The sequence below is a fragment of the Accipiter gentilis genome, chromosome 23 (genome assembly GCF_929443795.1).
Source record: "Accipiter gentilis chromosome 23, bAccGen1.1, whole genome shotgun sequence".
Classification (NCBI taxonomy): domain Eukaryota; kingdom Metazoa; phylum Chordata; class Aves; order Accipitriformes; family Accipitridae; genus Astur; species Astur gentilis.
In genome coordinates this window covers 17,258,056-17,329,912 of record NC_064902.1, presented here as the reverse complement: position 1 = coordinate 17,329,912, position 71,857 = coordinate 17,258,056, and the positions used below count along the sequence as shown (strand labels likewise).

General features: G+C 45.4%; 1 long non-coding RNA gene across 1 annotated transcript; it reads left to right on the top strand.

Moving 5' to 3' along the window:
- The first annotated feature begins 25,748 nt into the window (after positions 1–25,748).
- On the top strand, positions 25,749–32,460 carry LOC126049828 (uncharacterized). The gene is made up of 3 exons (XR_007509317.1): positions 25,749–25,852; positions 31,336–31,377; positions 32,296–32,460. It is a non-coding gene; the product is annotated as an uncharacterized LOC126049828 (long non-coding RNA).
- Positions 32,461–71,857: the final 39,397 nt, after the last annotated feature.

Below are 71,857 nucleotides of genomic sequence, written 5' to 3'. Positions count from 1 at the left end.
TCTTCTGGATCCTGTTTTTCTTCTGAGACTCTAGTTTGCTTTGGGGACCCACAGGCAACTTCTTTCCTCTCTATTTGATCCAACAATTGTTGCCACCGCTTTGAAGTGTTCAGTCTGCTGGCAAAGCCTTTGCCTTTGTAACCTTTGAACTGCAGTTGTGTAACACAGGGCTCACTTCCAAGAACACGAGGCAGTTCCTCTGCTGTACAGTACAGCACCAGACACGGTCAGCATGTCCTGCTCCTCCTCCTTGGTGGAAACAGAGGTCCTAACCACAGGCACGGAGAGCTGAGGAGAGGGCATCCTCGGGCAGAGCCAAGAATCACCCTCGGAAGGTTCACCGAAGTACCATGTCCTGTGGGTTTCCAGATGTGACATAAAAACTAGAAGAAGTCGTAAAATTTGTGCGGCTGATTCACAGTACTGAATTCGTTATTCTATGAAATGATTTACTGAATGATTAGAAGATGTTTAAAGATCCCCGTGCATATCATTTGCATGGTATTAATAACAGTAACAGGAAGAAAAGACCATAAAAAATTACATGGCATATGTTTTCTTGTCATGCTTTCCTATATTCTTGTTGAGGATGCATCAGACATCTGTTTTCCTTCTCCAGTCCCTTCTCGGGTTGAAAGGATAACTTGATGAGAAGTGGGTTTAGACAAAATGCTGGGGTTGTCAAAAAGAAATCTTGCTGGGACCTCAGAGAAAAAGTCCAAACCAATTCTTCAGTGGTAGTTTTTCAGCGGTCCTTGGAAAGTATCATGTTATACAAGTGATACTTGATGTCACTTACTATACATTTGCTATGCTGAAAAATGTTTAATTCTTAATAAAAGAAACTGCTAACTGCACCTTCCTAACGTGCATGGCACACATTGACCCAAACAGCTTATTTTTTTTCCTCTGACCAATTGCCAGAATTGGAAGTTGACTACCTCTGAATTTCCTTGTGCTTTTGGGACAGCTTGCTCTGGAAGTCTTCAGCTTAATTGTGCAATAACAATGCAAAAATATGCAAAGTGTAAACAGCTCTGAAGTGCTTAACATGACACCACACACACAATTTTGATTATCTAGAGCCTGTGATGAGAGCTTGGAACAAACCTGGGCGAGGGACCCCATATCCGCAGGGTGCATGGCTGTCCTGTCGGCTGGTGCCTTCCAGCTGCCGATGAAGCTGGAACATCTGGGGCTCAGAGGCAGCTGGGCTGCCTTTGTTCCGGCACTCAGTGGCTTGAACTGGTGGTCACACAGTTGTGCATTACTCCTGAGTGCCTGTGTGCATCTCTGGGGCATCCCAGCGCCAGAAGGGATTTTTCCTTCCCGAAGACCTCCAAGTAAGGAGGACTGCTTCCTATTGCTGAGAGCAGTGGTGAACGCTGCTATCCCCTGTGACATTGCATCAACTCAAATATTGTACCCTGAAATTCTGCCTATCTTAGATTTTAATCTTGGTTTGTAACTGATATTAATATTTACGATCATTGCTTCTGCTATTGCATCGCTTCAGCATATTGCAAAAATTCATATCCCTCTGCTTGCTAAAGATTTCATTCATCAGCCTGACTCTTCTTATTCCAATTATGATTTAATAAAGATAGATCCTTCTTCTAACACAGCTTCATGGCATTTCCAAACTATTTATCCTTTCTATGACTGACATGTGTTTTACACATGAAGCCATGAAGTCTCATGATTTTTGCATCAACGTTTCTTCTATAAAAAGGATGCACTCTAATTCAGTGAGCCAAAAATAGACACACACTGCCTTCGGGTTTAGATGTGCTTTACTCCCTGCTTCATTGTGAAAAATGATCCATAAGGATAGCTGTTCAGAGGGAAAAAAGTCAAGTGAATTTTCATAGTAAAGAACTGAGTAAAGAGACAAGTAGACTGTTGTGAGCTTCATTAAAAAGGGGATGTATTCTTGTTTGCACTTCTGCCCAAAATGAGGTTTGGTTTTCAGTATTTTTTTATAACGATGGTTTTTTCTGCTTTGTGTTATTCAGTTTGCCTTCCTACCTGAAATCTCCTATAGCTGCTAAAGCCTCATGATTCATATCATTGTCTTGCTGAATCTCTTTTGATAAAGTGGCATATAGTTGATTCCTTTATTTTCAGCATGCTCTTTGTCTTTATCAACTTTTACTGCAAACCATAGCAATTCATTCTTTCTCAGTCTCTGGTTCCTACAAGGTCTTGTGCTAAAGGCAGGATGTTGTGAGATTTGGGGCTTCATTTATCAGAACAGAACTACATCAACAGTTTTGCAGCAAAATGGAAAAGTTGGGAAAACAGTGAAAAGCTGCACCAGCAGATTTCATAGATCAGGCTATTAGCAAAAACTGATTTTCTAATTTTGTGCAAAAACAGAGCAACTTTTGTTTGCGTGGAGTCCTGCCAAACCCACATTAATTGTATTTAATTTGATTGCTTGGAGCCCAGATGAAAATGCTTTTCAAATAATTAGTTGACTGTAATCATGGAATCCTGATTCAGAAAAAAGCCTTGCTGAGGAAAGCATACAAGCATATGCCCGAGTTCTGTGGAAGTTAAGGGATGTAATCATTTAATTAAGAGCCTTCCTGAGCAAGGTCAGGAACGTTCACAGGAGTCATAACGACCAGCATTGTCTCAACCTATGCCAGAAACAACACCGCTTGCGGTCTACTGATTAATGGTTTTCATAGTTTCCTGTCTTTGGCTTTTTTCTTAGCCACTCCGACAAGGATCTCCACGTCTGACACTCGTTCCACATCTGCTACCAAGTGGCAGTGCCCCTTGTGCAGCGTGAGCGCATTCAAAACCTGGTTCTATCTTTGCATCCCTCCCCAGAAAGTTCCTCTTCGTGATGTCTTCTCCACGTTTCTCCGCTTGCCGTGCCCTGCAGTGCTCGTGTTCTCCAGGATGGAAACTGGCTCTGCACTGGGGATATCCATTCATCTGGGTGTGCTGACGGAGAAGAGCATCTCTTCTCTCTCATGATTGCTGGTAGCAAGTATTTAGAGGGTTTCTATTTCTTTTCGCCACAAGTCCTTACAGTCCCTGTGCTGGGCAATATTCCCAGTCTTGCCGCGATGGTATTTCGTAGCTCAACCTCAGGTGTGTACTCAGACTCATAGGATGCATTTACATCTCAGATGTCACCAGATCCTGGCTGAGGGGGATCGACACTAACTGAAGGACGCAGACCAGAATGCTGTGCCATACCTACCCTTGATGAAGCCCTCTGCACCGTCGGTGAGCGCAGTTTTGTCTTGAAATTAAGGTGCCAAAAAACAGGCGTGCGGAAGTGTGCGGGTGATTCGGATAAGATAGTGTTTCCATAGCAATGAAATAGCTATGAACTACACAATTGGTCTAGATTTAATAAAGAATCAAGAGGAGAAGCTGAAGTTTGAGTATTTTCCTTGGTGAAAGTGAACCAGCAATGCTAAGGGAAAGGCAGATGTTGAAACAAAGACAAAGCCAAGTGCACAAAATTCCAATTTCTTAAAAATAAAACAACAACAAAAAAGGCCTGTCAGAATGATAGTCAGGGTAGCATTTAGCTCTCAATGACTAAGTTAAGAACAAAAAGACTGCAAAACCCAAGCAAAATGGAATGGTAAACAGCTGAAAAGAGATTTCCGCTCAAAAGGCAGCAAGAAGTTTTTCAGTTTTTCTTCTATTTTGCCAAAATGTTAACCTTTGAAAAATTCCACCTTCCTATAAACTTGTAAAAAAAAAAAAAAAAAAAAGAAAAACTCCACAGAAGAAAAGGGAAAAAACCCCCAAACCAGCCCACCCTTCAAATGTTACTGTGTTTTTTCTCTCTCAGTACACCCCTAAGACCTGGCAGTGGAAATGTTTCAATGTAGTATGAATATTAAAGCTAAAGCAGCAGAGAAGTACTGAGGAAACAGAGAAAACCCTGGACTGCTTTTCCCCGCACACTCTCATTTTCTTTCTTTGCATATTTAGCAGGGTTAAAACTAGGTCAGACTCTACCCGCCATGTGCTGAAGCTGCGGCTGTGACATTAGCCTGGAGCTGCCTCTGGCTGCTGTCAGTTTTCAGGGCTGGTATGAGATTTCTGGTGGAGTCGGCGAGCCTGATCTTCCCCTCGCAGACCGTGGCGTAAATCAGAGCGTCTCTGCAGAGGCAGCGGAGTAAGGCATGGCGAGGGATGGAGAAAGCAGGGGCCAAGTACCTGCGGACACGGAGAACCAGCGGGAAAGCGATCTTGAAGGCATGGCCGGGAAGGACCAGGAGGGTCTGTCATACGACAATATTCACCCTTAGGGCAGGAGGCCGGGATCACAGCAGAGCTCGTGGCTTTGGACAAGGGAGGGTTTCATGCTCCTCTGCCAGAGAGGCAGCCAAAGGCTTTCTTATTGACGTGGAGAAGGGTGAGGGGACAAGATGTGCGGGCAGGGTTAAACACGAGTCTGCTGGGGTAAATGCGAGTCTGCCTGTCAGACACCTCATCTACCCTTCCTGAAGAGAAAACAAAGCCGTTACTCTTCCCTGCATGAAATAACGTGCACATCCGCACGCAGCTGCTTGCCACCATTCGGTGGCCTTTTTGCATGAGCAAGAGTGTTGCTGGTAAAGGACAGAACCGTGACCTGGGTGCTCAGCGCCAGCACGTTAGCTTTAGCGGAGGTGAAACGCTTTGTGCTAAAGAGGCAGCAATTCCCCATCGAAGTCCGGCTCCCAGCAGTCAGGCTGGGGGACGGTGAGGTTGACCGTGGCAGAGGGAAGGGTCGGCCTCGGGGCTGTTGCCACCAGCGATGGAGGGAGCCCAATTTCAGTAGGACCCGTGGGCCAGAGGGTCCTGGGGAAGGTTCTGAAGGGGGGAGAAGACAGGACCAGCCTGGCTGCTGGGAGCAGTCCTTGTGTCATTTACTGCTCCTTGGTTTCTGATCACATCTTACTGGTCTGTCTCACTCAGCATCCCCTCATGGAAAACTGCCCTGTGTTACCGTGTTGTGTGGCATATTGCTCCCTGCACCCGATTACAGCGGGTTTTGTACTACAGCAGAGTTTAAAGAACAGACCAAAGTCCAGTAACTAAAGTTCCATGGGTTTCTGAAATGAACCCATCTTTACAGGGAAGTGTAAATCCTAATATGCTGACACTGCAGCAATGTATTAGCCCTGAGAAATGGACCTTTAACAAATCAGGGTCAATATTGACGAGGTGAGAGATTTCTTTCTTTTTTATTGTTCAGAAACACAAAGTAAGTCAATGGGAAAGGAGGCCATTCCCCAACATGCCTCTGAGAAATTCCGAAAACAGGTGCACCCCATAATGCTTGCTTATTGTAAGAAAAGCTTGGAGGGCACACAGACTTTGAGTCCTAGGCTAGTGAAAATGTACCTGCCCTTTTTTTTGATGGGGTATTCTTTTTTACTTTGCCCTTTGTCTAATGATTAATAAATTGCGATTGTGTTTTCAGACAGAAGGATAACCACGGTACGTCACCCCAGACAAATCAGTCAGGAGGTTGGTGGGGTGGGACGAGCGGTACCTAAATGTGGTTGGTGTATTCACTGTCGGGAGAATTTCCTTCTCCCCTTTCATTGTGTTAAGTTCCGATCTCTAGGACCTAAAATTAGATGGTGTGAAAACTCCGGTTTGTTTTTATTCCTATCGCTCAGGACAAAATGGCGGACTTCTAAAATATCTTGACGATAGAAGAATGTAGGGAGGAGGAGGCAGTAAACATGAGAAGAGCGAGATCCAAGTGTGTCTCTTGGTTTTGGCCGAGTTGAATGGTGAAATGAAGGCAGTATATCAGCCAATACTGTTGTGTAAAGGATGCAAGATGCATCTGTCATGCTTCGCAGGCTGCAGAAGCTATTATCCTTTGTGAAAGGCAGAATATTTCACCAGGAATGTTTGAACCATCCCTGATCTGCTGGATGTTGTTGAAATGGGCTCTCAGGCTTAGTGTCCGACCAGCGCAGCAGTCCTGAGCGGGGTCTCTTGCTAAGCCCCTGGGTATAGCAGGGACTTTGACTCCATAGGGTCCCTCCGAGTAACACACACCATGTCAGGGAGAATTCCCTGGCTCCAGCCCTGCGGCATGTACGTTCGCTGGGGCAATCGGGGCAGGGCGAGGGTGCCGGTGCCGGTGGCACTGGCTCAGAGAACTGACGGTGAAGCTGCCGCAGCTCTCCAAATCCAGACCCCGCAGAGCAGCCGAGCTGAGCGGGAGCACTTAGAGACCATCCAGCTAAGAGCCAAGCAACGGCCATCCAAAAGCTGAGGATGCAAAGCTCGGTGCGCTCCCAGCCAGCTGCGGTGCGTGGTTCAGCTCAGGACTAATGAGGCGGCTGACACGGAGGCTGGAGGAGAGTTGCTCATCCGCTGCGTTTTGTACAAGGGCAGATGTATTTGGCAGCAATAGATGTGACAGTCCTGAGCAGATTCTCACTTCTGAATGCGCTGGTTGCTGTCTTAGAAACCAGACACCTGCAGTGTATTTTATGCAGCCCCCAGTCCACCCCCTCCCCCAGGATTTCCTGCATGCCAAACATGGCCAAAGGCTGCCGGGTGTTTTTCTACCATCAAACAAGTGAATCTAATGGGTTCCTTCAATCAAGATTGGAATCCGTCAGATCACCTGCCCTTACCTAAATGCAGTCTGCTCTCCTGTGTGCTCCTGGCTCGTGGCAGCCCTTAGCTGTGGCTGCAAGCAGCAGCTCTGAAGGGTGGGGTGCCCTTCCCACCTCCGCAGCCTCTTCTGCTAACAGCCCGTTGCCAGAGTCAGTCAGTCCCCTGTGGCTTAGGGGTGAAGGGGGAGATGGCTTTTCTAAACCGCTTGACTCCTTTGAGTGAGGGTGTTTTTCCCGTGTCATCTGTGGCAGCGCAGCCTTTGAAGAGGATTGCTCAGGCTGGGGTTTGGATACGGGAAGCAGACGCCAGGCTGAGCCGGAGCTCCTCAGCCACCGGGTGGAGAGAAGGGGAAGGCAGATGGGACTGCCAAAAGCTCCGGTGAGGTCAGCACGCAGCAAGACCTTTGGTCGTCCCTGTCTTGCGTGCTGGTGGCCAACACAACACAGCGCCACTGCATTCCCTTTGGGCCTGGGGATGGGAGCACTGGAGGATGCTCTAGGCAGCTGTGCGTGGCAGGGACCCATCCTCACAGAAGAAAGGAGACTTGCAAAAGCACAAGGAACCTCCAACCCTTTTGGACCTGACCTGCAGACCGTGTCCCTGGGGTGGGAGGGCCGTATCCACCGTTGTATCGGGTGTGGGGGGCAGCGCGTTGGACGCTCCCAGGAATGTTATAATTGAAATTCTCTACCGAGCGCCTACGTGTTTATCTTGGAGAGCTTGAAAGAGTTATGAATCTGCTGAGTGGGTATCAGGCTGAGGTGGAGAGCACAAGAACAATCATCATCGCTGTGGCAGGCAATATATTATGGCTGGCTTGCCGGGTTGAAAAGTGAATGCGATTCGTCTTTGTGTTTGCTTTAGCGAGGGATAAGAGACTGTTTTGCTTGCTCAGGTGTTTTGAGTCTTTTAACGGTGCCTTTGTCTTGCTGGGTTTGGGAATTAGCTTCTAAGTGTTTGTGCATTCCTCCTTCTCAAACTGGAGGTTATTTGTGTGTTTGTTCAGAATGAAACAGGTCTGCTGTACGTGATATTACTTCACGCTCTCATTGATTGCTTTGCTGCTGCTGCAGTTTTGGAGGGGAAGTGGCACAAAGAAGCTGAAGTAGCGTTTCTGTTTGAGGGGAACGAGGCACAGAAGTGTGCTGTTTATTTAAGAAGCTGTTGCCATGTTTGCTGAAGCAACATTGGTTTGTAGAGGTCTCTGCTTCTGCTGTAAGAGAGGAGGATAAAAAGAAAGCATTCCAATTCAGGTTAAAGGACTCATAGGCAGGAAAGGCACCTGAAAGGGAGACAGATAGGTGCGAACAGTGGCATTCAGAAAACCGTATAGTGGCAAAAGATTTGGCCTTGCTTCTTGAGTAAGCTGTCTTCCTGCTAACATGGCTATCTGCTTCTGGAACAGAATTAGTTCGCATCTGGCCAGCTCAGAGCAGGGGCACGGAGCATAAGTCTGTCAGTCATCATCCATGCAGCCGTGCCCTTAGTGTGACATTAATGCCAGATGTGCAGCTGGTAATAGGGTTTTTTTGAGAGAATTATTGAGTTTGACACTGACATAGGAAGGATTTTGTAGGATATCTCCAGACTTTGTTCCTGCAGGGAAAAGGAACCATTCCATAATAATTCACCATCCAGTTTTCCTAGAGACGTCACAAAATATTCCCTCCGAATGGCCTGCATGAATACTGGATGGGTAGAGGACTTTTTTTTTTGTTTGTTTCTTAATTCACTGGGAATAATTCATCCGCTGACAGCTGTGCTTGTGAAATGACTAGGTGCATCCCTCAGAAACAAGCCCTGACAATCCACTCAGCACCCAATTTGGCTTCACTGCATCTGTGCACTTGTAGTCACTCGGTTATGCAACCTCTGTGCCTCTACCCACAGTCTGTTGACATTCATTTATTCATTTGATTTTAGCTTCACATGCGGCAACCACTGTCATTTCCATATTATGAAAGGAGGCTGGGAACATGTTGACACAAGGCTTGGGCTCGTGTCTATGCTCAGACAGCAGATGGGGAAAGCTCTGTACTCATCAAGGAAAAGAGGGTATTCAAGGACATCTTCCCTTTGGATGGAGCCTTTGTTGGGAGAGATGATCAGGAGCGGGACTTCCGTTCCATAAGAAAAGTTGGCATAAACATTTAGTCCTATTTTTGCAAAATAAAATTCCAATTTACATGGGTGGGAAGAGGCAAGAACTTTGCAATGTTCAGTAGAGTCAACCCAAATGCTCTGATAGTTCTGAAACAAAAACGAGCCTGAAACGCCAATCCAGAAGTAAATCATCTTGCTCTGAGTGCTCCAAAGGACCTGGGATCCAGTCTCCCTCAGTGAGGATTAAAATAAACAGTGGAGTTTTTGAACATGGTACTCACTGCTCTGCAAGACAGCTAGGAAGCCCCGAAGTCCTCATGAAAGGCAAATCTTCCAGGCTCTCTCCCCTACAGGTTGGTGCCTAGAAACACCCATTGTGGTATGAGAAACGGACAGCTTGCAGTAGGCACACAAAAAAGATTTAGAAGTGATTTTTTGGACTAAATTGTTTTATGTTTGCCTGGGGCTGTGGGAAAATGGACTGGGTAGTTCTTACTTGATTTCTCGCTGTGTTCGTCTGTCTAGCTAATGCTCTTCTTTTCAGTCTACATCACCTACATTTGCCTCCCCCATTCCCGGTTTGATCTATCGGCTTGACACAAGAAATGTGATGTGGGTACATTTCTCATCTCTGTTACAGGATAAAAGCTGCCCTTTTATTTCTACCATTTGGAGAGGAGAGAAAAGGTGGGCAAGCCTTCCACAAAAAGGTGAGACCAGCAGGTGCCCTTTCATTTTCTGGGGTTGTCTGCTTGTTCTGGAGGGAGATGGATCTTGGCTGAGAGACAAAAACACAAACCACCTATTGAATAATCTTCTACAGGTGACAAAGGCTGCAACGATAAGGGAAAAGAGAAGCTTCCTGGAGGCAAAACGCAGGTCACCTGGAATCACTGACTTTAGCCTTTGCACATCTTCATTTGACCTCCTGTCTCAAATTGGCCAAAGCTCTGAAAGGATCAACTTTATCTCTCCACAGATAGGAAACCTGCCTCCCTGCAATTTTTATCTAAATTAGTTATGCTGTAAAAAATGCGATGACTGCTTCTGCAGCACTCGCCTGCTTCTATAATGGGATAATTGCAGATAAAGGTAATGTGTTTTTAATTTCATATCATTATTAGGTTGCTGGTAGGTAAATGTATAGGAGATAGCTTAATAAAGCAATTTAAAATTTCACATAGCGAGCTGTTGGAAGGACATATCAACCATGAGTGAGCGGCACAGACTTAATCGATATTTGCAGAATTGCTATAGAGGAGATTAGGAGGGGAGGTAAAAACGTGATGGTCTGTCCCTAGCTTTGGTGCACTGACAGATGCTCAGGGCTAGGGCTCAGCCTGGGGGGCAGCACTTCTGCTTCTGCTGTTGAAGCAAGACCCAGGAGCTGTGGCTTCCAGTCCTAGCTCTGCCAGAGACGGTTGTTTCTGAAGTCAAGTAACTCTTGTGCCACCATAAAGTGAGATGAAAATTATTCCCTCGCCTCCTGCCCTGGAAAGGCATTGATAAGAAGTGTTCTTCTTTGAGCACCTGTGGGTGTTGGGTGTAGCTGAACTCCCCGTTGATATCTCCCAGGCTGAATAAGCACAAAATCGAGTGCTCGGCAAGCTTGGCCTTTGATATCCCCTTCCACCAATGGAGGAAAATGCCTTTTGCTTAGTCTGTCCTGCAATACTTGACATAAAAGATTGGCTGCTCTGTTCCTGCCCTCTGCCTGCAACTGTCGAGGCTGGTGAGGAGTACGCTGGTTGCAGCTGGTCTCTACTCTGTGGGGCGAGTAGCCTAATCAGGAGAATAACATGAGCTGTTCCACACAGGTAGGCACTGCATTAAGAAACTGGCTCTTAGTCCTTCATTCAGTGTGTTTTGTCCACAGCCCTTTCTTTACACAAAAGGATTTTTCCCAGCACTGAAGGCACAAGCGTTTCTCTATTATTAGATTTCTGCTTCACTCCCCTCATTTGGAAAGGAGGGGATGCAGAACAATGCTGGATCTCCAGCTCCCTGACATCTCTTTGATTTCCCATATTGTCCAAAAACTCTGTCGTCTCAGTCAATAGCATACTCGGCTCTCCAGCCATGCAGGGAGCATCAGCTCAGTCGTTAGTCTTCAGATATTCAATTCTTTATGCTGTTTTTTCTTTCCATTTTTATAGCTGGCTTACAGCCGTATTCTTCACCTTATGGAAATCCCACCCGGTGTGCTCAGGTCTTAGTGGAAACACATGCTGTTTGCCAAGCAGCCTCTTCAGCTGCTTTCTTTCAATTCATCTCTTCTTAGAATTCAGCCCCTGACTTTCATGCCAGGTAGTATTGCAGAAGCCAAATCCTGCCAGATTCACGTGTTAAAGTACTCTATCTCATGTATGTGGAAATAACTTCAATAGCCCTGAATATGAAGGGAGTACAGATTCTTCTGCCTAGAATGGGGTTTTGACCCAGATTAAACTCTTAAAGATAGTGTTATTATCATATTCCTTATGAATATTTGGACAAGAACAAATGATTTTGGACTAATATTAGTAAAGAAGTTCCTTTATTTATGTTTATGATTTGTGGCTCAAATATATGATAACAAATTCCATCTGTCTGTTTAATTAATGCTCACAGTGCAGCAAAGAGGGCTGCCCAGCAATAGAGAATGTGACATTTGACTTGGCAAATTGAAAAGTCATGGTAAAAGGTGATTAATGTTATTTAAAAATGCAATTACCATTTGGCACAAGGCAGGTTTGGGTCTCCTCTGATTGCCAAGGAGATGCAGGCTGGATGTAAAAGGCACTTGATGCTGCTGGTGCTGGGTGAACTGTAAATGTTTTATGACTTCTCTCACCTTGGAAAAAGTGCAGCGCCAACCTGACACAGGAGCGCTCTTAATTGCTCTTTGACAACATTTTCATTGTTGCCTGAATATGCACCATGGCCCTGCCTTCCACCCCCACCCCTGCCCTAAGAGCTCTTGACATTAAAAGCTATTGATGGATGAGCTTGTTTTGACTAATTTTGAATCCACTCGAACATCACGGGTTTGAAAGTTCAGTGCTGATGTAACCGAGTTCACGTCCTGAGGGAGAGGAGGGTGCTTGTCGAAGGGAAAGTAATTCCAATGGGAAAAACTGGTGGACGAGAGATAAAGGTGGTGAGGAGAGACATCAAGACCCAGCTGGTGGTGGGAAAGGATCAGAGGCAGAGCAGAGAATGGAAAATTAAATGCAGTGTGTGTGTGCGGGCACGTACTTGGCTTGTTCGTGAAGCTGTGCTTAGCAGTGGGTTCTCTTCTTGCCTGAAAATTGACCAAGTTAAGAAAACGAAATCTATTTTGCAAGGAAAAATACCGGTTGTACATGCGATGGGCTGAAAGAGGTGATGAACTTGATCCTATGTTCCAGCCCATGGAAACTTAGGGTTTTGTAGGGATTGGCGCTCGGAAGATCTCGCGATGTACGGAAAGAGAAGGGTTAAAGGAGGCGGGATGACCGACAGACAGTATGTAAGGGCGTGACGCAGTTGAATAAACGCCATTTGCAGCATCCTCATATTGGTGTCAGTGCTCTGTGGCCCAGGGTATGGTGGACCCTGTGCCGAGTCCCACGGGGTGATCAGACGAATGTCTACAAGTGGTGACCCTGACGTGATTGGACATCGGCGGATTACGCGGGGCGTAATCGAAGGCCTGGCCAGGCATGGAAGGAGTCCTGAAGGTGTTGGACTCATGCTCTAGAGAGGTAAAAATCCCTATGGGACAAAAAGAAGCGAAAGCTTGCCTAGAGCGGCTCCTGAAAGAGGAAGCGATAGAGCGCCCGGGGGACATATTGTCTCCTGAGTGCTGGCCGAAATGCACCGCGGCTTTAGCGGAACGGGCTATGGCGACGCAGCATGGTCCGGAGTTAAAGACGTGGGGGCGGATTAGGGCGATTTTCAGGAAAGTGCGGGAGGAGGGCTTAACATGGAAGGAAGCAAAGAGATCGATGCACGCGCAGGCGGATCGGGGCGTGCAGGCGGATGGGGAGGCGCGGACAGAAGGGCTGACGGAGGTAGCGGAGCAGACGCCTCTGGTGCTCCCAGTGCAGCCGTCGGCACCAGCCGAACCACCGGGATACCCTTGGGAGGAGTTTGAACGGGAGCGTGAACGGGCGAGAGAGGAGGAGCGGGAGAAAGAGCGACAGTTAATTCAGGAGGCAGAGGAACCCGTGGCTGAGCAAAGGAGACGGGAGAAGGAGAGGCAGAGACTAGAGGAGGCGGAGAGGGCGGTGATGAAGGGATCAGAAAAGGAGCAGGTAGAGGAGGGAGCGGTTCCCCTGTATGATCCGGAGGATTGGGTGCCGGGACGTGTTTTGCGAACCGCGCCACAAGCGCACCCTAAGATGGCGCCGACATCCGCTTTCTCCCCGGATGTCTCTCCGGAGGTCGGGAGAGGCGGAGCACGGCCAAAGGAAGGAGGAAGGAAAGTCAGGACACTCCCTCTTCCGCGCGTAGCGGAAGAGGAAGAGAGTGGGCCGGACTCAATCGAGGGGTCGGCTCAACGGTTAGAGGAGGCGTGGCAACTGGTGGGCGGACACCGCTGTCGTCCGCCGCACGCAGCGATAAAACAAAAGGCTATCTCCGGCTGTAAGGCGCAGTCGGCAGCAGCCAGTGAAACAGCAACGCCTATGCCTTTAATACCTGCGTCCGACCCAGCTACAGATCCGCTGCAGATGTTGCAGCGAGTAGTAGAGGAGATGCAGGAGCAGGTGAAGCAACAGCGGCAGCTGCTACAAGCAGCTGGGGAACAGAAAGGAGTTCCCGATTCACCGAAGGTCACGTTGCCAGACTGGAAAATTGTAGCAAAGGAATGTGTTATGGACGGCATACGTTTTGAAGGACCCCCTTTAGTTTGCCCAGTCCGAGCTGGTCCAGGTGGTGTAGGGGTGGAGTGGTCTCCGTTAGATAGCAAGCTTTTGCAACAAGTGAAGAAGGCCGTGGATGAATACGGCTTAGGACATCCCATGACAGGCTCTCTTTTAGATGTGGTTTTTTCAGGTTCACTGACTCCCTGGGATTCGCGACAGTTTTGCAGTATGATTTTGACTCACACCTTTTTCTTGATTTAGAAAGAAGCTTGGACAAACAGATTACAAGCAGCACTAGTTGAGACCCAACAAGAAAGACCCAGAAACAGGAAAGTGGGAAGGTGGGAGGCGCTTGGTGACACAGGGAAGAGGGTATGCTGCAGTACAATCATCAGAGCACCCAGACTCACGTGTGCGCTGGGTGCCGGCACGGTGGTTGAAACCAGGCCTCAGTCAATAACGATTTATTGTGAGTTATTTTGCAGGATGCCGTTCAAAAGATCGTCCAAGTACCTGCACTGTGGTCGCTGTGACCTTTGGGTGCTTACCAAGTATGACCGCTGTGGACAACAACTCTGGAGACGCACCAGCCGAGCATCAAAATGGTGTGACCGATGTTTTGAACACCGCAGATCCACTTTACAGCAACCGCTGTGTGTACCCCATAAGCAGGGGACTATGATATGCTTTTAGACAAAGCCAATCAATTACAGGAGGCAGGTGACAGTGGCTTGACAATCTCCTCTCGTCGACCTGGCAATGGCTCCTGTCTTTGATTGACTGAAAAACGTTGACCCTATTTGGAATCCTTTTGGTGGTGGTTATTATGGTTTGTTGTGGGATACCAGCACTGACTGTTTGCGTGCGGAAACTCTTTATACAGAGTGCGAGTACCCACCAGTACACGAATTACCATGAGGTGGTGGGATTGCTTATAGCTGTAACGCCAGTTTGTACCGTCGGTCATCCGCCATAGTGAGGGGGGACTTGTAGGGATTGGCGCTCGGAAGATCTCGCGATGTACGGAAAGAGAAGGGTTAAAGGAGGCGGGATGACCGACAGACAGTATGTAAGGGCGTGACGCAGTTGAATAAACGCCATTTGCAGCATCCTCATATTGGTGTCAGTGCTCTGTGGCCCAGGGTATGGTGGACCCTGTGCCGAGTCCCACGGGGTGATCAGACGAATGTCTACAGGTTTTGACTTTTTAAAGAAATCATCCCCTTCCTCCCCACGTTTCCCCCTCCGCTCTCCTGGCTCAGGCAGCCAGGAGAATGGGTCTACCGCAGAAACACAGCTCTGATGGATATGGGAGAGGCAGTTTTCAACCTGAGGGAACTGAAAAATATCATCAAAGGCATGCTGGATTATATAGGGTCAGGTGCTGCGTAAGACCGAGCTGATCGCTGCCATACAGCAAGAGACCGTCTACTCCCTCAAAGGTCTCCCCTGCAACAGGGCTTGTGTGATCAGGCAGAGGAGGCTCAGGAAAAGTTAAGATTGCATAAAGCAATCTCGCGTTGCTTCCAGCATCTCTTCCAGAATGTGAACTCCCTTTCATCACCATTCAGAAGTATTAATATCTGCTTCACTCATTGCATCACATCTGGATGGCTGACAGCATATAATAGAGGTCAGAAAGGATTGTATTTCTTGGTCTCCACTTCACTGGTCAGGAACTGGCTGGTGTAGATGAGGCATGCTTACAAGATTATAATGGTAATTTGTAAGCCTTTGCTCGAAGCACTGCAACTGAATCTGTTGTACAAGTGAAGCTGATGGCTGAAATCCAAGTCTTTGATAAATCACTTTATTGCTGACCTAATGAGTTCTTCATGACAAGAAGATTTCTGCAGCGGCTCATTCAACAAGCTATTTTCTGTACCGGTGGTCAGGACTGAAGAAATGGTTGCACGCAGAACAACTAGGAGGTATGCCACTTTGCAGAGATTAATTGGAGACTCGATTGGTCTCGCTGTCAAACACCAGATGTTCTCCCTTTTGTATAAAAAAAAAATTAAAAAAATAATAAAAAAAAAAGTCCAGATAGCGGCTTAATTTAGATTTACTTCATTAGCTGCTGATGTCACTGCATTCCATCCTATTCAAATAATTGATAAGATTAGTGTCTTTCCTTCCTGAGAGACTTACTGTCTCTTTCAATTAATCTCAAAGCTTGATTTGGGGGAGGGTGGGGTGGCAAAAATCTCCAAACCTGCTTTCCTCCTTTCCTCCTTGTAGAGGAGGATGCAGCGGGGAAGGTCTGGATCCACGTGGCTCATGGATGGGGGAATGATGCTACCACTGCCAGCCCCGTGGGGCTCCTCAGCCCATCGTCCCACGCAGAGAACAGCCACCCTCCGAGCAGTCCTGAAGGTGAGGGACCATCGTGGCCCATAGCGATGCTACCGGGGCTCCACGGTCCCCGCTTGGCATGGGGCTGTGAGCCTCCAGCGGCACATCAGGAGTGAAAACAATATTCTCTGCATTGTGCCTTTAACTACCTAAGTCTTGAAGCATTTAGCAGAAGAGGCTGGTGTCTTTTCTCCCTAATTACAGAAGGGAGAACTGGGGGGGGGGGCAGCTGAGATGGCCATTTGGCTGCCAGCTCTGTCCCTTTATTTCCCCATGCCTTCTCTCTTGGATTCCCTGCGCCCATTCTCTTGCACTGAGGCCCCCTTTAAGACTTTAGTGTAACAATCGGATGGAGCTATTTGAGGTCTTTAAAAAGTGGTATCTTAGATGACTAATTATCATGAGGTGACTAATGGCTAATGCTTCTGGGCAGAGCTGTACCTATAATACCCAGTCGTCACTACGTTTGCTAAAAATGAGGAGGAAAAAAAAGATAAATTTTGCCTGAGCTGAAGCTTTTTCCAGGTCAAGTCTCTTTTTATTTCACTGTTAATCTTGAAGTATTACATAAAGTTTGGGGCCACGAAACTTCTGCAAGGTTGGAACTGAGATAATTAAAATGAAAATTTTCTCTCCGGAGACTCCGTGTCGATCCGGGCAGCGCAGGGCCATCTCGTGGGACCTTCCCAAGGAGACATCCCACCGCGCTGGCTGCCGTGTGTGCGGCGCGGTGGGGGCTTGCAGTCCCTCCTCGGGGGAGGATGCAAAGAGCTCCCCTGAAATCCCTGCGAAGCCCCAGCAGGCTCTGCTTAAACAGGAGGTAAAAAGCACTAGTTTAAACAAAGCGCATGGTTTTGCACTGACACCAGCACTCTACAATGGAATTAAAGGTCGTCGTTGAAGGTGAGTGCCTGGGGTGTCTGGAGCAACAAGGCTGAACTGCCCAGCAGCTGCAGGGGTGGCTGTGGTTTTTTGCCAAGTTGTTTGACTTATTTACCGGCAGTGGAGGCTTCTCTTGTATCCTCCGTGCTCCCAGCCCAGACTGCCGACCCCACAGCCTCTCCCAAAAGACAACATTTCATTAGCTTTCTCTGTCGCTTTGGGATATATTTTTGTGTTTCGTTTTCCTTTTCTTCTCTTCCTCCAGGGAAATTCCCGTGTTGGCCACAGTGGCCAAGATTTGGTATCTCACTAACATTTTGCTTTTTCCTTTCCTCCCAGGAATTTCCTACACAAAATCTTTTCATTCCCTGTGGGAGCCTTCAGCGGCCTCCTTCAGGACACCGTGTCCGTGTCCATTAGCCAGCATCCTCCTGGGGCAGCAGTCACCTCTATTTCTACAGCACCTATAGGAGCCATGCGCCATACCCAGTGTAAACGCTGCAGAGGATATGTAAGTGAGAAGGAGGCAAACCCTCCCGGCCACTGTAATTCAGCGTCGCTCTGTTGACTTGTGACCCAAAGCACCCTAACAAATTGTGTGTGTCAGAGGCAATAAGTGATGTGAAAATAGAAGATCATGGGTGTCATTTAAAATCATAAGGGGTTTAAGATATTTGCCAGGCTTCAGCCAGTTTGCACAGGATGACTTTTTCCTTTCATGTGTAGTAATGGACGTGCGCTCGGACATAAAAGCTTCCTAACAGCCACCGTCTCAGGAAGTTCATTCCACAAAGGACTCTCAAAACCAGACTCATTTTGCCATACCGGCACTTTTATGTGCGCACAGCACACGTGAACGGTGCGCTTTAAACAATTGTCTGAAAAAAGTTTATTGATGTTGCAGGCAAGCTCAGGCTGCTGGGACTGTTTCCTTTAAATGGCAAAAATCAGGCTATCTGAGTTCACACCAATGGAGACAGATTTAATTCAGTTACTTGTTCTTCTTTCTGGGCTAACTTGTTTGGTTCATTTTCTTTCCATTTAACCCTTTGCTAACTTAAGCAGTGGTAATCAATGCATGTCCTTAACTGTATGTTGGCATCTGATTGTAGGAACAATATATTTGTTGTAATAGCTAGGAGAAGAAAGATGTGTGACTTTTTTTTCTTTTTTGGGGGGCGGGGGGGGCACGCGAGTGCATGATGAAAATTAGGCAACCAATTCAATTCCTTATTGAAAATCATGACGTACGTTATCTGCTATCTCATTGTGCCTGTGCAGAGCTATCAACAGCTGTAATATCACAGCTGTCAACTTGTACAACCTTACAACTTATGATTAACAGGATTTCCTCTTCAGTTATTAAAGTAATAACAAGAGATGCTCTGTGGAAACCAACAGAATCTGCAGCAATTGAATGTACCTTTTCGCTGAGATACATCTCAGCTTATTTTCTGGCAAAAGGCATTAAGCACCACACTTTTAATACCTGTAGTCAGCCAGAGCTTTACAGGCTGCACCTCGCCAAACACGAACTGGGTAAGCTCCCCTGATTTCAAGGCAGACTTACGCTGAGGCTTTGGCTCTGTTTTAGCTATTTAGTGTTTTGTCTCTGATGGGACCTGAAGTCAGCCAGGGCTCTGGGGTGGACGTGCTGGGACTCTCCTGTAAACTGAGTATACTAAGGACATCAAAGGGGCTTTGAATTGTTAAACTGGGCTAGTGTTTGGTGTCTAGAACATACGCTAAATAAGACAACTTTTGAAGAGGAAAAACTTAGACCTGATGAATAAATAAAAGGTTTCGGAGACCAATTTCTCCCCAACCTTACACAGCCTCAGCAAGACAGACTTTGCCCTCGTGTTAGCCTTTGCCTACCACCTTCCTGGGGGCTCCAGCAAGCTCCGTGTGGATTCCTCTGGGTCCGTGCCCCACAGGAAGGGCTGGCATCAGCTCCTCACTGCTTCCAGGGCTGCCCCGATCCCCCCTGCCACGTCCAAACCCTCTGCCTGGTCCTGCCCGGAGTTGCCCGTCTCGGTCGCGGGGCAGGCTGGGTGCCTGGCAGGCAGCGCGCGCCTTCTCCTGAGGCATCACCTGGGGTGTGGCAGCTGTCACAAATCCTCTTTTTAGGAGGGCAATGCATCCCATCGTAAGTAATGGGATTATTCCTGAAAGCCCTAAATTTGGCAGTTAGCGTTTAACTAGTCAGTAAATCATATTTCCTTGTGTGCATTGAACTCACTTGCGGCAGTAGTCGTTACCAAGAGCACCTCTGTCTTCTAACTTTGTAAAGAATATCAACCAGTATAGAATAACAACCAAAAAAGTCAACCACTTCTTTTGCAGCCATTTGTCGGTGTAAACTCCAAAACAGCTTGTTGCTGTTCAAGTCAGGAACTTGATAACGTGATGGAGGTCTGTGTCACAGCTGCGTGTTTGAGAGTCCCCAAACGCAAGTTCTTCATCTTGTCCTGGTGGGCTTGTACGATCATTAGCAATTCCTTTTCTTCTGTTTCCTATCTGGAAAATGAAATTACTGTTCTGCCTTGTCTAGCAAGATGCCAGGTGAGCTGGACCGGAGTCTCTGCTGCAGCCATCTGGACCTACTGTAAATGACAAAGTAAAACTTAAATTTGTCATTTTGTGGTGCAGCTCCAGTCTGTCTGTCTGTCTCTATCAATGTGCCTGTGTGTGTTTGTCTGTCTATCTATCTTGTCCCATAGCCAACAACTACACATGTACGTATGAAATTATATTTCAGTCCTGATTCACAGGAGTATTTAGTGCCTCATAAATCCCTCTGCAATTCTGGACATTCCATCTTTTTTGCTAGTATTTTTGGTGTAAAGCTGACAAATAAACAGCGAAATCTTTCATTCACTGGCTGCTGTAATCAACTAGCTATAAGAAGAGGTGGCAAAGTTATTTATATTTTCCAGAGAGAATAATTCTTTTCTCTCCTTCTACATGGCAGAAAAAATGCTCTGGTAATGTAGGAGCTTAGAATTTTCTTTGAAGGTGCCTCTAAATTGACTTATGAGACAAATGAATGCAGTTCACTTGTATTAAAATAATGTTTTATAACCCTTCTATACAATGAAAATATGTGAGGTGTAAATATTCTGGTGTAAAAATTGCATCCATTAAAATTTTTGAAAGAAATAACTAAGCAAAATGGTGCTGCAAGCAATTTCTTGCCTGACTTGGGGCTTTGCAGTTCATCAGCCAGCCAGCTTAGTGGTCCTCTCCTGCTTTCTAGTTCCAGCGTATTTCAGGCCAACGTGTCTCAGTAAACAGCTGTGCACTGTGGCTTCTTAGATGAACACTAAATGGGGTGTTTCCATTGAAGCTATACTTATTTAAGCGCTAAGGTCAGACTTCTTCAATATCTGAGGCGGCCCTTCAGGGACCTTGATGTGCCCGTGCTAAAGTCCTGAGGCAGGCTGGTAGGTCCTCTTGGAAATTAAGGAACTCATATCCACATACTGTTCAGGAAATCTTTCTTCATCTTTATAAGGGAGAGCTGACTGCTGATTTGTCTCCTTGCAAGTTAGGTATTTTGGACCTCATATATACACTTTTTTTTTTAAACTGCTTTTCCATTAAGAATGAAGTGAACATTTGCTATAAATGCTTTGTCTTTTGTCCCTTTTCCCTTACCTTGAGAAAAGCTCATCTTCATGTGCTTGTTTACTCATAAGATGAAAAAGTATCTTTTCTTCCTAGTCATCGTGTATGAATCTACAATAAAAATGAGGCATATAAGCCATCAGAGACATAGCTACAGGCAAGAAGCAAAGTGGGCTTAGTGACCTTGATGTGCATGCTGTAGTTGTTATGGCAACAGGCAAGTGAAATCACTGTTGCTAAGGCTCAGAGAAATAAAGCAATCTCAGTCACTTAATGGTCATTATTCTCTAGTAACTTAATTCTGAGTTTGCTGCAAGCTAAACTGCAAAATGACTCAGCAAACGATCTGAAATACTTAGTAGAAATACGAACGAGAGGGGTTTTCTTTTCAGTCCCCTTCCTCTGAGCCCCTCCAGTGATGGTGTCAGGAGCAGCCACAGAGGTTTTTGAGCACCGGGTGAGTCGGAGAGATAATTCCCAGCGGTTATTTGGATCCACGTTGCAACCCGGAGTGCAGCCTTGAGGCAGGAGCAGCGGGCGGTGCGTGCTGAGCCCCGGGAAGAGCAGGAGGCAGCACGGCCTGGAGACATCTCCCTTTCTTGTCCAAGAAGGATGATTTGCTGCTTGTATTTATGAACAACAAGTTATAATGCTATTCCCGACAACATGAGAAAGTTTACATCCTCTCTTCATGTTGACTTATTTGCTTGGTGGAAAAGTAAGAGGATGCCATACTTTTATTCTTGCTTGACCAGAGCTAAGTTTTGGCTAATCCTCTCAGGTCTGTGAGGACTGGACAGAAGTGTAGTTAGGCTGGGTGAAAATTAATTCCTTTTAGTGGTGATTTTAACAGGTAAAAATAAAGGCCCCCCTTTAAGAAATTCTAGGAAGCAAAGTGTGGGAAACCAAGTTTTTGGGATGAATTTGGGATGAATTAAACAGGTTTAGGGGGCTTAGCAGAGTAGAATACTGTAAAACTTCAGGAACAGAACAAGTGTACAAATATCACTGCCAGTTTTCATTGAAAACGGCCAAAAAAAAAAAAAAAAAGCCATGAAAAATCTTAATCCCAGTAACATTCATGGAAATTGAATGCACACAGTAGGAAACTGTAGACAAATTGCATTTTGCTGTGAAAATTAATATCACCATATGTTTGGAATATTGCTATTCCTGAATTCTTTCATAGACCAAAGCCAAAAAGAAAGAGAGTTTTTCCCTAAAATAAATACACAAACTCCCCTATTACAGACACACCACCAAATCCCTCAGAAATGTCACTGCAGGCTCTAGTGTCCTGTTCCGTGGTTGTGAATTAGCGAAGATTTTTCCAAAGGCTAATTGCAACCCCCTTTTGATTCCCAGTTAATTTCCAACGAGGCCAGATGTGAATTTCAGTTCAGGCTTCTATATTGTTCCAGAAAAAGCAGTGGCATTAGCAGCTGAAAGCAGTCATTATGTGTTTGTTCCCGCAGCAGAGTGATTGCTCATCAAGCGGAGCAGAACCTCGTACAGGCTGAGCTGGATCGCAACGCTATACATATGTATCCCTTCTTGAAAATGGACACAATCAGGCCATTCATGTATCCTGCCAAGATGCCTCTTGGTTTCAGATGCCCTGGGTGATTGCAGGGAAGATTTGCTTCTGCGTCTGTATACGCTAGCATTTATCAGGATGGTCTCCATTGAAATCAGCAGTGTTTTACTGAAACCTAGATGAAATTGGAATCGATCCTGAGGATGAAAGCCAGTCCTATGGAGGGCATTAGGATTGGTGCCCCTGAATTCATGGGGCTTTGAAAATGTGCCTGGCACATCTCTGTGATGCTGGGCTGCAGGGATGGAGATGAGTGCTAGGACTCGCTATTGTCCTTAGGCATTGCCGCTGGCTCAGCGGTACAGCACCAAGCGGAGGGCTTTGGCCGCTCCGCTGAATTTCGTTAAGGTTGTTCTGCCGTAGAAGAGATGTTGTTGCAGAGTTGCTTTCCTGGGGTAGCTCTGTCACAGCTGCGCGTTTGGCACGAACCCACTTCTGCCTCAGCTCTGAGCGAGCTGGCCAGGGTGGAGGAAGGTGCTGCTTTCTTCTCGCCTGCCAAGGAGGATGCTCTGGGGCTGATCCACCTCCCGACGCCGCGAGCCACGGGCTGGCCTCCCCCCACGGCTGGGGACCCAGTGGTCTGGGGAACACCGTGGCTGTGCAGCTCATATCCGAGGAGGACAGATAGGGAGTCAAGAGAACGTTGGAGAGATGCCACAGTCGCTATTTGAGAAGCTACTGCGATATAGATAAATAAAGGCACCGGTAGTACCATTTTCTTTCAACATTTTAAATCTTATTTGATGCCATAGTCTGCAGAGCCTTTCTCTCGTGTGCTAAAGGACTTTGCTAGAATCCGATGTAGGGACTTCAATCCCTCTCTGACTACTCTGTGCCTTGCTGGTTTTGGAGTAATCCACTTAGTGGCAAAAATCGCTGAGGATCCTCTCGTATCCAGTACTCTTTCATCTGTTTCTTTAAAACTCAGACCAGCTGATTGTTGTCAGGGCCTTCAGCAACTACATATAATTAAAGTATTCATTAAAAAAAAATTGATCATTAAATTAAATGGTTATTGAGAATGTTGCTGCTAAACAGCTGAGCAGATGATTAAGCAAAGCTTTGCATGAATATCCAGAAAAGCAAAAACAATGGTGGAAGTTGCCCTTCTCCTTGACACGAACTGCAGTATATTCCTATTCACACTGGAGTTTTCAGCTGTATCGTCAGAAGAGAAAGAGCTGCAAGAGATCTGCCCTGTCATTGTGTTGCTAAGTGGTAAACAAGTTCACACGGTGGTGCCTTGGAATGACATGTGCACGTTTTCATTGTCTGTAGAGTTACGTGTGGGAATATGAGAGTCTGAAATGGCACATGAAGGTGTCAGTTGGGAAAGAAAAACAGCTTTTTTCTTTTTGAGGCAATGGAAATGTATTTCGGCTGAACTCTTGACTTGCTGAATTTTCTGTTTTATTCTTTTCATCTTTGAAAAAACCCTTTCTGTTTTACTTCCTTATGCATCCTTCAGCGAGATATCCCCAGCCAATGTGTCTGTCTGTAGCAGGGATTTTGTTTTCCTGATCAACGGCATCAGAACTGCAGCATTTGAAGTTTTATGGCATTCTCTGATTTAGTGGGGTTTTTTAAATGATGTATTGTGCTTGAGACCTACCTCTGCGATTGAAATGTCACTTGGAGTCAATGTGGCCACTGCTTGGGAGAGCAGGAGCAAGAAAGGTCAAATTTAAAAAAAAAGAAAGAAGGAAAGAAACAAAGAACTAGTGATGTCCAACTGCTTGGGAATAGTTGGAGGTGTCTCTGAGTAGTTGTTTGAACATTCACAGCCTCCCATCCCCTTCCCAAACACGTTGCCTTCTGTTGCGACTAGAAGACACTAGCAATTTTTACCTTACTGTTCCAAACATTGTAATGGATAGAGGGTACAATTCTTTTTGTGCATGCTTATAATAAGAGACAGTTATTGTTCGAAAAACTGTCCTCTCAATATAAGAGGAAAAAAGTCAAAAGGTAGCAAAAAGGACTTATCTTCTCACTGATAGATAGTGTGGGTGTAACAACCTCACAGATCCAAGCTGTGAAGGGAAGCCTGTGGAAGTGGTGGGAGTTCATCCACCGCCTTCTGGATCTGTTTGGCTTTTGCAGGGTGTCTGGGCTTGTTCCTTGAGAAATGCAGTCTGACTGCAATAATGCAGTTTCCTTTTGAATTCTATTTGGGAAGCAGCTACTAAAGCTTCTGTGCTATAGCTGACACAAGTATCTGGTTGGAGAAACAGTTTATGTTGTTAGTTGTGCTCTGCCTGTTCGTGCACATTTAATCAACATCTTTGTTTAGTACCTCACTGCTTTTGTTGTTGGCATTGTTTTTGCTGTGTAAGGTGCTAAAAAGGACAGCAGAGACAAACAGAGATTTAATTTTAAAACTGGAATTGGTCTCGAAGTAGCGGAAGAATCTGTATAAATCAAGCTGGTAGTGTTTTCTGATCATCAGTAACTGCCAACACTTTTCTCTGCAATCTCAATTAATAGTGTCCTGTAGAAGGCTCTTGTAGAAAGCTTGTGGCACTTGGTAGTAGTTCAACTGTCTTGTCTGTGCCATTTGCCAGAAAGACTCTGGGTTATTTTACTTGTTTGACAGGGTTTTGGATTCCAGGCAGTGTGAAACATGAAAATGGCATAAAAGAGTTCTCTTAATTATTTGGTGCCTTTGATTAGAGAAAAATGATGCCTTTGTTGATCCCCATTTCCCAAAAGCAGCATTTTGGGGAAAAAACCATTCAGTTTATCGATTTAATAATAAGCATGCTCTAGCCCCTGGGCTTCCCCTCTGCCTGAAAGCATCTCTGACTGGGGAGGGAGCTGTAGTCTCTCCCTCTGCATCATTCAGTCTAAGGCTTGAAATAGTCACGAAAGATGTCAGTTCATACCAACCATCATATGGCCTGGAGGTGAACTTGTCTCTCTCTGTTTGCAAAGCAGCATAGATTTTACAAGAGAGATTAATGAAAGACATGTCTTCCTTTATATGCAAATAAAATAATAAAAGAAGGTAATAGACAATGGAGAATATGAGGTTCTGGGTTTCTGTAGGACCAGTCAACTTTGCACTGTAAACGATTTCTTTAAGAGTGCCTTTGATGGGAAGGTTTAAACAAAGAGGGAAGGGGGAATTGCCTCTTGGTCCCTTGGGCAGGGTGAGGATCAGACAGCAAACCCTCTCTGCCTCCTTACCAAACGTATGGGCAGGACGTCCCTGGAAATGCCACGTGGAAGGAAGGGACGGTTCGTTTCTCTCCGCTGAAGGTGTGGTGTGCTGGCCACAAGACCTCCAGTGTGCCTCATACCGTGCAAAGGCTCTGGGGGCTTCAAGAGTCTCAGACCACTTGAACATCGCAGTTACAACGTTAACCTAAACAACCTAAAAATTGCTGCCCGGCTTTTCTATCCTCCCCCTGGCGGAGTGCTTGTTAGCCTTCAGACCCTGGCTGCTTTGGAGAACTGTCCAGAGAAAAATGTTTGCAGTGTTGGCAATCATGTTAGCAGTGAGTAATCAATCAGCTCCACTTGCGTAAACGGAGAGAGAGCACGATTGATTACTCGCAGCTCTGCTAACGATTGCAGTACCCACAGGCCCCAGGGCTTTAGGGCTTTAAATGGACTAAAAATTCGTAGTTGCTGTTTGGATCTGATCACCCTTCATCCTACTCAGAAAGTTAAAAATAAATTAGTATTTTGGTAGGGGGATGCTTATAAAAACAACCTTCTTCAATGCAATCCATAAACTCTCCGGCGAATAACTTGCCGAGTGCTAAGGGGAGCTCCTGATGCGGTTTTCATCTATCTATTCTGCTGCTGCCTTCTGCATCTCTGCCAAACCTGGCCCGGAGTAAGTGCTACGAAGAGGGGAAAGAGCAGTTTTCTGTGTTTGTAACTGGTGTCGGATTTGACTGGGGAAGGAAATGCTAATGACACTGTGAAAGCACGGTCTGTGCTCTCTGATAGTTTGTGTGCAGGGATTATCCCAGCTGCGCCAGGTTTATGCACAGTACGATTACGCTGGAAGTACTTTGCAAAATTCAGGGAAAAGTTCAGGGGGAAGGAACATCTCTGGAAGATTTTGCTCGAAGGTTGGAAAACACAATCTGCCCAATGTCTTTCTTGCCTGGCCGTCCTTTGGGTTGGTGACGTTGTACTGAGATGCAAGAGAAGAGACTGTGCTCAGTTCCTTTCAGTGAGTAGAAATACAGAAGTTTTCAAGGGAAACAATTACATTAATATTGTTGTAAGCAAGACAGCCAATTTGCTGGCAACTTTTTGAACAGTTTTAATGTAGTTAAGTCTGCTCTGTGTGGCAACAGCAGTATGGAGATAAAGCAGCTTTATAGGGCTGCATGTATCTTCCCGAACAAGATTACTTGCTTTTTAAATAGCTTCCAATACCTAAAATGACACGACTGGATTGGAGACAAACTTCAAGTAAATCTCCCACCTTCCATTAAGTTTCATTCTGAATCGAGTGCCTGCTCAAAGCAGATCTATCTTCACTGCACAGTAGTCTGGATAGTGTCTCTAATCTCTTCCTCCTCTAAATGCAAAATATTTCCCTCTGTAGCTTGGGTACCATCCTGCAGGGTGGTTACTCACCAAGGGAAATCCCACCTTTAGAAGGGCTCATACTGTAAATAGTCCTGTGGGGCTGGAGCACCTCGGGGCTGAGAGCAGCAAGATAGCCCTGTGCGTAACCGGGGCTCTGCAGACCCCTCTCCCTGTTGATCTTTCTTTTCCCTTCCCACAAATTCCTAGTTCATTTTCCCCCGTGGCTGTTTTGACTTGTAGCCTCTTGTTAGCTAGCGTTATTTTTCAGAATGAGCCCTTAAATTTGCTTTTGCAGCGTGAATGTGTTGCTTGTTGGTTACAGTTAAGCAGATACATCTTTCGCTAAATTAAAGTCAAAATATTCTTCAGTGTTGCTTCAATTAACATGGTGTGTTAGCACTGACATCCCAATGACTAAGCGCAGTCAGAATTTAACTGATTTAATTTAAATGTCTTACAGCAAAGGAATTATCCAGGGTAAATCCGAACCCTGTGTCACTTTGTCCAATGCTTTATTGGTTTTGAATGCAAAATTAACTTATCAAAGAGCTTGCCAGCATCCAGACATTTTAACATCTTTAGATCCTTTAATATTTTTGAAACATTTCATTACTGAAACAAACATATGAAGAATATCACAGCTCCTGTATCAAATGCGACTTCAATTCTACGTGCTCGGGGAGTGGTTCTGCCCTTCTTATCAAGGCTGGATAATGACTCATTCCTCCAGGATTACAATGCTACTCAGCCAGAGAAAAGGAGCAAAAACCAGATCCAGAGGGCAAAGTGAAAATAATAGCCTCTTCTGTGTCTTGAAGTAAGCCAGAGATTTAGGAAACCATTTTTGTTATGTTGTAAATGTTTTATGGCTCTGGACTTTTCCATGTAAAAGGTTTCACTGTGTTAACGCTGGGGGTTTAATGTAAATCATCCTCGGAGCAGACTGTAAATATACACAGGGATGGAGTAAGAGGATGCACTGGAGAAAGCACCAAATATGTGAAAAATGCAATTGAGGTGATCAGCAAAACGCTGGAGTGAGGACTTGGCACATAGGGCTGGGGGGCATGGGGACCGCTGGTGTCCTCCTCTGGCACTGCTTAACAAGGTGTTTGCCTTTGTGCTCTGTCACACGAGTTCGTTACCTCGGTTTCTTGGGCAATGGTTGGGCACATGTGAGAGAAGGCAGCGGGCTGACTTTGGCTTCTATGTTGGTTTGAAACACTTCTCAAACTGTGCTATTTAGGGTAAGACCCCACTGCTGAAGCAGATCTCAGGGGCTTCTGCACCCAAGGGTCAATCTGTTTTTTTCCTACTGAATCAGCTGTGCTGGTAGAAGTTGCTTCGTCTCCCTGTGCAACTTGTGTCTCTAAGAAAAGCATGTTTCTGCTGGGTGTTAACATGCAAGACCGCTGTCCTGTTGTGTAGCTGTGACAAGGCACTGCGGTTTTCCTATGAGATAAACCAGCGAATATCAACAATCACTGCGTGTGATGGAGGAAACGTAGAAGCTGATCACGCTAACTGTCTTTAAAAACTGCCAGCACCTTGTCTCCACCAGCATTGCACAGTGAGGGAATAGTTACATCACTGTGCTGGGGAAAAGAAAACCTGGTGCAGATAATATTGGAGTTCCTTTCTTTGTCACGTTTCATAGCACGTGCTTAACAGCACCCCCAGTGTTCATGCATACATCTTCTAAATAAGCTTTTCTCCTTGGCTGCTCTTCCCCAAGGCAAGGGGAAGTGTAACGCCCCATCAAGAAAGTATGTGTTTGGAAGAGTGAGGATGGCTTCTTTTGGGACCAGCACAAGTCTGGTGCGGTCCTGGAAGATGAAAAGAGCAGCTATGATTTCATCTGGGAATCTCCCTGGATTTGGGAGAACAAGAGACTCCCAACATTGCATGTGAGCTCTCACCACCTGAACCAGCCTGCCCTATGACAGCATTAAAAAGCAAGGTGGGCGTTGTTCCCGACAGTCAATTTATCCCTTAATGATGGAGTGTATTGCCAGTGAAGTCCAAAAATCTGACAATTACAGTCATTCTTTAATTGTAACTTGAGTTGTACGCTTGAAAGGTTAGTCTGGTGTTTTAAGGCTGGCTACTTTATCTTTTAATTAAATGCCCATCAAACCTCTTTGATCTGAGGAACAAGAACTCATAAGATGCAGAGTCACTGCTCTGCCCAGGTAATTCTCAGTAATCCAGATTGTGTCATCCTGCAGCATGGAGGTAATTTGAATTGAGGCTGCGGGTTGCTGTTGGGCTCCTGTCTGCTGAACTTGTTGATTTGCATTCCGAGAGGATCTTCCAGGAGATAATGGGATTTGTGAGGAAAGTTGATTTTACCTTGTTAACCGGTGAGGGAATAACTCATCCTCTGAACAAGAGGCAATGCAGGATGGTAATTACTCAGCCAGGTGGAAGATATCAGGGAATGGGGGAGGCACAGCTGCCTAGCCAGACCAGCGCTGTTTTGTTCCCTGTTATAGAAATGCCATCATAGAGTTTCTTTAAGTAATTCCCTGAGGCTAGGAAATGAGAGAAAATAAACCTCCAGTCCTCGGTTGCCAAAATCTTGAGCACAATCGCAGGAAATCATGAAAAGCTTTGACTTTGTGAGATAAAATTCAGATAGCTTTGGGTTTCTTTTGAGTGTATTTTCTGAGGGTTTTGGACTCCTAGATCCAAATTTAAAGCTGCTTCTGGCACCCTAAGAAGGAGGAATTTTATTTTTTCTTGAAGTTAAGGGTTTTTCTTGTGATCGCCTGAACTGGAAAACTCAAAACCCCCAGATAACACAAGGGCCGTAACAAAATGTTTGCAAGAACCTATCACCCCGAGGCACCCTGTCTCTGTTCAGTGGCATCCTTCCTGCTCGGGGCACTGGGGCTGGCTGCAGCGGGCCCTGGTCCTGTGTTAATGCACCTCACAAAGTCTTTGCTTTGAGCTTCTGTCCCCTCTGATTCAGTTTCATGCATCTGAATGGGATGCTGCTGGGAAGTCCGTATACCCTGGAGGAGCCACTGGGGCTGGAGCAGAGAGGCAGAAAGGAGGAGTGGGATAACAGGAGTACATGGAGTAGGAAGAGAAGAGAAAGAGAGAGGCAGCCAACGCTCAGCAGGGTCCTGGGCAGCAGTGCTGAGGAGCTCCCAGCAGCCGTGGTCTCTGCCCAGTCTATCCCCTCCTTCCTCCTCCTCTTGGACAGATGTTTCCAGCCCTGGCACTATGTTGGTTACCCCTGCCTCACCTCTTGGACTTTTTTTCAGGCATATCCTCCACTGTGCTTCTAGCAGGTCCCAGGAAATGCCTTCCCTTTCTCCTCACCCTTCCTATTTCCCAGCTTGACAACCACTTCATAAAAATGTATATGAGACAGCAGAGTCCAAAATGAGCTTAGGCATTGACTATTTATACACATAAATATGTGAGTCTGTGTGTCAAGCTGTTCTACAGAAACATGTTTATTTTTAAAAAGGAGCTGTCTTATATGCTCATTCCTCAGGATAACTTCTCTCTCTATCGGAGCTCTGTGCCCAGTGCCCAGCAGGCCAAGTTCTCTCCTGGAGAAGTCCCTCCAAGGGCCCTTTAACAGGAGTACTTGAGTACCTACCAAAATTCAGTGCACGTCATTTAATGTACATCGTGGGTTAGGCTGTAGTGATGCTTCACACCTCCTCTGAGTGCTGACCCAGAAGGTGTACGGAGGGCTACAGAAGAATGCTGGGTTTTGATAAATGGCTGACCTGTTTATAAGGCTGCCCCATCCACACAGCACCACACAGCTTGTGTTGGCGATAACTACCGTGGCTGACTTCTACTGCAGCATTATACACTCTTTTCCTGCTGTTTGTAACATCTCCTTAGCATTAAGCCTGATGAGTTGGTTTTAAGAATCCGGTTGAGTGTCTTGACCATAAAGTAGATTAACAATCATCAACTTTGTTCATTCTGAAACCACCAAGGTTCTCTGCGGGTCTTCTGCTTTTGTTTGTCTGCAGTGGCCGCTGGATCTTCCTCAGCCTCTCAGAGGTAAAAATCACATTTTTCTTGTCCTCGGGAGCTTCCTGGGTTTCTCTTCTCAGTCAATAGGGCAGGACAACAGTCATCACTTACATGAAGAACTGATTGACATTATTCACATAAGCATTTGCAAAGCATACTGTACATCACAGTAGGTATACCTTAAACAATAGTTAAAACACTGAATTACATTCGTTAATCTTACAGTTAAATCACTCATATGGGATACTATCACCAGAGGCTGTCAAAGGTCAGCTCTTTCCTTTTATCTTGAAAGCCAGAGTCTGAGCTCACAAATGTCTTATAAGGACACAAGGTGCTAAAACGTTGTTTTTGTATAGTTCAGAGGTATTTCAAACTTGACTCGCTCCAAAGATAATTGTTCTTATTTCTCCATTAACAGGAACTTTATGCCCTTTGGTACCTGAAAGCAAACCACAGCATAACTCTCAGATGAGGTCTTAACTGGCTTCTACCATACAAAATGCTCTCATGTATATTTTGTAGAAACTAACAAACTTTTTCATTAGATATCAGGTTTCTGTTTGTAGACTTCGATTAGATACTAGTGGTAAAGATAAACATTTTGATTTAGTCACCACTTCTAGCAAAAAACACAGTAATACTCCTCCCAATGGGAAATGAGAATAAAAGTGAAAGTTCTCCTGAAGTCTTAAAACTTGTAGCTAGTCTAGAAAAACAACTTAATTGATGTTCTCCCTGACCTTTCTCATCTTTTCATTTCAGAGCAGGGAAACGGAGCCTTGAAGAGCTTTATGGCAGCAGGGTGTAAGTGTTCTTTGTGCTGTAGCTTTTCATTGTGAACTTAAATATTAAAAACTGTTTGTGATTGCTTCTGGTATTAAATGTTAGAGCGACACCTATAATCACTTAACTTTGTCCCTTAAATATAAACTTTTAAGGTATTCTCTACCAAAGTCCATGTACAGATTTTGACCTGTCAATTAGCAACCATGATGCAGCCACAGGAAAAGTATCCAGCATAAGCAGAATCAATTCTATTGATTTCTAAGGGAAAGTTCACTTGAGGGATGGCTCACAAAGTCCTAAAAAGCATGATTTCAGTATTAAACATGTCTATGGTCAGGGCTCTTTTTTCAGCCATGCACTGTACATTGTTACTCTGATTTGAGCTGGACCCTATCAAGACTAATGGGTTTAACCACCACCTTTCATATGGCAGCTGTAAGAGACAGTGACCTCCTGCTCCCCCCAAAACCCCCCCCCCCAAACCAAACCAAATGAGTATTTTTTAGGACTTTGAAAGCCCAGAGGTCGGGTGGATGCTGTTTTGCAAAGTAGTATATGAGTGGATTTGCAGAAGAGAGAAAGAGGCACTGAACCTAGAAATGGTGTGAATTGAGGGGAGCTTAGGAAGGGCTTTGGAGCCATGAGGAGGGGCTAATTTTCAGTGGTTTGATCCTTGTTTTTTTTCTTAAAAAGCTGGACTTCATGTGGTTGTCACCGCAGTGGCGCTACCTGACCCATCAACTTCCCCTTAAATGAAATAACTTCCAAGGGTCTGAATTGTGACTAATTAGGTCAGAAGTACAAGCAGTATCGGTGGCTTCTGTTTCAGTATCTGCCCATCATGCTGCTTGCTCAATCACCAAGGCCTCTGATCCTGTGGAAAGATAGTAAAACCCAAGAAAGACAGCAAATGTCATCACATATTTTTCCATGCAGGTGGGGTAATACCAGAGCCAACAGCTGATGCACACAAGGGAAGGCTCTGTATCGCAAACGCACCTGCAAACACATGCACTGGAGCCAGGGAGACCTCAGGCCAGGCTCTGGGAGGAAAGACCCATCGCCTGCAGGGTCCTCTGGGGCTCACACCCCTCATCTCTTGGTTGAGCTGATTTGAGTACTTGGAGCTGGTAACCACATTTGGCTTTACGGATTATGCTTTACAAAGGGACTGCTTTTTGGCACAAGTGTTACAACTATAATTCACTGTATAGGTTTTCTCAAATTCTTCCTTTCATAAATGCTATGTCCACTAGCACAATTAAATGAGGTGTCCAGGGTAGGAGAAACAAAGCCCCTTTGAGGACACCTGCCTTTATCCACAGGTGGCAGAAAGAGCCTTTTGATAACTTATTTCAGCCTCCCATGCCTGACTTTGAGATGACCAAAGGAAGGCGAGATGAGTATCACGAACCAATAAAAATGTTATACTGCTGCCAGTCTGCCCCCCATCCTCATTTCTGGCACAGCTACTGCTTCAAAGGAGTTCTTTATGTCAGTAACCCGTCCCCAGGCACATCAATTCTTTAGTGCATGATCAACAGAGCCCTATCTAAGGGACAACTTACCCAGGACGGAGGTCTCTTTGCAGGCTTTACTAGTTAAGGGTGGCTGGCCTTAAAAAGTTGGCTTATCATTGCACGCCATGAACACTTTATTAAGGAAAATCTGTCAGTTGTAGATATTACTGATTTATAAATGAGCTGACCTCAGAGGAGGAGGGTCTTATAATTTCTTTTTGGAAGCATCTTGATAAATGTCACGTAATTCAAAAAGTCATAAATCCCCAAACTCAGACCCTGCCAGAAAAGCCTGAGTGGAGAGGGACGCTCCGATCCTCAGTTCCGCGGAAGCCTGCTGGTTTCTCCATGAGCTTCACTGTGAAAAATAACGTAATAACATAACACCGTTTGTATTTAAAAGACGCATTTTGGAATGAAGCCCAGGAAACCCCCAAGCTCCCCTAGTCAAATGCTTGTCCACTTTTTCACAGATTCCGTGCTCTGTGAAAACGCTTCCATTTTGTTGTTTATCTTAACACCTTCTTTTCCTAATTAGGTCTGCACTGTACAGCTTTCAGTCTGTCATGTGGTGAGATACAACTGAGATGGTGCGTTACACTGCAAAGGCGGTGGCTGCAGCAGTCTGAGGCGGGTGATGGAATCGTTCTAGAGGCTCTGCTTTGATTAGCAGAGATGTTTAATCACAATTAGCTGACATAGTGCCGGCTGCAGTTCGGGCTGGTCTAAGCAGAACAGCCAGCATCGTGTCAGCTAACTCAGCGCTTCACACATGACCACATCCCTAATGAAGACTAGCCCTTTGGTGGACATCTGTCATGAAATTCTCCATCCTTCTCTCCTGCTCTCTCTTACATGCTGCGATGGACAAAATCGTTATAAATGGAGCATGAGTATAGATATTTGCTTATTGGTCTGGCTTTTCTAAGGCTCAAGGCACTGGGGCTGTGCTGCGCTTGGTGAAAAGCTGAACTCATTAGTGTAAGAGGAAAGGGGAAGAATGGGTCAAGCTTTCAGCGGGACTTCCCATCCCTCAGCCCCCCCAAAGCGAGGATGGGATTGCTGTTCCTTCCCTGTTATTCCCAAGGGGAGCATGTTCTGTCAAATATGCAATTTCCTAAAAATGTGGGGATCCCTGTTGGCCTGGGGTGCAATGTTTCTCTTACATTGCCCTGGCAGCCTGGGTAGTGAGCATGCAGCCCTACAAATTGTTGTGGCTCTTCATTCACCTTGTTCCTTATTATCACAGAAAATGACTCCTCGCTAGTTGACATTAGGTGAGGGTTTCATCATTGAAACCTGCTGCTTTAAGATGTTGATGATCTCTCTCTCTCTCTCTGATTTTTAGAAAACAGCTATGCTGGCTCTCCCCTCCCCCCACCTTGTTTTCTTTTGTTTCTGCATTTTGTGTAGGCTTTCTGGTCCTAAACTCAACAGTCTACAGGTTCAGGTTTGTGAAGGTACTTAGACATTGAAAAAAATTCATTAAAATTAGGGGCCTTTTGAAAATATGGCTATGCTTCTGTCTTTTCCTTTAAGCTTTTAACTACTGTTAAACATTTGGCCCTTAAATCATGTTTCTGAAACCAGATTGAGCTCAGATGTAGCCCTTCTATTATCTAAAGCCTGTGCCCCACATTTTGGCAAATCAATCATTGCTATTCCTGCTTCAGAGCTGTGGAACAAGCTGTCAACTGATATTAATCAATCTTTGTCATTGCCCGTTTCCAAAAGTCATTAGCATGCTCAGCCTCACATTATATTCTCCAGCAGAAAAATAACACATTGTCAAGTGTACTTTGTTATGAGTTACTACACAAGTGACCTTATTGATTGCACATATGTAATAGAGGTCTGTATTTACCGAGAACCTTCAAGTTTTTGTGTTTGCCTTTATTGTATTTCCCCTTTCTCTTCTTTTTCTTTTTTTGAAAAAAAATATATTACTTTGTTTTCTTTAACAGGCAAAACAGCTGTTTCCAAGGAAATGAAGATGGCTGAGGAGCTGGTATGAACGTTATAAGTAAATGAAGATATCAAGTACATCTGACTGTTGGAACAGTAGGAAATGATTAATGACCCTTTAACACATTAAAAAACAGGTCTGCCAACATATAGCTATTTCTGTTGTCACATAGTAACACTTTAAATTCCTATAAATGTGGCCACGGTGGAGCTGGCATGTGTAAAAATCTTTCTTCTTAGCCATCAAGGCTTTACAGATGGATTTCTCTTGCTAGTTTTTCCTCACGATGCTTGCCGAAGGCTGGCTGTAGGAAGATACCCCCTTTCTCTTTTTTTTTTTTTTTCTTTCCCCCCCCCCTCTTTTTTTCTTCAGAGAAGAACAATTCAGTTTAGATAGGCCTTTGCACCATATTACCTGCTTGGCTTTGTTGTTGTTTCTCTCCGTGTGCCAAGGGAAAGAAGCGATGTGTCTTCGCTGGCCTGATCCGTGCTGTTGGGTGCCGCCGTCCCCAGAGCGACCACCCTGCGGTGCAGCGAGGGGCTGATCCCCCCCAGGAGCTGCAGCCCCATCTCAGCATCCCCAGCTCCTGCAAAGCCACAGGGCTCCCACACTCGCACTCTCTGCCAAGACGTTTAATAAGGAAAATCTTCACGGGCTCCTGAGCACAAAACCAATCCAGTGCTGACGACGGGTCTGAGACCTCAGAAGATGGAGCTGCAGAATCCGTTGCAAGGACTGGCGATTAATGTGTATTTCTTCACCATCAGGTGAATATGGAAACTTTAACAGTGTTGAAATTTAGAGCGTTGCACTAGCGAGGGTCCTCAGGGGTCAGCGAATACCTTCCCCTGCAGCCATAAGCAAGCACACCATAAAACCCCTTTATAGATGGAACAGTCTCTATATTAAAACTACCTATTTGCAAAGCTGAATCAGAAGTGGGTCCAGCCCAGGATGCTTGTAAACATATTTCTCGTTTCCAAAGTAAATCCACTTTGGGCAATGATAACAATTTTTGCCCTTTGTACTGGCTTCTCGATGTTTTCTCACAGTCCCCACCATTGGCCAAGATCTCACATGGACTTGGAAAAAATACGAGCTCTTGGTGTAGGCAATGGAGAACAAGTTCGATTTCTGGTGGATTATTTTTTTTAAACTTCATTGAGTAAAAAAACCTACCATATTTAATAAATAGGGAGCCTCACTCCCTTCCATTTCTAGATTGCCTTAAGGTGTAGCCTCAGGAAAAATACATTACAGACTCAAGTCCTGAGCTGATGAATGCTACTCTTATGGCAGTAAGTTCAAGATCTGAAACAAACTCTTAAGAGTTATTGCTAGCTGGAGACAGCAGCAGGTAATGGGAAGCATTCCAGGACATTGCTGCTGAAAACCTCTTTCTAGCAGCTGAGGATCCACAAACCCCCACAGTACAGGTTTTGACATCAAGACACCCTCAACTGGGAAAGAAAATGCAACATTAGTCAGGGCTTCAACAGCCCTTCAATATGTCATCGGTTTTATTGGGACTAAATCTGAGTCAGGCAGGTCACTCTCCTGTATTCCCATCCAATGCTGTATTTTGCTTTAACTGGTTTATCAGAAGAATCAGTCTTGCCGGTATCATAAGAGTTCTGGTAACTCTGGAAGGAATTTCTGCTTCTGGCTGGTAGAAAAAGAAGAATGCAGAAGTTTTAAATCAGTTCACACAAGGACACCTTAAACTCTGCCCAGTAAAAGCTTCACAACATAATTTGTCTGCCTTTCTTGGGAAGTTTTATTATAAATACTTAGTAGGAGATGTTGACACTGAAATGTCAAATTTCCTGGTCAAAAAATTTGTGTCGCCTTCTCTTATCTAGGTTTTATTTAGAAAAATGCATGCAGGAGTTTCTGACATACCAGATCCAGCCTCCGTTGGTGACAATAGTAGGTAATTGCCAGCAAACCACTTAGTGCATTTTAATAAAGTCTGAAGAGCTTCCCAAATCCTCAGCCACGTCTCTCCCTAACCTAAACATTTTCAATATTTAATTTGAGTGATGCCAAGGAAGACTGCTGTCCTCTTCTTGCCAGCCAAAAAATCGTGAACAGGTCTCGCAAGTGCTGGGGCAAATAGCAGTAACGACCTGCCTCGATGGCGAGGGAGGATGGCTCTTGTGATCATCCACTGTCAGCTCTGCTATCACAGCCAGAGAGGTGCAAAGAGCTGGATTTTGAATCCACTTTAGAGGGGTGGTTTCTGCCCCCCCCCCCCCATAACTCTGTACCGTAGCAAATGAGCTTCATCCTGTTTCAGCCAGCATAAGCTGGTGTGGCTTCACTGATTACATATTTCATAGGCCATTGATTGAAGTGCTCTTATAGTCCTTTTCCCCTCCTGAATGAATGTTTATCCCCTGGAGGCTTCTTCAAAGGACCCAGGGACAAAGGTTTCAACTTAAGAAAACATTTGTGCCTGTCCACATAGGCAGCCTTGCTCTGCACAGCAGGTAAGCACATACTTCAGCACGTTAGAGATTCTGGCGTGAAAACACACAGAGTTATATACATGCCTGAGTGTGCAGCTGGCTAGGGACAGACTGTTCTAAAATCAATTAGAAAATGATGCGGGATGTCCATGTCTGTATCTTGGCACCTATTTTCTTTTCTTTCCATTTTTTTCTCTTCTGTTTATGCAAGTAATCCATTAAATAACAATACCCAAGAAACAATCGGTATTGTGCCAGAAAAGCACCTTTTCCCTTGTGCCATTATCAGGTTTTCTTTCCCCTCTGTGAGCATCATTCCTTCCACCCCCCCCCCCACCCCCCCCCCCCCCCCCCCGTGAGCTCCTAATGCCTTTCTGCTTGAATGCTACGGTTACTGCATTGCATCCACTGATTTTTAAAAATAAGGTTTTTAAATGCCCATTTCTGTCAGGTATTAAGTGCTGTCCAAGGCAGGTCTGATAAATAGCGAAATAAAATCAGACCTGATCTATGTCCCTTCTGCCGAAGAAAGAGGTGATATTTGCAGCCATTTGAACGGTGGTGTAAAGCACAGGGAGAGACCCTGCAGTGCAGACTGTGTGACGGTGCATGCTGCTGCGCCTTTGCATTTCTGCAGCCTCTCCGCAGGCTGTGCCATCGATTCCAGCTCTGTTTCAGGAGCCTGGGAGGGAGGGCAGTGGGTTGCCTTGGGTGCACAGCATCTGTAACTGGGCCAGCAAGGGCCAAGATCGCCTCGGTCAGCATCCTTCAAGTGGGTGAAGCAGTGGGTGACTTCAGGGATGGGATGTCTTCTCAAAGGTGCAGCAGGATTACTGACATCTTTATCCCCAGCAGAAATGCTTTGTTGCCCATTAGGCCTCGTGGGATAATAGACCGCTAAATGTGTCTCTTGAAAATTTACTCCCTGTAGTCTACTGGAGACTGTGTGGAGGGAAAGCCTGTAGCCCCAGACATGCTATTGCCCGTGATTACTGAGCTGGCTGTAGTTATTTCTAGGTAAAACATTAATCATGATGCATTGATTTTGTTTATGCATGGGGTATGTGATTCTACAGAACTAAATTTTAACAGATTATTAATTAAATGCTGATTCCTGCCATTAACCAGTACTTTAAAAAGGTTTAACACAGCCTGTGTGAGGAAAAGTACTTTCATAATAGTGCAGTTTTCTATTTGTTATCTTTTCCATTGTCTCTCCACATTGCGTTGTGGTTATATAGTTATTTTCCTTTTGATTTTATTTACCTTCACCCATCTTTCTAATTTCCCTGCCCAGAGTGGATGGGTAGTCCAGGCTGTTCAGGACACCCGTGCCTAAAGAATGACGGGAAATGGAAATGATTTGACCTCTTGGTCAAATTGGTTATTTCATCTTGGGATGAAATAACACGGGCATTGCTTTACAAACAACTGGGAAAAACTGGTTTGGTAGATTGCCCCTCCCTCCAATTAAAAAATGAAAAAAAAACCCCCACCCAACAGCAAAGGCCCCTTATGTGTCGAAGCACAAGAGGGCAGTGTTAGGTTGAATTGAGTCGCACAAGGGTGCGATTAGCCTGGGAACACTTTCTGGCTGATGAGTTTAGGCTCTTCGTGAGGAGGCGTTTGCTCGGGCAGTGGCAGGGTGAGGCCAGCTCCCACCAGGGCTGGGCGATGGAAGAGGCAACCAAGCTCCTAAACCACCTTCTTCACCCAGTTCAGTGTCAGCTGCCTTGCGACACTGCTGAGCAGGGCATTTTGGGGCACAGGTCTTGCTCTGGGGTCCCGACAGCCACCCTGACCCCCACGGGGGTCTGCTGTGACCTACAGTGCCCGTCTGCCTCTGCCCGCTGGGATTTCCGATCCTACCTCGGGCACAGGGTTGCATCGGTGGCACTTGCCTGAAAACTCGGCACAGCAGCTGCTTCGTTATCTTGCACCTGGGTTTAACAGGGCAGGAATGCTAATCCTTTCTCAAATCCCTCGCCTGGCATGGCTGGGGGTGAGACATCCCAGCTCCCACCGCCTCTGATGTTTCTGCTGGAGCGTTTGTGCCACGTAACATCACGCAGCATCCACAGGAGCAAACCAGGCTGGTCCAACGCAGGGGCTTGCCAGCCCCATACTGCGTCAGTAAAAGACAACCTCATTGTCAGTCGGTGCCTTTTACGGGGCAATAAAAGAGAAGTAAGAAAAAAAAAAATTATGCAAGGAAACAGCTGTCAGTGTATAAAATTAAAGGTGTCCTCCCAGGGAGAGGAGGGATGGCAAGAGGAACCTCTCCACAAAACAAGCATCACATCCCGGCAGGGTACCAGTAACCTGATCTTTCACAGCATGGTCCCGTTTTACCCGGAGCTCTCTGGCCTCTGAGGCTCCTTTGTCAGCCTCTGGTTTTTCATGAATGATCTGAGAGCGTGGGTTCTCTCTAACTTTTTCCCTGTTTTCAAGGAAGTATGGTGTTAAAAGCAACGGTTTTATGTGTAACTGTGGTGGCTAATCTTGAACCGAGTATTACTGCACACGCAAAGTAAGGGTTGAGCATAGACATGCATAATTTATTTGTGCCTGGAGGCTGGTTGCTTTTGTGCTCTCTAGTTTTCTGGTGGTTGTATCATCCCTGGGAATGGACTTAAGCCATGGACATGAGCATGGTGCTCTGACCCTGAAATGGAGGCCGTTAAAGGACTCATCAGCACTTCATACTGTCTCAGCCAAGCCTGCCAGCCTCAGCTGGTGCAAAGTCCTAGGAGATCCCACTGCAGGCTCAAAGCCTCAGGCACCATTTTTTGATGTACACAAAAGGCCTTGTTTTAGTAGGAATTAATTAGCAGTTTAAATACTTGCAGGGTAGGAAATCCCCCACAGGGTATACTTGTTAAGGTTTCTTTACACATTACCTCCCAGGAGGATGCAGACTTTCCCTTACTTTCCAGCATCCCTCACTGCTTCAGCAGTGACGCCAGTAATTGTATTACAGCCGCAAAGTACTGCAACTGCAACCGTAAAATCCTTCCAGTGCTCATCCATTCCCCTGTGTTAGATAGGATTGTGATGGGCAATAATTTATCAAAGAGTCTGAGGTTATAGTGTCGCATATTCATGCCCGGGGTGCCTTTAAGCAATGACGAGGTGATAATGTCAGTGTAACCACACATCCTGTTTGCATTATTTATTGCTCTCATGAATGACAAATTTGTATTTTAATATGGCTGAGACATTTATCTGCTGTCCCAAAAAGCTGAATTATGAATGTGGCATAATCTTATCTCTAGGGCAGACATTTCCTTTTATTATTGGCATTTAATAAGATAATATGTAATTAAAGGAAAGTAATTAACCTATTTCTAGGAACTTTGTATCTTGAATAAACAGGCAGCTAATGCAGCTGTAAGTGTGCTGCCAGGAGTCCCGCCTGCTGAAGCCATCTTCTGAAGCAGGTGGTCTGCATTATAACAAGGGAGAGGACTGCATATGGGTGTCTACAAAATGGTACCGCAGCACCGCAGCCTCTTTAGGAGTTTTAATTTTGGAGACATTTTGCAAAGGGGTAATTTCTCCTCCTATGAGGTGACCAGGTAGTTGGGGAGGAAGCTGAGGCGTGATGAATCCTGGCTGAAACCTGGCATGGCTTTACCACAGGTATGACAGTCCTGGCAACTTGGGAGACCCTCAAAAGTGGGGTGGCTGAACGGGAGAGGAATCCCATTCAGTTTTCCTTGCCTAGTGACAAGCACCAAAGACAAAGGGTGGCCAACCGGTGGAAGTGGTTAAAGAGTTAAGTAATGCTGAGTTATCCTTTACCAAAAATCAGTGCTTGCAACGTGGGCCGGCTCTCCGCTGACACGTGTGCTCTGCATGGTGTGTGGGTCTCCTGTGCTGCACTTGCTGCTTTGCTGGAAGCTGCTCTGCTGCACATAGCAGGAGAGGGTAATCACAAAAAAGTCCTATGAGTCCTCTGTCACTGTTCCTCGTTTCCCCTTTTTTGAAAAATGTGACTAGTTCCTATCATTTAAAAAAAACCCTCCTGGTAGAGCATTTCATCTTTCAATAGCAGAACATATTGTGGAGGTTAAGAGTGTATCCTGAAAGACAATAGGCATGAGCAGCAGCGAAAGAAATTGCAAGTAGATATACGGGAAAGCTTCTTCACAATGGATGTGGTCAAACGCTTAGAGAGACTGTGGGATCCTGCAGATATTCAGATACTCCGCAAGAGGCCCTGAGCAACCTGATCCACCTTTGAAGTGAGCCCTGCTTGGAGCAGGGATTGGATCGGCGACCTCCAGCAATGCCTCCCATCCCAAACTCCTCTGAATCTGGCAGCTGAGCAGTTCACCGACCACTTAAATCACAGAAAGCACTTCCCTGGCTGCCCGGGCAGCACTGGGATGGGGGCTGCACCTCTGGGAAAGCCAAGGATGGGGAACGCTGGGTGGAAGGCAGATAGCAGCCGTGCTGTACCTACCCCAAATACGGGTGTGTGCTGTGCTTTTGGTGCTGCCAGGCAGAGCAGCCTTTGGTGCAGTTTATCGCAGGGGTTTGAGGAAATGGTATTCAAGAATTTGTGCAAATTATGAGGATGCTGGGAAGCTGTTCTGACACCTAATGAGCCACCGCTCTTCTGCTCTAAAAATGCTCTGTATCTGCTTATTCCTTGCAAAGTGACACCAGTACGAATGTGTCTGATTTTGTAAAGTGTGCCTTTTCTGTAGGCAGCCAAGCTGCTTTGGGCTGTGTGATTATGAGAGCTGAGTCTCAGCTCCCGCTTTGCTGTCATCGTCAGCATTCATAACCATTGCCTGAGAAGCACTGGGCGGTGGGAATCGAGCCCCGGTGCAGCTCCAGGTGATTGCCGTCCTCTCCCAGAGCCTCGGCACACGCCGCATGAATGTCACCGTGCGGTGATTGCCATCACTCCACTGGATAGCCTAGCAGGTAAGGAAGGCTGTGCCTATCATTTAAATGAGATGCTGGCTCATCTGAGATTCACAGTCCTGCTGCGAGGTTAATTACTTTTCTCTAAATAAATATGGCAGTGAAATCTTCCATTCTTTTCTTTGGTATACGGATAGAAAGTTCAAGGAAAGGAAAACTGATATGAATTTACACTTCACGATACCTGGAAAATATTGGCCCTAGTGCAGATGCAGATAAACCAGAGTCGCTGATGAAGCGATCATACAGAGAGCAGAAGGCTTATCTGCATGGGGGAACAGCTTGACCAGCAAACCATTTCTCACGTAACCAATACCTAACTAGTTCTGCAAGCTGGAGAGGTGGGCATGGGAGGATGAAGGTGCCCTAAAGTTCAGACAAATGGCCGTAACCGTCCAGAGGTTTCAGTATTTGCTGTGACTAATCTAATCCGGGCACGTGCAGAGCAAGGTGATGTGCCAGCACCTTCCTCGGACCCCCAGCCGCTGTGAGCTGAGCATGTTTCTGTGATTCTGTGATTCTATGCGTGCACGCGGTGTCAGTTGACTGGGGATTTGCAGTTGCATAATAGGATGGAGCATAAATACAAGTCCTGATATTATCTCTGCAGACAGCGTCAGAACTATTTGACACCTTATCAATTCATAACGCATCCTCTTTCAAAACGCTGCACTTGAACCAGGAGCTTTGCCCGTGAGATCGCACTGTGCGATGCGCTGGGGTTAGCCATCACGCGCTTCAGCTGTCGAACGCCGAGCCCGCTATCCAGTTCAGTGTGGGGCGGTCCCCTGTAGTGCTGCGTTTTTGGCCATTTCTTCTCTTTTCCTAAATGATGGAATCACTGCAGCTTTCATACTACAGTGGCTCCTCCAGCGCTGGCTCTCGAGCCCCCCTCTACCCTCCACCTCCGTCCCAAGGTCCCCGAGCAGGAAAAGACCCCCGAGCCGGTGGCCGGTGCTCCAGCACAGCTGCAGGAACAGCCTCCTGCCTTGCCAAGGAATAAAAAAAGGGAGGGAGATTCGTCTTCTGCCGTGAGCTCATATTCTGAGAATGGGCCGTGGCGGTTCATTGCTAACATATGCAGCGCTAGACTATACGCAGGCAGGGCTGGGGGGGCCGCTGGGGATTGCCTGCAATCCCAAACAACAAAGCAGGAGAGGTTTACAGGGGGGTGACAAAGGCAATTGCACCTCCTCGTGCTGCCGAGAGATCAGACGCCGACTGGCCAGATGTTAACGCTGAGGGGTTTTAACCAGTTGTGGTGCTTTGAAGTTGATTTTTTTTTTTTCCTCTGAGTCTATTTTCTTAAAAGCTAAAATACGCTTTGAGTTCTGTGTTGTCACTGCAGCGTCCGGTCCTGCCGTAGGATGTGCCAGTGTCCCAGAATAGAAGGCATATATATATATTTTTTTTGTTGAGATGTACTTTCTGAATGAGCAAAACATCAAGCAATTGCCATAAAGCTTTTCTCTGAGTAATGCTCTTGTCCTTCTAGGTTTGGACGACTATCTGACAGCGTCTATATTGGCTGAAGATTAAAGGGTAGAGGGAGACTGTGGGTCTGGCCGTAGTTTCCTTCCACCCTGTCCTGGCAAAACAAAGCAAAGACAAATGTGACAAACCCCGTGCGTTAGGTAGGGGACTGGTTCGGGGACTCGGAGGCAGGTGGGTCGGGGGATGCTGGGCTGGGATGTCCTCACGGATGGGGCCAGGCTGGGTCTGTCCTCCCTGGCCATAGTGCAAAGGGGAGAGAGAGCACAGTGGGAACCGCAGCTGTGTCACGCCGGGTGCCGGAGGGATCTTGGTGGAAAGGCTGGCAAAGCGCCCTGAGGGTTTCCCGACGAGGACCATAGAGTCTTTGGAAGGCTTTTAGGATGTATCAGATTAACGTGCATTGAGAAAGTTGAGGTGCAGCTGATTCTTGGGACAAGGGTATGCTAGAGTCCCGAAATGCTCAGCCGAGGTCCTCCCCAGCCTTTTTGCCCCTGCGAATCTCCAACCATGACCTCCTCCCTCTTTCGTGATGTGACTGGCTCTGAGGCCACGAAGAAACCGTGTTCTTTGTGGCCTCAAACTCTGTTTTGCAGAGGTGTTACTAGGCTCACCCCAACCACATTTTTCTCTCCCGGTGACAGCGCTGCTATTCTGAGTCCCAGGGGAGGGCACCCAGGGCAGAGGGATGCTGGGGATGTCGGGAGCTCTGGGCCCATCCCAGGAGCCGCCTCCCTCTGCACTTTGGCAGGTAGGCAGCGGTGAAGCCACAAAAATAGGGAAGATGGACAAGTAAAAAGCCAGACATGGTTTATGCCCAAATTAGGGAAGATGGACAAGTAAAAGCCAGACATGGTTTATGCCCAAATGCCAGACAGAATCAATATGTTCCCACAGAGCATATTGCATCTAATCACTGTTTTCTGGTGGAAAGTTTCTGACGCACTTGAAACCTAAGGCTGGATTTATTTGCAAATGCCTAGTGAGTGATAAGCAGGTGATTTAGTACAACATTTATTTTGCACTGGAAAAAGAAATATGTTAAGGCTAGCATGATTTTTTTTTCTCCGTGATGTTGGGAATGGTAACTACCCAGCAGGTCATGGCAGAAGCTGTGTCTGCTCTACTTCTGGGCCAATTGTTGTGGTTTTGCTACTGGAGATGGCAAAAAATAACCACCGTTAATTAGAGTTGGGGAGATGCCAGTTCTTGATCTGGAATAAAACCGAAAGTGCTGGCAATTTTTAGGGAAAGCTTTTTCTTGCAAAACAATTGAGATGCACAAGTCACTAGATCACAAATCTAGTGGTGCTTACAGGAAACAGTAATAAAGCCCCTTAGCTAGCTGGGAAAAAATGCTTCTTTTTAGTATGCTGTATTCAGCTCCTTCTAGATGAAGAAATTGAACAGAGCAGAATGAAGAGCCTTTCCTTGCCTTTATGCTGGACTGTGTATGCTATTGCAAACTGCTGTTTGTACAGTAAGCTAAAGAAAACTTCTGTAGCATGAGAGGTTTAGAGATCCCAGATTTTCATCTTATCCTGAATCTGCTCAAAACATCCCATGAAAAAATGAAGCATTCAAAAAATCACTGCTATGCGTAATAAAACCACTACAGAAATTGTTATTTATACACAAATATGCAAAAATCAAACCAAAGCCAAGAGAACACATTTCAGCTGCATGGAAGTAAAATGATTTGCTAAGCCCAGATGAAGGCAATGAGCTAAAACAGAGCAGTTTGCACAAAACGTGTCAATATGATCAAAACAGCAGTTTTTGCTGAAAAGAAAGAAGCAGAAACTCTGCTGGGAAGTTTTGACCCAGCTCTGAAGCAGTGGGCTCAAGGCAACACTCGCAGTGCCACCACCGCTGGTGCACGCTTCGTTCTGATCCATCACATCAGGGAGAGCCAGGAAAAAAAATCATCCGTCCACCTCTTTCCCCCTGCAAGGTTGCTGGTTATAACTGGGAGGGACAGCCCAAAACTTCTCCCCAGAACCCTTCCCAGCTAGGAGTCCTTCTGCCGAGATGCCCTTCAGGGCTGGTCCTCCTGTGGTGGCCTCGCTCATGAGACCTGGGCCATTGGAGTGGTGGCATGCAGGAGCCAGGAGGGACAGGCAAGGGGACATCTCCTTTCCCTATTCCCTTTCCTTCCACTGAATGCCCGGTGCCATCCTGCACTGAGTCCCACCTTTGCTTTTCCAGCGAACTAGAGAATCTGGGGCGAGAAATGCTTGGTTTGTATCTCAAGGTAAGAACTGCACTCGGAGTTAGCTCTAAGATTAAAATCAAAATATACATCTGCCCCGAGGATGGGCTTTTCCCAGCCTGCTCCATGTAGCTCCTGCACGCTGCTGCGGAGACTCCCATCACCTCCAGGATGCAGTGAAACCCGCGCATCCTTCTGCAAGAGGGGGACGGCTGCCGTGCCCCAGCCCCATCCGCCAGCCCCGCAGTGCTCAAACCCACCGTGGCTCACTTTTTTGGGGTTTGCACGGCTGTGCAGAGGGGTTTGTTGCTGCTGGTTCATCTGGGGTTTTTTCTGGTGATGGGATGGAGGGAGGCTTAGCCCACGCACGAGCTCCTGCTCTCCCACCACCGCGATGCACGGGGTGCTGGTGGCTCCCGGAGAGATGGGGAGAAGTGGGGTGTAAGGCGGTGCTGGGGGGCTCTGTGCATGGTCCCTGCAGGGCAGCATGTGGCCCCTACGCTGCACAGCCACCCCAGGGAGCCCGGCTGCTCGTCCTGCCCCGGGTGGCATTGCAGGAACAGGGTGGGAGCACGCGGAAAGGCCCCCCGAGGAAAAGCATCCGAACTGGGAGTTTGATTTCCACCTGAGTCCCAACACCCGTGGGTGAGCCTCGGCCCTGACAGCCTCAGCAAGATGCCTTTGGGAGATGCCCCTTGGTCTGGTGGGAGAAGCTCTCCCCTCCACAGGCCTTGGAGTGTGCCAGTGCTCGATAAATCTAATTTGGTCCAAATTTACTGCGAGACACCGTCTCTTCAGAAAAGCATGTTTACTTTCCTTCTGGCAGTGACCCAGCAACACGACACTGCGACTGCACAGAATTGCAAGTGTTGTGTATTAAATTATTGCTGCTCCTTCGACTGACATGCAGAATGGAAGTTACAACTGATCTGTTTTTCCATGGAAATCTATTGCATTTAAGTATATCTAATTGAGTAAATCTTGTCTGGACACAGGGATTGCTTGTCCTACTGCCTCTCTGTCACTCTGGGATTGTATTAAGGTCCTTCATTGTGCCCAGAGTATGTACCCTTATAGACCCGTGCGTGTATCCCAATTGCAGCAAGTTTTCTGCGACCTTTTCATTCAACCTCATCCTGGCTGTGCCTACCAAAAAAAAAAAAAACCAACTAAAAGCAGCTCCTCCAGCCACCATCAGGCTCTGAGCTCTCAGTTTTTTCTGTGGGACCCAGAAAACTCAGCTTTATACCTCTTATTTCAGCCAGGCACTAGTCGGCTGATTGCTTTCTGCATAGAGCACAGTCTCTTCTCCCAATTACCATGACTGTTGAAGCTTTAAAGTTGATGATTTTATGTTGTTGGAATACAAATTGATCATTAGAAATATTAATAATGACTGCTTGACTTTATAATTAGCTGTGTATCTATATTGCATTCAGGAGCTGTTAGTCTTCAATGAACACATTCCAAATAATCCATTTATATTTAAATTAATTGACATGCAATAGCTATCTTAATCAATCTAAATCTAATTCCTATTTAGGAGCCTCTGCTTTGCCACTTACAATTTTTCTTAGGATAGCAGCAGTTGGGTTTGGTGGACCACGGGGTTTGCTTGGGATTTGGAGCCCCAGAGGGGCTGAGTGGGAGAACAGGCAATGGTCTGCTCCCTTGCAGCTTCCCCTTCTGTCAGCTACAGGGAAATTCAGCTCATGGTAGTGGGACTGTAGTGCTGGTGGGAGAGAGGTTTGGGTCTTCTGTCACCTGCATGAATTATTGGATGTCTCCAGCGGTTAATAAGATTCCTTGAATCTGAGATCATTAAAAATTAACTTTCATTTTTCCATCCATAAGATTTAAAATTATCTGCTAATATTTATAATGGCTTGATTTAAGTTTGTTGGTCACTTTATTGATTTACTAAGCTAAAGGCTCTCCTGGCTTACTGTCACACCTGATCAAATTTCAGGTAATAAGCATATGAGGGAGCTTCACAGCAGTCGACGGCAACGTGCAGATGAGATGACTGCAGAGAGCTGGGAACTTCAAGGTGAGTTTGCATCGCAAAGTTTGGATCCTGTCAGTTCCAGGCAGGTGAGCTTTGTGATTCAATCCCCCACCCGTGAAGCGAAGATCACAATTTTTAGGACCCTGAAGCTCTCAATAATTTACCCACTTGGGGCAAATATTTGAATGTGCGTGAGCAAGGAACCTCATACCATGCCTGCTAAAAGTCAGTTACCAGATTTTACTGGGAGAAGAAATCGCATTTTTATGCCTTTTTGGACTGTCATCCTTAATTGTTACTTGCTCATTGTGTGGATATTGAAAAGAAGCCAGTGGACACTCTGTGTGACATTGCTAAAGCCACGTTAGCACTTGGGGGGCAAGGATCACAGTGGTGAGTTTCTCTTCTGGGGGTTTGGGGTTTTTCCACTAGCAAAAGAGAGGTGCCCTTTTTATTGAGCACGGTCAAAACCTAAGGAAATTATTCCTCCCCAGAGGACCAGAGTACGTGTTAATATCTCAGCAGTGAGCAAAGACTTTGAAACCCCACCAGGGAGTTCCTGAAGGTGATGAAAATACTGTTTTGCAATATGTTTTTATCCCCATGAAACTCCTATCAAAACAATCTCACAAAACCCCGCATCTTGCTGCAGACTGATCTTATTTGTCTGTGTCTTCTTCTTAGTGAAAATAAATAAACAAAATAATAACAAAATAACCCGAGCTTGCGATGCCAATGGAGATTGCTAAAGCCTGCAGTGCTTGGGGCGGTTGGAGCGTGTTGCACGTTGTGCTGGGTGTGTGGCACACCGTCCCTGGCCCCACGCGGTCGCCGGGAGACGAGTTGGATAAAGGAAAATAAAGGAAAAAAGAAACAGAGGTACCAACATGGCTATGGCTGGTAGGTCAGCCCCACCTGAGACCTGGGTTAGTTGGGATGGCAGGAGACCTGGGGGACATTGCTTTACTAATTACAGGTGTTTGGTTGCAGAGGAGGTTTCTGTGGCTGCAGCGTTCTGGCTGCTGGCTCTTGCTTGGGGACACCCCACCAGATAAATGGAGTTCTGTCCTTCCCCAAAATAAGGGATGTGCCTTGCTGGGCAATGCTCTCAGCTCCCAGGGACTCCATAGCATAGGCGGTGCTGGAGTTGTCAGAAAGGAGCCGAAAACCTGCCAAACCTCAGCCGGGACGAGAAGCGAGAACCCGCGTGGGGCTTCGTTAATAGGGAGCCATTAGGGGTTGTTGAACAAAAGGACTTGTCCTGCAACGGTACAGTAGGCAGGGAGAGATTGGGTTTATTTGACTGTATTTCAGCCAGGTCTGATGGGGTTTTTTCCACTTTGAAGGTTCCTTTATTCTCATTTGTGCTTCCACAAAACAGCCGCGGTGTTTCAGGGCTCCCGGGGTGTTTTTGTGTGCACGGTGGAGAGGGGTCCGGCTCGGGGCTCGAATGGGTTCACACCACATGCCAGAAAACTTTCCCCAGCCCTGTCCAGCGAACTTTAAACCTCCTATAGCCCAGATCAATACCTAAAATCACTGCAAGGTGCCACAGCAGGAGAGCAGAAAGGGCGAAGGGCAGCAGGCGTTTTATACAACTTCACAGGTAGAGGGAATTTGCGAGGTGAGAATGGTCATGTGATGGGAGAAGTGGAAAAACCCCAGTGGCTCTGCCAAATTTAACCCCGGCATGGGGGGAGCCTAGGAATAATACATGTTTTATACAAGTTTACATCATTAGCTTTTCCCAGTCAGATTCTTCTTCTGGTGGGCTTTTGTTCACTAAAGCTGTTTGATGTTGCCTTTCATTTTCCCCAGTCGGTTTTCCTTTCCAATGGCCTGCTGTTGTCCATCCTTATTACCTGGAGTCATTTGGGTGACATCCGTTTTTACTTCTTCAAAAAATTCCACTACTTTTGCTAAAGGATGAATCACATCCTATTTAAAGTCAACAGAAAGACTTCAATGAGCCCCAAACTGGACCTGAAATTGTTGCTTCTTTTCAGGTTTCTCAATATGATATTTGCCTCCTAGCAACCACCATTTGCAGGCAGCGTTACAGCAATATTAAGCTCTTGCTTGTGTGCCGCAACTGGCATCCCAGTGCGTCCCGCAGAGCTTTACAAAGCACCTGCTGGTATCAACTCACTCCACTTGCTGTAGGTGTCATTTAGACAGCAGCGTTATACAACAGTCTGAAAAGCAAAGGAAAGCACTGTCTTATAGAGGCTGTAATTGGAGGATAGGGAGTGTTGCAGGCTAGATTAATACCCCAGGTCTGGCAGAAGTACCCTGAGGATGTTTGGGCATCACCTGTGGTTTTACTGCCTGGAGTATCCCAAATGGGTGGAGGAGCTCTGTCTTGGAGCTGCACATTGTGAATCAGCTCATTTTGGGTGCAGCCTTCCAGTCCTGCTCTTTGACAGCTAACTTGGTGCCTTTTTCTTCCTTTAATTACAGCAATTCATCACACTCTCTGCCAGTTCGTCCTCTCTGATATACCAGGATGGTGAATGTCATTTGTTCAGGTAGGACACGGTGAAGTTTGCCTGCTGGGAGCAGTGATTTTTCCTTAAGGACCTGGCAAATGCTCTCAGCTGAGTGAAGACTTTGGGTTATTTTGGCTCCCTTCTGCTTCCTTTTCTCCTATTTTTGCTTGTCCATTCCATAGATTCAATACCTGATTAGCCAAATTGCATCAATTTTGGGTCTGTCTGGGGAAACTTGAGATCTTCTTTAACCTTCAGGTGTATCAGAAGAGAGTTGTGTGGTGGTCCTGTGGGGCTGGAGAACCAACAGTGTTCATGCGGCTCCATCAGTGGGATGTTTCCAATGAGTATTTGTGGTTCAGAACAGCCTGGCCTCCGTAGCTCTTTCTTAAGGACCTCACAATAACAGACGTCTCGCAGCGTTTGGATGAATAACCTTCATTCTAGCGTATCCTATTTGAAAGTTGCCAGTGACTCTTCCTTGTTTGTTAGACACTAATTTAAGATCTGAAGGACTTGTTGCTCGTGATATTGGTGGGGTGATTCAAGGTTATTTAGTTGTGTGTTTCATGAGAATGTCAGCTTTCATCAAAGGAGAGGAAAGAAGTAAATATTTAGTGCACTAAACGATTCCAAAAAGAAAGCTGAACATACAAAGCTGCAGGGCCAGAATTCAGAAGGCAAGTTAAGACTCTGCTGCCTTTAAAACTATGTTATAGTTATTATTTTTAGATGTCATGATGTTTTTAATGAACTCCTGAATTTTTAGGGCCTGGAGCAATTCAGTTGGGAAGAATTATAGTTTTAAGCTGCCGCACACCTTTGGAATCTTCCCTGTTTTAGCTGAGAGGGAAGAGGATGTGCTAGGGAGCTGCGTATGTATGTATTTTTTTGTATGCTGCATATATACGTATACGTATCATCACATCCATTTTATTTTAATTGTATCTGTCTTGCTAACTGGACGGTTTGCAAGGGTCATGTCTGTAATCCAAAAAGATAAAAAGTTTAAGAGTAATGGCACAAATATACTGTGCATTTTACTGGTTCAACAATCGTCATATCTGGATCATATAAAAATAGCTATTTAACAACAACCGTTTCTCCCACAGCAATTAAGAACCTATGAAAGTTGAAAGATGATGAGCATCATATAATTGGTTTGTGCAGAGTCTAATGAGACTCTATTTCTCAGTAAATAGAATATTCTCTTTCTTGAGAATAGAAAGAATAACTGATGATAAATATTTATGAGTGAATCTTATCTTTCTCCTGTCATGGAGTCTTCATCAACAAACTACACTTCAAAAAACAGGTACTCGCATTAGAAATGCAGCTTATTTACTACTGTTTAGTATTTGTACTGCAGTGGTGCCCAGAAGACTCATTCCAAGATCTCGTGCTTCCCATGGCAAATTGCTGGACACTCAGATCAGGCTATAGCGAAAGTCCAGGTAACTCTAACGGCACTCTGGTGTCCAAATCTGTCACAGAAAGCTGTCTGGATGTCTCCCTGTGCAATGCACCGATGGCCATGGGAGCAGTGTGAAGAGCACTCAATCATCTGTTGAGGCCGTTTCATCTGAGGATGACGGTCGACCAAGGCTTGAGAGCTGGACACTGCTCCTCATGCCTGCTCTGGCATCAAATCCTGGAGTAATGCACCATGAAGCAACAGAAGCAATCTCAGGGTTACATATGGCTTTTCTTAGCTACTTGATCAGCTATTTACTGTGCTTTATCATCAAAGTGGGTTGCACGCTACACAGCAAGAGTGGTTTGTATCAAGGCAGCGGGTAAGTGGGTGTATCTTGAGAAATGAGTCAGCTACAAGATGTCTTTCAGCAAGTGAAGTTTTTCTTCAAAGCTTTGTTCTTTAGTCTGATTATACACAAGTTCTAACAAAAGACACCAAACAATTTCCTCTGTAGACAAAAAAAAAAATAATACCCTGCTTGGGCTGTGCTCCCAACCATCTACATTTTGATGTGAAGCACAACATCCTTGGAGCTGCCGTGCCTGATAGGGCAGAGCACGCTGGGGGTCCCGGACTCCAGCACCATCTCCCCAGGCTGCTGCCTGCAGGGTACCCCCATGGAAATATCACGGTTTTGGGGAGAATTTTGGAATCTGGAACCATCCTAAATAATGCATCCTCTAGTCACTGCCTTATTTTATTTCTGCAACTCCTTTTAAGGTTCCTTATGTGGGTTTTGGGGGATGCACTTTCTGTAGTAATTCCAGTCACTACTGGAGTGACCAATTGAGAGCCATTTAGGCCACGGCGTGAACTGTGCGTGTGCAGTCTGAACCTCTTTTGTCAATGTGGATTGTACAATGCACTCACGTAAGATCTCTTGGCCAGCTCAGTTGACATGTGCTACGCTAATGGTCTGACTGCAAGTAAAATAACGCGCAGATATGTATTGATATTTCAATTACTTTTTAAATTGTACTTGCTGAGATCCCTGTGCCTGACTTGGGCATTAAAGTACGGATTGTATCTGATTCTGAGAACACATCATTTTGTCTGTTCAATGCATATAATAGCTTATACTTCCATCCTTGGGTAATTGCCTCTGCTTTAAAGAGTGACCCTAAATTGTATTTACACAATAAATTAATGTTCACTTCTTACAGAGAAAAAATTGCTCCAAGGAATCTCCGTCAATGCAATTTTCTCTGCTCTTCTTCCATGGCCTCGATCATAAATAAGTAGCTATGAGTGCTCATGGGACAGTGCAAGGGCTTCTCACAAGCCATTGCTTTTACAGTTCTTTTATGGCTAGGGTGTTGTTGTGTTTAACCCCAGCTGGCAACTAAGCACCACGCAGCCACTCGCTCGCTCCCCTGCTCCAGTGGGATGGCAGAGAGCATTGGAAGAGTAAAAGTTAGAAAACTCATGGGTTGAGGTAAAGACAGTTTAATAAGTAAAGCAAAAGCCATGCACGCGAGCAAAGCAGAACAAGGAGTTCATTCACCGCTTCCCATGGGCAGGCAGGTGTTCAGCCATCTCTGGGAAAGCAGGGCTCCATCACGCCTAACCGTGACTTGGGAAGACAAACGCCATCATTCCGATCGTCACCCCCCTTCCTCCTTCTTCTTCCCCAGCTTTGCATGCTGAGCATGACGCCATATGGTGTGGAATATCCCTTGGGTCAGTTGGGGTCAGCTGTCCCGGCTGTGTCCCCTCCAACTCCTTGTGCCCCCCCAGCCTCCTCGCCGGTGGGGTGAGAAGCAGAAAAGGCCTCGGCTCTGGGTAAGCCCTGCTCAGCAGTAATGAAAACATCACTGTGTTATCAACGCTGTTTCCAGCACAAATCCAAAACAGAGCCCCATACCAGCTACTGTGAAGAAAATTAACTCTGCCCCAGCCAAAACCACCACAGGTGTTGAGAAACTAACAGTCTGAAATGGAACCAATGGTGGTTTTAAATACATCTCTTAAAGTGGTTATACCTTCATTTTTTCCCCCGGAAATCAGATGATGGCAGAACAGAGATTCCTGAAGAACCTCCTTTTGAAGGCAAAGGTGACCTCTTTTCAGCAACATATTAATGGGTATCATGTGGACAGCTGCTGAGACTGCAAGGCAAGTTTCTTTCTTTAAGGAGGAAGAATTCATACTTGTCACCAGGGAAAATTTTAAATGCACAAGAAGTATCTCATGTACTACGAAATACTACTGCGGTCTTTCCTGAGGCATATGCTTAGATAGGATTTTCTCTGAAGAAAATGAGGGGGGAACATTTCATGCCAGATGTCTTCTTAAAAATACTTGCTAAACAAGGTCATGTTAATTCATCTGGGTTCAAAACAATTTCACTTACAGGATCAGGGATTTTTATTTCACTGAGACTGAATAAAAGGTGCAGGTCTTAAAAGCAACAGGTGAATTTTTTATTTTTTTTAAGTGATATTCTGAATGGAAATTGTATTCTCTTCTTAAAAGAAATCAAATTAAATAAAGCATTATGAGTGTTGCTGACCTGTACCTCTGCTGAGACCACGGACATAGGAGAACAGAGACTGAAGGGTTTAACCTCTGTCTGCTCCATTCTTATGGTGAGACCAGAATAGCAAACATGGATCTGCCTTCCACAGCTCAGAAAGGATGTTGCAAGAGGCCATAATAAAAATACGAGGGCAGGAAAACATGCCTTTTGGTGTGCAATTTACAGAGCTCCATCTGTTCAGCTTATCAGAAAGATTTCAGCCTCCATTTGATTACGGGGATTACATATCTTCATGAGGAATAAATATTCCGTAAGTACTATTCCATCCAGTGCCGATAGGCGTGACAAGAACCGATGTCTGAGAGTTACGTTAAGTTCCATTTATGTTTTAAATAGCACACACGATTTTCACTGTTGGCGTGGTTAGCCACCAAGAAAAGTAAAGGAAACTCAGAAGAGGTAGTAGATAGTCCATTTTGATGCCCAAAATCACGGCACTGAGTTTCTTGAAAGTTCGCAAGCAGACGTTGGCAGCCGGTCCCTCTCCAGCAGAGCGACCAGACGTGGGTGTCCCGCCGTAGGGACGATGCCCACTGCAAGGTCCGAGCGTCCAGCCGAGCCATCCGTGTGTCCGTCCGCAGGCCGTGGCCGTGTCCAGGTGCGTGTCCGGCTCTGCAGGGCAGGATTACAGCAGAGGGTGCTCTGAGCTCGCCGTGGTGGGGCAGCCCACAGCCCTCCACGCTCCCGGGAGAGGCAGAGGAGTTTCCCCTTCAAATTCTCCCAGGAGGAGCGAGCCGGCTAATCGAGCCTCGCAGGCGTTCTGTGGTCAGGCTTGTGAAGGCTTTTACGCCTGCGAATTAAATCACTGCACAAACGCTAGGTCCTTGAGAGATGTCGCTGCCCCTTTTTTTGGCTGGGAAGCTGGAGCAGCGCTGTGTATGCGATTCCCACCCAGGGTGGTTATGTAAATACCGCTCTCACGATAGTTAGCTAACGGAATTAACTCGGCTGGGAGGCAGAGGCAATATTCTTCTAATTTGTCCTGCACAGTCCTTTCCCCACCACACTGTTGGTGAAAGGGCATTCTTGTATCAAAGCTCTGACGGGACTTTTAATCAAAATAATCCATTTTAGAATAATTTCTCCTTTATGCTTCCTGTTTCCCTTTCTCTCTTTGTTTTTTTTTTTTTTTTTTTTCCTTTCAACTTTACTCATTGAAAAAAGCAAAAAGGGCAGGGAGGAACATGGAAAAAAAATACACTACTCATTTCCCGGTTTTGTTTTTAAAAAAAAAAAAAAATAATTGGAAAACTTTCAAAATCTCTGAAGCACTGCTTGTGAAAATTTCCCATTTCAAAATCAGGCCGGTATCTGGGCTTGGGGGAGAAGTCCTCCAGTTCACTCCAGCCAGTTCTCACAGCCATTTTAAAAGACTGTTCATATCCAAGCTAAGCATGGAATATCACCTTCTTCATGAAAGAGGGAGGGGAGCAAGCTTGGATGACATGGCAAAGGAGCATGTAGGAAGCAAATAATTGCTTATTTTCTCTTCCAGAGGACCCAGCCTGCAACATGGGGTTGGGGATGGAGGAAGGAGAGGGGATCCTTGCAACATCCCCAGCTGCTGCAGGGTTGGCAGAAAAAGGCGATGGGTTGGGCAGGGAGAGAAGTCAGTCTGCCACAGCTGGGTTTTGGGGGTCCCCTCTAACTGCACGAGGCCGCTGCATGGAGATGCCGGAGTTATCCGAGGGAAACAGTGCCATAAACGCGGTCCTTGGCATTTGGAGGTGCAGCACACTGTCAGCTGTGGTTTGTGAGTCATTCTGGGTTCCCTGTCCCTCCAAATCTTCAAGGAAAGACTTGGTATTTACTCTCTGACATTTTATTTGCTACAGGACTGCTCTTAAAATACTGTGGTTTATGTACAAAATGTTGTTTATGTATAAAATACCATTGAAGCTCAGTTGGGTCCTGAGTTGACCTCTGCCTAGCCCTCAGATCTTTCAGCTTCTTATTTGATCTGTCTCAGTGTAAGACATGCTGCTCCCCCTCTCCCATACAGTACACAAAGCTTGCTTCCCAGTACACATACCTAATTTGTAGCTAATATTCTCATTGTGGCTACTTTAATAACAGTATAGATTTTTTTCTAAATGAGATGCACATGTAGCTCCTAAGCCAGCATTTTTCTGTTTCAGATTAAGGACGTTTTTTTTTTTTCCAAGATGCCACATCATACATGATTTTCTATAATCTTTTCTATTGATTTCATTCTTAGCTTTCATCAAAACAGCACTGGTGCAATTGAGGAGCAGATTGTGACCTACCTTGCAGGGAAGGAAAGGACATGAGGAATCTACCTACACCATTATATTGACCTTCTGCTTTGTGGGTAATAGCCTCAGTCAAAGGAATAGTAGTAGCTAAAGAATACCGATTCCAAGGGTAGGAGTCCTGGCTATTTTCTCCCCTGCTAAGGCTCCTAGAAAGCATATCTCTCCCATGGGACACAGAGCTGCTAGGTGGTACCATCTTCTTCCAGGACAGGCTGGAAATTCAGAAGACGCCTGTGACATTCTTGCGAGGCCACAGGCAATGAGTATAATAAGGACAAGCCCAAATCTTGAAGGGGAACAAAGTTATAACTCAACCAGCTGGAGCTGAAAAAGGTCACTGGCTCAGCTCCAGAACGACTGGTATGTTTTGATGTTTGTGGAATATCCTCATGTTTCTTACCAGGACACACTGCTGGGACAAGATCATGCCAGAGCAAGTTTATGATGCTGAGGCATCTCCCGGGTTTGACTGCAGCAGAAATACCTTGTGGTTTTTCTACATCTGGGTGAAATTAGTAAGTCCTGGAACACATGAAAATTAATAATAAAAATAAAAAGCTTTCCTTCCACCCCCCGTCACCTCCTCCCACTGACACGATTTAAAGATTTAAAATCAGTTTATATCGTGGCCAGAGATTGGAGTTACGATTGTGATGTTTCCATTTAGAACAAGGAAATTGAAGTACAGCAATTAATCAATAACAATATGGGGAAGTAAAGACTGAGACCGTCACTTAAAGCTTGCATGCTTAGCTGGGTAAGCGGAATTTCAGAAAACTTCTGTCTTTTACTGCCCATATAAGTTTTATATTACCAACTTCCAAGTACAGAGAGAAGTGGTGCTTTGTGTTGTACTACTTCACCCAGCGTTTTAAACCCATTCATTTACAGGGAGCGGATACTTAATTATGAATAATCCCAGAGCGTTTCACTGACTGTTGTACAAACTGTGCACTCAGGCCCATTTCATACAGTCATGAAATGCCATCATCCCTCAGGTGAAACAAAGCAACTCTTCAGCAGCACAAAGCAAAGCTGCACAGCAATTTAGGAAAGGAAGTGAAGAATAATGGATTCATTTGAAACTGCAGGGGGATTTTAACTATGCAGAATGCAATTACCAGAACTGGAGTTTATCCAGGACACTGGGGTTAAGACCCCATCTATTACAAAAGATGCCACAGAATTGCCAGCATCCTTCCCCTCATTTCCTATGTGTTACTCACTGGGCTCCTGAGTACCCGTTGAAAGAGGTCGGTCCTGTTTAGATTGTGAAAAATGATGGGACCTCAGGACAAGGTGCAGAGGGAAAACTAGTATTTCTCAGTGATCAGAGCTTTCTCTTTGCACGTGATGCAAAGGGCTTTGTATTGGAGAGGGAAATGAAGGGCTCTTAGGTGTGTGACTCCATCCAGAGCCATCAAACCAGGGCGGCTGCTGGTCTATGGTGGTGAGTGACGGGCTGCTGAAATAGCAGCACGGCTTCACAGCCTAAATTTAGTCATCAGTACCTTAAGCCAGAAATGGACCATTTCCTGACCGAGTTTACGCAAGTTAGACTGAATTAATTGGAATTTCTGAATACTTCTTAATTTGGATCAGAAATTCCACATTCCAGTGGAGGCAATAAACCAAGGACAGTGTCTCTAACATCCTGGCTTGCAGCGAAGAGCAGCATCATGCCACAGAAGAAGACTTAAACCTCTGCACGGTGTCTGTTAGGAGCTCTCCTGAACTGTTTGAGTTTCGGAGAATTCCTTGACTTCCCGAGCCCAGCTCCCATCAGACCCTCCCCTGCCTCTCAGTTGCACACACAGTCCTTCCCATCACTTAATAACTTCCTCTGAAAAACAACCAGAGCCCTTTCTTTTGAATTATTTACAACCCACCAGAATCAGCGAGAAAATTCAGATGCCACAAGCTGGTTTTTGGAGGAGAAGGGGGAAGCGGAGCAGTAAAACCTGGTCCAGAAGGGACATGTGGAGCAAGGAGCAGAGCTCTGCAGCATCGGGTCCCCAGTCTGCCCCTGTGTCCCCTCTCGCCGCAGGCAAACAAGCAGCATCGGTTCTGCAGGGGAGAAGGAGAGTCAATGTTTGTTCAAATATATGTATATTTTTAACTCCCACAAAAATACCAGTTGCGAAACTTTGGGAGCAGCATTTTTTAACTTGGCACGAAAGCTCGAGTGCATCTGGAAAGCTGTCAGCTGATTTGTGAGGTACAATTGTCAGCGTTCAAGACTTCTATTTCTGGGCATTTAACTGATGAAATTAAAAATCAAGAAGCCCTGCATCTTTTTGCCTAGAGATCCAGGTATTAGGTGTGCTCAGTGCTGGAAACTCCCTACATCCCCTCCATTTACTGTTGGGAGTGTTTAGGTCTTCTTTAAATGTATGTAGTTAGGTACCCATAACTATGGTTATTCTCACAAGGCTGCTGAGAAAAGACAAGTAGATAAAAGAAGTAACCATCACAGAAAATGCATGACAGAATCCGCTTGCCCACTCACAGGTGCTGGGGGAAAAGTTACCAATTACTAGTGAAACCCCAATAAATAATGCTTCAGTCTTGTAACTGCAAATCTTTCTAATAGAATCTGGCTATTTCATGCCCTGCACCATAAATCAGTGTCCCCGATGAGTGGGCTTTGAATGGCTGGACAAAAATAATTAATCAAGATTAAATCAAAAGCAGCCTGCTGCATGCGAAGGCAGCGTTAGCCAGGATGCATTCCTAGGAGCGAAATCACTTAGAAGTGGCTTATAAATCTGGGACATGGCTGAGGCTGATGTGAGGAAATGTGACTGGTATGGATTTTCAGGTTTTATTGTGTGTAGATATTGGATGTGGTTACGTCTTCCTGCTCCTGCAGACAGCATCCGATTTCAGGCCACATGTATCTTGCGTCTTCGTCTCCCAAACGCAATGGGCGATGATGCGGGGTTGAAGGACCGCTCTCACGCCCCTCCTGTGACAGCACTCAGCGGAGCAGCGTCTGATTTATACCGGCAGAGATGCAGAGAGGACAACAAACAACAAAAAGGAACCTGGAGAGATCAGACCCAGTTGTGATTTTACTGAGTAAATGAAGGACATGCAAAATCTGGAAAGATAAACATTGCTGGGATATAATTTTACTCCATTTTAGCTGCTGTTCTCCCTCGTGGTGTCTGATCAAAGTGAGCACTGTACGTATTTTCAAGCAGATTGGAAGTGACAGTGTTCTGATAGCTACTGCGCTGAGCATTGGCCCAATCATTGAGTGTTTATCCAGTTTTTCTCTTGTATTTATTGACCATTAATGAATCCAGACTTATTCTTCACAGACACTGATTGAGCTAAAGCTCCATCTGTATAAAACCAGGAGCACTGCTCAGAAATACAAGAATATGCACTTGCCAGCATCAACAAGTAAATTAAATATGCATCAGAGACGGTCTATTTACCTAATGCAAAATAATGCTTTATTTCAAATTCATCCTCAATATCCTCTCTTAAACTAGTCTAATATTTTTTACGTGTAACATTGCTGTCTGGAATATTTTTCAGCTTATTTTTCTCCAACTCTTCTCTAGGGGAGCAAAGATTTGCATAACATTAGGTCAAAAGCCCATTGAGGGTATACTACATGGAAATTTTGTAAAACAGATTCATCCTCTGGGTCTGAAGGGGAGCTGGGCTCAGAACGTGGCTTTACAAAGGCACCAAAAGCCAGAAGATACCCAGAGGTTCTGCTTGCTACCAACAGCGCCCTGCAGAAAATGTGAAGGCACTGGATAGTTAATAGATCCATCACTACGGTGCATAAAGCAGACATTACCAGGGCAATATAAAGTCTCCCCAGAAGAATGATAAGGTGGTTACTGAAAAATGATTATGATTCATAAGCTCATAGAAGGGGCAGGGCTGGTGCTAAGTGTCTCAGCACGGCAGAGTCACCTTTAATGTAGTGGCTATACACCTACTACTCAGTAATGGAGCACGCCTTGTTATCCTCAATTCCCGTCTCTCAGCATGGATAAAATTTTCTATTTTGGATAATTTTTAACTTTTCAATAGTGAATAATATGCATTTTCTTGGAAATCTGCCTTTCAGCAAAAGAACAATAACCTTAACTTTTTTAATAGCCTTCATCGTTCAGCAATCATGCCGAGAAGATTAATAGTAATAGCCATATTTTATTATTTTTATAGCAGGTTGTAAGGGAAATGAATGTTAGTTTCTGTGTCAAATGAAGGTCACCCTGACCACCACTTGTTCTAGGGAAATTGTAGTGCAACTGGTGCTATAGTTCAACTGCAGGTAACATCATTAACAAGGAAAGGCTAAAAAGAGCCTTAAGAATTCAGTGTACAAAAAAATCTGCAATGCCCAAACAAAATCAATAGCACAGTATGAGAAACGGCATAGCAAGTGAAATAGCTGATCTGCTGGCTCATTTAGAAATACTTCATCCTGACCTGAAGTTTCAGCTAAAGGAAATACGAGTTTTTCACCTAAACTTGTGTTCATTTTTTTAATGAACTCCAACCTGACTGGAAAGGGCCCAAGTCACCTAATTCTGCCTCCTGGTTGTGTTTCTTCTCTCTTTGGCCTGCCCAGTTTTGTTTGGGCTGCTCAGGAGGGCAAGAACTGTGGTGTGCTGCAGCCGGAGGGTAAGATTTGCAGCATTGGGTCATGGGGGGGGGGGGTTGGCTGGACAGGGGAGGGCACCATGGGCCACAACACAACATAGGCAACTTGATTTTAAGGAATTCTGCTGGTTTGGAGGTCTTTTTTTTTTTTTTTTTTTTTTTCCTGGACATGGGACACATCTGTCTGTTCTGGGGCTCAGGGTAGGTATGCTCCTCGAGCTGTAAGTGAAGAAGGAAAAGATTGGGGGTGGGAGTGGGGCAGGGTCCCCAGTGAAAATCATGGACAAAAGAAGATCCCAGGTATTTCTGCTGTGGTGTTGGGGCACTCTCACCCTGGCATATGAGCTCACTGTACCTCAGAAAGCACCTTGCTGCTGTAAGCGTGGTTCAAGCTCCTTCTAAACACAGCTCTGTTCTGGATGCTCACACCAACACCAGTGAAAGCTTTTGGGGCAGTTGCTCACACTAAACACCTGTGAAGTCTTTTGGAGTAGTTTTTCTTCCCCCTGTGCATGCAACCTTATGGACAGACTGTTGTGTTTTCTGTCTTAGCCTGTTCTGAAAATCTCCATATTTGCAATCAAAGTCAGAACTGGGCTCCTCAGCTGTAGACAAGCTGCTTGAGTTGATTCCTCTTCCAAACTCAACAATTGCACAAAATGCTGATAAAAAAAAAAATTTAAAAAACCAACAAAAAAAAGGGGCCACAGGAGGTTCTCATGAGTGCCTAATGACCACATGTGTTCTCCAGCCTGATAAGTAGGTTTTAAATGGAGTGGAGCCTGGTGGCTGTATGGCCTTTAATTGTACCCCAGCGCTAGACCAGCTTGGATTGTGTGGAGCCCAGTCGGATTAAATCAGGCAAGTTTGTGGCTGCCAGTTTTGGGTTGTGTTCCAAAACCCATGCCTTCTCTTGTCTTACTGAGTATGGCTTTGCCTGTCTTGCTACTAAGTGGTGTTTTTATTATAGTTGCTGTTGAATCACAGGCAATGGAGGGGGGAAGAAACAATGTAGTGGGTGTGATATAGAATAGAAATGATCCTTAAAATATGTTGGGGTGGAACAGCAAAGATTAGAAGACTATAGCAATTGTCTCTTTATCTGTAAGAGTTTTTCCCCACCCAGAATCAGTCTTGAGAATCTTCCTGCTTTTTCCAAAAATAAAGGCCCTCTTGTATCCCAAACACTTCAGAGTAATTTCATCTCTTGTTTAACTCCTGGCTAATAATTTCATCTTTCATTTCCTCCTATTGTTCCCCCTGGCATGCATCCCATCTATTATAAACCCCAGATATCATAAAGTAATTTTTTTAGATTTAGGCAGAGGGAAATAAGAGTCAGGTGGTTTGAAGTAAGGTTTTTATAGCAGCACAAGTTCTGGAAGCATTGCACAGAGACTAGTATTAAAGAAATAGCTCCATGGGAGGAAACTGGAGTGAGGAGACAAAGCAGCCCTAGCTTTCTGTAAGAGCTGTATTACTGCCAAGGCAAGGGTAATTGCTCCTATTTAGGACTCTAATGCAAAATGGTGCTTTGCAGGCACTAAGAAGAGATATGAGGTTTTCACGGGTACAAAGTAGCCACTAGATAAGTACTCATGGGAGCTGAGCTGTTCTGAAAATCTATAATTACTGCACTGAAAAAGCTGGCCGCAAAAGAGCTCATTTACAAAATTAAAATGTCTGCAAATATGGCTTTTGTCTCTGTGTCTGCACGCACAATGTCAGAAACTGCAGAGTCTATCAGCTGGACTTGAGTATGTGTTTCACAGCAGGGATTGGGCTCTGCTATGTCATATCTCAAGATATTGTGTGATTTCCACATCTTCCTTCTTTCCTCCAAGAGAAACAGTTCTAAGACTTTGTCTCCCTTTTGTCTTACGAAGGTGGATCAGAATTCCCCAAATATCAGCAAAATCTGGATTAGAAGGCTTGTCTGAGTGCTAAACGCAGTATTGCAGCTCTGCTAATGAACCCCTCCGGGTGTGTTTCTTTTCCCTGCTGTACCCATAGCACAACATTTTGTCTACCAGGATGCACCAAGGTGTGCGAGTGCTCTTTGGCCGTTTAGACAGAGTAGGGTGATGGGGCTTCCTGGAGGACGTGTAAAATAAGTCCTACTGGCAAAACTAGAGAGGAAGCAGGTGGAGGAACAGGCGGTACAGATACTGTGATTTTTAATTGGTGTTCCTCGTTCAGCTCAGAAACAAAAAGTATAACACGTGGGAGGTGGGATGCTGCATCACAAAATTGCTCCAGGAGTCCCAAATCATAAGAAAGCCTCTACAGATGAGACTTAACTTTGAAGCAGGAAATCTGGGTGCTGTCCTGGGCTGGCAGACCTATTTCAGTCACTGTGGGTTTTCTCTCCTTGCTCTGAGACGTAAGGGATGCCTTATAACCTGTAATGCTGGCTGTACTTTGATGTGCAGAACTCAAAGTTAATTAGAGAATATTCCTATAAATCACAGCTTTTCACCAAACTCTTCATCTCCCCTACCTCAGGGCCCTGAGCCAGAAGGATGGCTGACACTTTGCAGGCATCTGCTGCCATTGTGGCTTTGAACGTTGTAAGAGCCACTCTGCCAGTCCCAGGGAGGCTAAAGTTGCTCCTGAGAAGATTTTTCACAGGTCACCTCACCTCCTGCACCAAAAGCAGCCCTGACAGGAACTGAAGGTCAGAAAATTGCAGTTTGCTTTTTCTGAGGAATTTTTCATGGAAAGGCTGCTAGAGATGAAAACTTAGGTTTAGAAAGTGTATAAGAACAATAAGGATACAGCAGTGGCTCTACCAGGTCGGTCCAAGATCCAGCTTTATTTGAATGTGGGATGCCAATACCAGAGGTAACAGTGAAGGCATCAGAAAAAGATGGAAGATGCCTCAGGGAGAGTTAGGAAATAAACAACCCACGATGTGAATTTGCCATTAGCTAGTCCACGAGATGCATCTTTCTCTTGTGTCTGTCAAATATTCTCAGTGAATCCAAGCTTACTGCACCTTGGTCTAAATGTATGTTTTCATACAGAACTACTGTGGGGCTGAACGTCCATTTCTCCCTGAAGAATTATTAGGGCTAATAACAAGGGAGGTGCGATAGCTCTGTTTTACACCAGTTGTGTGAACCTCTTTGAGGGATGCAGGAATAAGGTTTCTGGTGGCGCGTTGCTGCGATGACTTGCAGAGTGACGGTTCACCGTGCCGATACGCTGGGTGTTGTCAATGACCTGTGTATTTCCAGCAGCTCTCTAGGACTTGCGCTCGCTGAGCTGTTGAGGTGTCATCCCGAATCTCTTGACTCTTCCAGCACTTCCAGCGGCTCTGGTGTGTTTAGGATTAGTGTGCTAGGACATAGGCCTGGCCCTACAAGGGTTAGCTTTTTAAAACCTTACTGTTCTGGATTAATTGTTGTTCACCTGCAACTGTGTTTTGGATTTAATGAACAGTTATGATGATAACCAGATTCTCACTCTTTACGGAAAGGCAGCACTTCATAAATACTGAAGTGTGTTTTTTCTACATCTGTGCTGGTTTCCTACAAACCTGGAAATGAAATTATGTGGCTGCTGTCATAGGACTGTAGCTATTGAATAGCTATTGCTAACAGATTCATCCAAAATGCATAAATAAAGAAAGGAATTCCATATGGTCTGGAAAAACAAACAAATACCACACAAATGTGGCACGGTGTTTCTTGGAGGAAACAGTGTGTTTGCGCTTTTCTTCTTGCAGTATGAAGATACGGCGATATTAAAACAAAAGCCCTGCTATCTTCAGCTTTGTATCACCTTCTTGACCTCCCAGGGCTTGTTCCGCCGGTACCTCTACCTGTTGTGTGCTGGTGGCTGAGGTTCCCTGAGTATCTTTGATATGTTGTGTACCGTGGTTTATTAAGAATGGCAACTTGCAAGGAGAAAATGGACAAAATCTCTGTTTTGGGACTGCAAGAGTTCAGTTTCCAAAAAGGGCCAAAATCATCTCATGTGTCTAACAGTCCTGGTGCCTCTGAACTGTGGCACAACACTTGTGAAATCAGCCGGGTTTTTTTGTTTTGTGTGTATTTCCCCTCGATCTCTCTGGAACGACGGGTAGAACTGGGAAGATAGATAACAAACGGGAAGTTATTGGAGCACAGGTGGAATACAAAAATCTAAAAAGAAATAAATTGCTGATGTTAAGCTGCAACAGCTAGTCAGGGCTTCTTAGAGGATGTGAGACACAGGGAGAAAACAACTGCAGGGCCTTTTAGAAACATCTTCTAGGATATTTCTTAGCCAGCTGTAAGTCAGATTACATTATTTTAAATCTTACTTAAATCCTAAAGTAAGTTGATATAGCTCATGAATTCAGAATGGGTGTTTGGGACCAATCGCTTTCATGTAGCTATTGGTGTTAGCTAGTATTATATAATATTATTCTGAATTTTGCAGCAGGATTCCCATCAGCTTTAGATGGCGAGTGTTGTGGTTTAACCCCAGCCAGCAGCTAGGCACCACGCAGCCACTCGCTCGCTTGCTCCCCCACCCACCCAGTGGGATGGGAGAGAGAATCGGGGGGAAAAAAGGAAAACTCGTGGGTTGAGATAAAGGCAGCTTAATAGGACAGAAAGGAAGAAAATAACAACAACAATAATAAAAGAATTGGAATATGCAGAAGAACTGATGCACAATGCAATTGCTCACCACTTGCTGACTGATGCCCAGTCAGTCCCCGAGCGGCAATCTGACCCCCAGTTTATATACTGGGCATGTCGTCACACGGTATGGAATACCCGTTTGGCCAGTCTGGGTCAGCTGCCCTGGCTGTGCCCCCTCCCAACTTCTTGTGCCCCTCCAGCCTTCTTGCTGGCTGGGAATGAGAAGCTGAAAAATCCTTGACTTGGTACAAACGTGACTGAGCAACAACTGAAAACATCAGCGTGTTATCAACATCATTCTCACACTCAATCCAAAACATAACACTATACCAGCGACTAGAAAGAAAATTAACTCTATCCCAGCCAAAACCAGGGCAGTGAGTTTGGTTCAGTTGTAAAAATGATAGAAATGGCAAGAGCACAGAGTTTCCTGAAAGCATCACAGCCACCCCTGAGATACAGGAAGATTAGAGAGGGCCAGGAGAAGGGAAGGTCTTTCAGAGAAGGTGGTAGTAAAAGATATTTTTGGGGGGGGTAACTTAAAATGGAGCAAAAGGAAGGAGAGAACAAAATCTGAAGTATTTTCAGCAAGGGAAGATTCATGGAGAAGGGTTTTTTCCTCTTGTTGTTCTTGGGTTTTGTTTTTTATTATCTGGTTGAAAGTCCTCAGGAGAGCTGTGAAAAACTAACTAAAAATTTTATAAAGAAAAATTGGTTGTTTCACTGCAGAACTTGAGGAAGGGAAGCCTGCCAGTGAGAAATTCCTGGAAATGTGAGACACCAAAGGAAAAAGCCTTATGGTGAGAGAAGCAAGAGTTGGTGGGTTGTCCGCAGCTGGGGCTTTCTGGGGATCCTTGGGGGTGGAAGAAGATATGAAGATGCTGGTCTGGAGCATCATCGAAGCTGTTATGTGGCTTGAAATCATCATGGCAACAAGTCAGTGCTGAACACAGAGTGACCTGGAGAGATGACCAGAAGTCACTATTCTCATCCCCTCCACCTCTGCGCAGCGGACAGTCTGTTATAAAGGAGAGGCTGGCCCAGGGTAGCAAAGAGTTAAAAACTACAAAGAAAAATCTAGGCAGATTAAACATTAAATTATTCTGACACTCATAATATTAAACAGTCAATTATTTACTAGTGGCACCAGAGAGAGCACATGAATTCTCTAGATCAGAACAGATGCAGTGATGCAGTCCAGGCTATTTTTAATAGTAAAGCTTTGGACACAGTGTGCTGAATCCGATGTGTCTCATCACTACTTGCATCATTTAAAGCTTTTATAAACAGCCATGCTTTTTCTGGAGTCAGACATTAGGCAAGCACTTGGGCAGCACCATGGCAGAGTGACGTAGCAGCGTGATAAACATTTGCAGAGGTCCAAGTAGGGCCTTGAGATGGCTAAATGTTTGGGAAAACAGATTATGTGGGAAGGAAGGGTTGTTATGGGACTTGGAAGGCTGTATTGGCTCTGCCAGCAATGTGCAAGAAGCAAATTCTCTCGAGCTTCCAAATTCCCAGAGTCCTCTTGCAGTCGGTGCCAATCAAAATAGGAGCAGGTTGCTGAAGAACTCTTTCAGCAAAGGGTAATGTATTTCTTCTGCTACTTGTAGCAATAGCAGAGGAAACTCCTGCGAATGTCAGGAGGCAGCTGTACGAGGCAGGACGCCCCTTCTTCCCCCTGCCTGTGTCGGCTGCGTGGAGGCGAGTTGAACTGCCAAGCGCTGACTCTTCCTCTCTCCTGCAAGATTGCTCCGTTCACATTGTGCACGCAGGAGTGACCGCGTGATAATCTTGTCAGAGCTATGCAGGGAGCAATTTTTAATTGACAGTGTGTTCTAGTATAAGTTGCCCTAGTTTTTAAGCAGCTGTACCTCTTGTGTAACAGAAGTACAGCTCGGAACGCGCTTCCTTGGAGACTTTGCGTTGCGAAGAGCTGCTCGTAGCATTACTGCTGCAGGAGGGGGCCTGGGTATTTGAGGGCGTGTGGTGGTGGTTTAGGTTCCCTATTTCTCCTCTTAAACGTGACTTCTGGAGCTGACCTGCAAAGCAATACAAAGATGAACTGTAAGGAACTAGTGCAGTTGATGTGGGACCCCCTACATGTACTACAGCGACCTGCTTTTTGGGATGCTACCTGTTGTGGATCCTTGGAGGAGAGGAGCTTGCAGGTCCTGTAGGAAGGCAGTACAGCAAAAGAGGGAAGAGCATTTTGTTCATGCATGGGACAACCACCTTGTGTTCCCCATATTACCTCTGTGCAGGCTGCAAACTCTTTACAGCTGGGATAGACGTTTTGCTGGTTTGGGTGCCCTGGTCAGTGTAGTGGACTCTCATACCTAACTGGAGTGGAGAGGCAAACTGAAATATGAGTAACATCAGAAAACAGGCTATCTAGCTGACCTCCAAAGTAATATTACTTAACAGCAGCAACAAATGCACTGACAAACCATTGGAAAATTTACACAAAATATGAAGCAGTAACTGTATGATTTAAAACCAAAAGGGCAATTGATGTTCAGAGTCTGTTCCCAAGTGCTTTTGTCATCATCTGTTACGAGTGCTCTATGCCCGCCCAACTGATGCAATTCCCATGGATGTCTTGGCAGTACTTCAGTTACATTCCACCCCAAGAGAGATGACCCTTGCTTCACTAAGAGGGGGGAAAAAAAGTCCCTCTCAGGATTCAACGACCCTGTTCCAGTTTGACCATGTACTTTCTGATGGCTTGCTGAGGTCATATGTGTTGACTTACCCTATTTCTGCGTAATAAAAAATGGCAAATCTCTTTGGAGAGAGCCCAAGGCTCTGCACTCACTGAGCAGCATCAGACTGCTGAGTTGTGCCTCTTGTTTCGACAGTTCACACGATTCTGTGACTTGTTTCCATAAGCTGGAGCAAAGAGAAATGCAAGGCAGAGGTCAAAATGGAACAGGGAGAAGGTGCTACTTCTTGCCATGAAAAGCCATCCTAAACAATTCATCTGGGATCAGAAAGGTCACGTTGTAGAGTAAATAAAGGGAGTCAGCATTGACAGCAGTTCTTTCCTACCAACACAAAGAAAGGAAGAGAAGATATGTTCTTGAAGCGTGTGTCAGCAGCAGTAAGAGATTGGTTGGTGAAAGTGGAGTTTATAACTGTTGGCTTATGAAATGTAAAGATGAAAACTATGGAGAGAGAGAATAAATCAAATCATGAAAATACAGAAAGAGAAATAAAGGGGGGAAAAGTTGCAGAAAGGAGGAAGAAAATATACCTCAGGGAAGAAGACAAAAGAATAGTGAAGATCGTGATCAGACAGAAAAATTAAAAACAGAAGTTGAAGAGTGATGCTCCTTTTCCCATTAGATGCCTAGATCAAAATTGAAAACTAGGTGTTTGCAAACAAAGTGGGGAACTGGGATGCTATTGTCAAGAGAAGGAAAGCTTTCAAAGAACTCTAAGACTGAGAGAGATTGGAAAATTTCTTGCCTATACTGTTGTCAGCCTCTGTCTCTTCCCCTCATCTCATTCCTGCAGTGTTGTGTTGCTCGCTCAATCCATCTGGTGCACCGGTGATAATGGAGTAAGGAGGAGAAAAAAAAAAAAGAAAGAGAAGAGCTTTGGCTCTGCATATTAACACAGAAGTCAGGACTTCTGAAATTTTCTTCATATTTTTTTCCCAGCTGAAAATTACAGACAACTTTAAATAGAAACAGTTGAAATGTGATGTAGCTAGAACTTCCTTCATGCACTGCTCCCTAAATGGAGCTCTAGACAATGTCACAGTGCCATGCTTCAATCTTTTTCTTTCAAATGACTTCTTTTTTTTAAGCATATGTAGTGTGGAGAATCTCTACAAAAGTCAAAATGGGAATGCCTTGCACCCTGTCATGGCTTTGTTTTGATACAAGGAAATAAGAGCTTGCACTAAGAGAAGTCTCCTAGCACCACTGCTGCCCTTAGTCCTTGAAGCAGGTTTCTCCTCAGCTGACTACTGCTGCTGCTGCTCGATGAATCGCATCAGCTTCATTGGCACAAACCATTAGAAAAATATTTCAAATATAGAGAATTAAATGGCTGATGTAGTAGACTCAGAGCACCTGAAGATGTTGGCTACCTCTCATCCAGTAGCCCGATCTAATTTTAGGAGCCATCCAAATATTTGCACCTCTTAAAGCTTTACAGAATAAAAGCCTTTGCTATGGTGCTATGGAAAATGTGACCACGTTTCGTAGGGATCCAGCTGAACGAGCAATCCTCAGGACTGAGATCACTGAGGGTATGGCAATAGGGTCTGGCTGTGCTAATGTGCAGATGCTGCAGCCTGTGCTTGTTACAGCTAAGCAGCTGGTTCATTGTTTATAGGATACTGTGACCTCGGTGTAGAAGTGCCAGAGGAGAAAGGGGTCTTGCAATCTCCAGCAAAAGGAGCATGAGGACAGAAGAGTGACAGAGCAGTGTGGCAGAAAAGGAATAACACAGAAGGCTCGCAGGAAAAGCGAGTGAGGTATTTTCTGTCTGGATATACGCTGTAGCAATCAGCAACAGCCCTTTTGAGAATGAATGACTCCAAGTACTGGCTGTGATAGAGGTTTTAGGTTTTGCAATCCCATTTCCTTTAAATAAAACTGTTGATTCTTTAAATGAAAACCTCTATTGTAAAGACAAGGAAGATTTTCTGTTTGCCTTACTTCTGGGATAACTACTGATGTACTGTACCTGGGACACAGCAAAGGACTTGCATTTAGGGAAAAAAGTGCCAAATGGGAGATGAACTGCAGCAGAGTCTAGGTCTGCTCGAAACCCAGAGCACTCAAAAATTCAGCATGTCCTCTGCTTGCCTATCCTCCCTGTTTTGATACTCGTCCACAGCTCTATGTTTCCTGTTGGTTTCATTTTGCCAAATACAAAAACTTTGGCATGGCAAGACTACCAGTGATGCACTAGGACTGTTTAAAATGGATGGTGGTTTGTTTGGTTTTTTTTTAACATGCTCTGCAAAGGCCATAAACTAAACCTGACTTTTTCTCCGTGTATTAAGCTCAGCTGCTGCTTCCCTTTCTGATCTAATCTGCAATAGGTGGTTGTCATATCCTGAATACTTTTCCACCTGGATCTCTGTGGTTTCTGTAAAAACTCAGGCATTCTTACTGGAGAAATACAATATGCACATAAATCTGGCATGCTGTTCATTACAGAAGCCTAAATCCTACATCATCCATCCCATGACAAAATCTGAGCACTTGCAGCAATGTACTGTCACAGACTGCATCTCCAGAATATAAGCACCACAAACTTTGCACTTTCTGGAATAAACACTACAGCTGAAATGTGAAAATATTTCTGCAGACGCTGCAGTGTCACTGCAGTGAAAGAACAACGCTGTGTTATTGATTCAGCTGAAATGCTTCTTGCAGAGCAAGCATCAAAGCAAGGCTGTTTTATCAGTTTACATACTTTAAACTGAGAGTTTATTTCTTGCGTAATCCTCCTCGAGGCGCTCTGGTGGCTGAGCAGAACCATTGCCAGAAGCGTCTGCTTCCTGCTCTGCAAATGTAATTTCTGCTCCCTTCCCTCTGTTTTGGGGCTGACTTCTGTGACTTCTCTATATGCGCTGTTGCTGAACCTGATAGAGGGCTTTTTTTTTTTTTTTTTTTTTCTTTTATGAAGAAAACATGGATTTGGATTTTTAAGGGATTCCTGAGTTTAGACAAAACCAGCTGGTTTGCTGCTTTGCGATCATCTTGTCTCATGCGATGAAAGTGCGCTGGAATGAGGGACGATTTTGTCCATGCGCAGAGGATCACACTGGGGCCAAAAACTACTGTGTCTTGCTTGACTGCAGGTCTGCTGCATTGCA